The following is a 57,551-nucleotide window of genomic DNA, read 5'->3' on the forward strand; positions in this document are numbered from 1 at the left end:
GTAAAATATATGCAATGTAATTCACTACTTCTATATCATTTCGTTGTTACCTTCCCCATATTGCACTTTGAGAAACATTCCTGTCTAATCTTGTGAATCTTTTTATCGACTTGCCAATAACTCATTCAGGGTTACGTTCTTATAGATTCTTCATTGCCTTTTTTGTTTCTTTTATTTGTTCATCAACCAATTCCCTCCCCTGCTTTGTGTGGGTCTGTGTCCTTGCCAGATATGTCTGAATTTCGAATAAAATCCAACCATGCTAATGTAATCCTGAACATTGTTGCCTAAATCTCAGGGGATAATTGTTACAAAAACGTGTCTCAATTACAACCAACCTCCCTCTCCTCCGTCTATTTATTTACAACTAATCCTACTTATTTTGTTCTACTAATGCTAACTAAATAGCACTATGGAGATGTAACACACGCTTCATCTCTATGACCGTCATATCTAATCTAGAACAGTAAAGGGCTCACAAACAAAATATTAATGTGTGGGGATGTGATTTGCTAAGTGTAGCTCTATATAGTTGCTTCAGAGTTAATGTTGGAACTCTTATCATTATATCAATGCATAATAAGCTCTTCATACTACCAATTATTACTACTATTCTATAATAATATTTTTATTATTAATATATGTAATTTTTCATATTTGTCCGTAGCATAAACAACCTTTGCATTATAATCCCTCGATAGTTAATATTCCAAAGCCTCTCAGATCAGAAGATTCTCTCCGTATTCAAAATTCTTTGACGTATAAACCCCGCCCCTGTTTAGACCCAATCAATCTTAACCAGACTTTTGACCCTTATCCTTACTTCCTACCCCACAGGCCACAGTCTTGATTCAACACCTACCCACCCCTCCCCCTCTCTCTATATATTTATTTTTTAATTTTACTCAATGTCTGATATAGACTTGATTTCCAATTAGATTAATTTGAATTCGCATCGAGAAGTTCACTCCAAGAGGTAAAATGCTCCTTTTAACGGCTACTCAATACTCACCCCTGATTAAAAATAGAGAAATAATCATCACTCCACCACAATTTTTGGTCTCTATTTAATAACTTTTTCGGTTTCTCACGATGCCAGGTCTTTTTTGGGGCCCGACTAATTCGAATTCATGTTGGGAAGTTTCAAAGCACGGCAAATGAAGAAAGATTTCATATCCAGAGCTCGAATCCAAACATCTAATAAAAAATGGAGAAGTACTTACCATTCTATCGCAGTGTTTGTTGGTCTCTTTATATTTATATTGAAGACTAATACATTAATATGAATTGACTTTTTAAGCTCTTATTTTTCCTCTGACTTGTCACCATAGTTGTTGAAGCAGACGACCCGTTTGACAAGTTCTCTCCAGCCTGCCATTCCAGAACTAGTTAATTCCAACCTACCCCCCAACCCCATCCCCCACCCCTTTCCGAGAAAAACCCAATTCATTTATTCCTTCATAACTAGCCAGATCAATCAAAATTTTAACCAAATCTTGAGCATTTTTTTCTCTATTTTTCCTCAAGAATTTATCTAGTTCAAGATGAATGATCTATTCTCAGGATCTTTCTCCCGTTTCAGAAATGAAGATCAGTCACCAAATCAAGAATCCCCTGGTATACAAATGAAACAAACAGGTGGTCATGTCAATCTTGACAAATTCTTTGAAGATGTAGAAGCCATTAAAGATGAGCTTAAAGATCTTGAAAACCTTCACTCCCAACTCCACAATTCACATGAACAAAGCAAGACTTTACACAATGCTAAAACTGTTAAAGATCTCAGAACCAAAATGGATAACGATGTTTCCATAGCTTTGAAGAAAGCCAAGTTCATCAAAGTGAGATTAGAGGCATTAGATAGATCTAATGCTGCTAATAGAAGTGTACCTGGTTGTGGACCTGGAAGTTCATCTGATAGAACAAGAACTTCTGTTGTGAATGGATTGAGGAAAAAACTTCAAGAATCTATGAATCAGTTCAATGAACTAAGGCAAAGAATGGCATCTGAGTATAGAGAAACTGTTCAGAGAAGGTACCGTTTAATAAAGTTTCAATTTTGCATCTTTGTTATCTTAAATTGAGCAACTTTGACTTTTGATTCATTCGTGTCCTTGCTGTTAGCAAATTGTTGTGTATTTGTCCTTGTTATTAATGAAGCTCCAGCGTGAAATGGATAAGAATACACTTGTCCAAATTCTTCAAAAAAAAAAAAAAAGTCAACTTTAGACTATAGTTCAAAATTACTCTCAAGGCAAATTTGTGACTTTTTTCTAACGAGAGGATTGATATTAGACCAAAAGCCAAGCAGAGGGTTTGAATTTCTTATGACCCAAGTTTGATAATGAGTGCCGGTGAGATTTGAAATCAGGAACTCTACCTACTTTCTTTACATTAAATTATGTCGTATCTTATCTAAAAATTTAAATTGTTAGATAAAGCACAATCTGCTTACTTGAATAAAAATGTTGTCAAGACGTCCTTCAAGACCAAAGTACGTGAAAATTCATTTATATATTGTATACCGAGGAGACTCGAAACCAAAATCTCTAACTGCTCTAATATTGGAATATATTGAAATATGTGATTAGCTCATCTAAAAACTCAAACCGTTAGGCAACTGCGCTTTTAATCACTTAATTATATTGTGGGTTCTGCAGGTACTACACGGTGACGGGAGAAAATCCAGATGAAGGTACACTGGATAATCTGATATCTACTGGTCAAAGTGAGACATTTTTGCAGAAAGCAATACAAGAGCAAGGAAGAGGGCAAGTAATGGACACTGTTATGGAAATTCAAGAAAGGCATGAAGCTACGAAGGAATTAGAGAGGAATCTGAAAGAACTGCACCAAGTTTTCTTGGACATGGCTGTTTTAGTGGAAAGTCAAGGAGTTCAACTAGATGATATTGAAAGTCAAGTCAACAGAGCCAATTCATTTGTGAGAGGTGGGGCTCAGCAACTTGAGGTAGCAAGAAAGCACCAGAAAAGTTCAAGAAAGTGGACTTGTATTGCCATTATTATTTTGCTGATTATTATCTTGGTGGTGGTTCTTTCCCTTCAACCATGGAAGAAATGAGAATTAGTGAAATGTTATTATAGGTTATGGGTTCCACTTGTGAAATCAACTATTGCTTACATCAGAGTAAGCTGCCTACATAAATCCTTGTTGAGATGCAACCTTCTTCGGATCCTACATGAATGCCAGATGCTTCGTGCTTCGAACTATCCTTTATTTTTCATTTTTTTAATGTTTATAGTTCTCTTTGTAATTATTGTTTTTGATAAGTAGAATTGTGCTGGAGCCTGTTTAATTTTTTTAAACCCTCTATTTTGTCTTAATTGTTTGGTTATACACATTTGCATTTTAATTAAATGTAATCTTCTTTTGGTGATTCTTCTGTTTCCTTTTTGGACCTTTCCAAAATCCATATAAATGCATGTGGCATGCCACCATGAAGATTCAAGCCTGCGATTGTTTCACTAGGCTTCAAAGAACATGTCATATTAAACTTGTAAAAGTTTATTATACCCTTAAGAAAGGTTTGACAATAGACCAATTAAACAAGACATTTAGTGTACACCAATAAAATACAATTAGCCAGCACATATGAGTTGTCTTCATATTTGTAGCATTAGCAGCCTAGCATTAGTAAATTTATTTCAGGTTTGAAGTAGAAACTGATTTCCACATGCCCTCTCGACGTCTTTTTTTTTTTTTTTGGAACCCGCAGCCGCTACCCTTCGGTGCGCACAGCAGTAAACCCGCCCTCCCGTGTAATAGCTCGCAAACCACACAAGAGAGATAACCCGCACTCGGGACAAGCCCCGTGCGACGAGCTCGACTTAGAAGGCAAATCCCTTGCTGTCGTAGGCAGGGGGTTTCAAACCTGAGACCTCCATTATGAAAGCCCCATGCTCAACTAACTGAGCCACCCTTGCGGGTCCTCTCGACGTCTTCTGTCCAGTCTTGTTTCATTAGTCAAAACCTTATCGAGGTCAGAATATTCCATGAACCTCTGTGTAGCAGCTTCCCGGACATGCCTCTTTTAACTTTTGCTACAAAGTCTTCAGGCGTACCTGGAAAAATTCATTCGACGGATGGTCCAATTTTCCCCATTGCAAGATCCTCAGCCATGGCAGGACAGAGCACAATCACTGCAAGCAAAAATATGTACATTAAAAGGCTGAACTGTAAAGAATCGAACCGGGAACATGGAAATGGTAGAAAACAACATTGAAGTGGTTGTGGAGGTATGCTCAAGACTCGCATTCTTTATGGGGGAAAGTGATCAAATTGAAGTATGCGGAGCTGGATTTTTGGGCTACTAAGGAGGTCAATAATCCATATGGTGTAACTGTCGGGAGACCAATAAGAGCATGGTGGCCTCTTTTAAAGAGCCGCTCTGTTATCAGATATATAATGGCAACAAAACAACTTTCTGGAAGGATAGGTGGTCGGGAAACAGGAGCTTGGAGGAACTATTCCTGATATGTTTGCTCTGGCACAACATCAGAACAAAACAGTGGCTGAAATGTGGTCACCTCAAGGTTGGGAGTTGATTTTAAGAAGAATGTTGAATGACTGGGAAATACCTAGACTAGTTGAGCTTTATAAACATTTGGAGTCTTTCCAAGGGCTGAAGGATGGGGTGAACTGTTTGTGGTGGATTGGGCATAACAAGGGGCACTACAAAGTGAGTTCAGGATATAAGATCATGAATATGACTGAGCCACAAAACTCTAACTGGCCATGGAGACAAATTTGGAAAGTTAAGATACCTCTTAAGGTTGCATGCTTTACATGGTTGCTAGCCAAAGAAGCTCTTTTGACACATGAAAACCTGAGAAAGAGAAGGATTATCTTAGTTTCAAATTGTTGCTTATGTGGGGAAGCAGCCGAGACAGGAGGACATCTGTTTTTACATTGCAGAATTACTGACCAGCTATGGAAGACTTTTATCAATCTCAGAGGCATATCTTGGACAATGGCTAGCAAGATTGTTGACAATCTCTAGCTGGGAGGAGGCTGGGATTGAGGCAAGGAATAGAAGCTACTGGAGGATCATTCCAGCTTGCATATGGTGGACAATCTGGAAAGAAAGGAACTCCAGATGTTTTGAGGATAGAAGTAGCACTCTACAGAAGATCAAGCAAGACTGTATGTTGCTATGTTGCTTTTGGTGTACAAAGAATCCCTCTGTAGGTGCAGAATCAATCCTAGAAGTTCTGGACTCATGTTAGGATTTTACTTTCTTAGCTTTTTAGTTTTCTTTTTCTTTTGTAAAGGTACTGGTCTATAATACAAAGTTGTTACCTGTTCGGAAAAAAAAAATGGTGGAAAGCAACTAGAATCAAACAAAAGGCAGTAAAGGGTCTGCACTCAACATCGAATATCTAGTAGTTGGAAGTACCATGTCAATGAAAAATCACAATAAAAGAAAGTGCATACAGTATTTATAGAAGATGTCGAGGAGAAAAAATTTAAGACCCTATACAAGTAAAGTCATGCATGAAGTATTTACCCTTTAAAAGAAGAAGAAATTTTGCACCCAAGTAAAATTGAAATGCCCCGGGTGAGTGTACCTGTCTCACACTCCATATCCAACAAAAATCAGGTAGGACGTGTTCAATTACTTTACAAGGTTAGCCTTGATGATCCTACAAATATATTTATCATCTTAATCATTGATGCATTAACAGTAATTCTAAAATCATTGTGCCACAGGGGAACAGAATGTAAATAATGTCAATTCCATTAAAGTCCCTTAGTGATGCTTTATATATCATTGGACAAAACAGAAAAAGATGCACTGACAAATGCCTAATATGCGTAACAATTTCTACATTCTTCATTAATAAAATGTTCTACAGAAGGATTCTTACCCATGAAGAGAATCATCTGCATCATCTCTACCTCTGTACTCGGCACTTCGTGAGCAACTTCCCCGTTGCCAAATACATCCAAATTAAACCCATCAAGGTCAGTTTTGTGCTTTTGCTAACAGATCTATCAACTCCCAAAATCCCTTCTTGCAAACCATTTTGCCTAAGAAATATGCTCCTTTAGAGAAAACTTTCAGGCCGCTTTGTCTATCTGCAGCTGCTTTTTCTCCTATTTTCAGAAACTTTGGGATTGACACCATGAACATCGCAGACCAAGAGACTTGGGTAAATCCTGTGTAGCAGCAGAAAGGCAACGAACCTAAACAGTGAGATTGACATCTCAAATAGGACAAACATGAAATAAGAGGCAGGGTGTTTACAATTAAAGCATCTTCCATTGCTTAATGCCATGCAACCAACAGTTTTCCTTTTTCTCCTTTTCCCATGGAGAATTAGTCCATAGACTAAACATACCTTGTCACAATATGCTCTCGTGACCCAATTGTTAATGTGCTTCACAATAAAAGCTTGAAGAACCCCATTCTTTCCCCTCTTGACATATTCCAAATAGTTTGTGTGGACGATGCCAGCAGCATGATAAAATTTATCAGTCTAACGTTTACCAGGGTAGTACCAGTTGAGATGTTCTGGCTCCTCTAAAATTGCAATACCGGCATCCCTTGCTAAGATAAACTAAGAAGTGTCTCCAGCTGGTATTATACCCCGCCTTTCTTAGGAGAACTGGAAGGTAAAAAAAATTAGTCAATAATCACATCCATCTCAACATCTTTGCCTATCATATTATAATTTAGTTAGCTAGTTAAAGAAGGACTACCTTTCCAGGGTAAAACGAAATCTTGAAGTCAGCCTTGAATCCAATTCACTCCTCGAGTCAATTGTGTATGGAACCAGCAACTTAACATTCTTCTTTTCTGATTTGGCTAAGTAAGCAGCTCGGAATAGAAGATTTATAGGAGTTCCCATAATCCAAGGAAGCTTAGCAGCTGTGACTATTGCTACACACCTTTCATCACCTGATAGGTTCTGCTTGGTAGAATCTGCCCAAAATCCATCTTCATAACGGTGAACAGTACACTGAAGGACACTGACAATGTTAAATCTAGTTCATCATTCATAATTTCACTGTCAATCAGTTTAACAATAAAAAGAAAAATTCACCTTTAATCAGTGAGAATCCTCCTTAATCTACCCTCCTTGAGCCAAGGGTCTATTGGAAACAGCCTCTCTACCTCCCAAGGTAGGGGTAAGGTTTGCGTACACTCTACCCTCCCCAGACCCCATTCGTGGGATTACACTGGGTATGTTGTTGTTGTAAACAGTGAGGACCCTCCTTCAACCAGAAATGGGCGTGACTGAACTAATATGCCAACAGTTCCGCCACATCAAGTGGTGGCACTCCCTGCATAGATGAAGAACATGTGAGGATGGATAAGGAGAGGAAAAAGTGTCTAGTCTAATTACTTTCAGTCTACTAGAATGGAATTTGATCCTAGTTCAAATTCACCAATAATTTAACCCTCAGAGAATAGTTCCTAGTTATAAATATTATGTCCAATTTCCAATAAATGTTAAAATCCAAGAACAGACATTTTGTGTTGTTGACATGTAGTCCACTTTTATACATGAAAGGAAAGAATAGTTCGTTTAGAATGTTCATTTCATACCTAATTCAATTAAATTCACCATTTCAAGATTTTCAGAGAAGTGGAGGCTAAGGGATAGGAGAGGTAAATGAAGAGAAAAATAAGAGAAATGCTTTTCATTCCACTTGCTTGGAACAAAACTTGACCTCATCAAATGTTAAAAGATAAGACACCAACCTTTGTCTCTTCTGGTTCCTTCCAAATTGACTTTCGGAGAAAAATAATATATTAATCACATGGATCAACATACAACAACAACAACAAACATACCCAGTGAAATCCCACAGTGTGGGGTCTGGGGAGGGTAAAGTGTACGCAGACCTTACCTCCATCGCGGAAGATAGAGAGGCTGTTTCCGGAAGACCCTCGGCTCAAGAGAAAACATGATGAGAAAAGGTCAGATAAGCAGAGCAGCTCAAAGCAATACGAAAATGAAACTAACGAAAGCGAAAAAAATGATAAAAATGAGAAAACAGTGGCTACCACAGATAAATACGATAATCGTGGTACACGGACTAACATATAGTTGCACGAATCAAAGGACAAGAAAATGAAGATCAAAACCGCAACTACTAGTACGACGGGATACTAGCCTTCTACCCTAATCTGAGTCCTACATAGCCTCCTATCTAAGGTCAAAATCAAGGATCAAAATCAACTATAGAAATATGAGCAAAGACAACTTATTTAACAAAACAACACATAAAGGTAAAGAAATCCAGCGACAGAAGGTAAGAACCAAAAGATTTAAAATAGAAAAAGCCACTCTCTATGCCTGACGAGCCGAACAAACCCAATCTTGCCTCCCAGTCGCGACCAAAACTACTCATGTACTACCATTTAACAATTAACACCAAAGAGCCCGTTTGGCCATGAGAATTATTCAATTTTTTTTACGGAATAATTTTTTACTTTATTTCAATATCAGTGTTTGTTTATAAAATTTCGAAATCCAACTTTGGAAAAGTGCTCCAAACCTGTTTCCCAACTCCATCTTCATAAATTCCAAATAAGGTGCTCTCTTCTCTCCTTTGCAAAAAGTATAACCACACACAACTCCATCTTCAACTTCAACTTCATAAATTCCAAATAAAGTGAAAAATATTTGGAATCTATGGCCAAAAGCCTACTAAGTTGAATAAAAAGAAACCATCAACATTTGACTTAATCCCACAACCCAAAAAGGAAGTTCCAGAAATTATCAGCATAAAGATGAGACACCCCATGGAAAAACCGACACCATTAGCAAGCTCATCCACAAAATGGGAATTTCAAAAATAAGAGAAATAAAGTATCAAGAAAATATCTAGCAATATGAGAAAAACATGCACCACCTAAAGAGACATAGTAGTGCTTATCCTGAAAAGGAGATAGAATTGCACATACAGTCCAACTATTGCTTTTAAAACTTTACCAGGAGAAGGCATATCAGATAATAATGAATCGTAGTACTCGGTAATTCTATATAATAAGAGAGGGGTGAAGGAAAAAGAACCATAGGGGTAAACTTTCAGTGTAAATCCATCTTTAGTGCTGTATGAACTAAAAGGACACAACTGGAAAGCTAACAATGTGAATTACAGCACAAACTTAAAACGGATAGCACCTTGCTTAATAGTACTTATGTTTAAAACATTGAAGAACGAAACTCAGACTCCATCTATGATGAATAAGAGGTCTTTTAAGTTACAATTTTCGCAATTTTTTTTTAGGGAGAAGAGGTAACTAGCTTGTTATTGAAAAGCCTTTGTGACTGTCAGTAGCAGCTCATAACCACTAGCCTAAACAGATCATTCATCAAAACCAAACACCTAACATATTTCTTCAAACTGAGCAATAAAATGACAAGCCTAAAGAGTTCACATCATTTGGAAATAGAATCCAAAAAAACTTATTTTAGAACCAGAGAGTGAGACATAGTTTTTTCTCAATTTTATCACCCTTCCACTTAATAAATACCTTAAAGAACATGAGAAAGATGAAAATAGAAGGAGGAGTGGAAGAAAAAGATAAGAAAGCAACGGAAACTTGCCTGTTACCTGTCAGAAGTAGCTGCATATACCATACGATGACTCCAAATTGATCTCATGGATGACAAATTCCCCTTAAAAGAATAGCCCACAGGAACGGAAATGAGAAATCATTATTCAAGTAACAGGATAATAAGGGAATTTCATACTTTATTTGTTGTCTGTTCTATCGAGTCCCTCTAGCAGCAATGAATATGTTTGGGAACTAAGTCGAGAACCATTTTTCTCCATAATATCCAACAACTCAGAACATCTATCTACAAGTCCCCTCTTAAGTAACCCATCAATTAGAAGCTTCCAAGCTACTTCATCATTATTGTACCCACAATCAAGAAGCCGGAAAAAGATCGCCTTAGCTTTATCATTGTTTCCATCATCATACAACCCACATATAAGGAGCTTGTACGACTCTAAGCGTGGTAAAAAACCTTGTGTAAGCATAGTGCCAAGAAATCTTGCTGCATCCTCATACATTCTCAACTTGCAACAACAATTTACCATTGAGGTGTATATATCTTCACAAGAAGACATTCCGCAACTCTGCATATGATCAACTAACCTCGAAGCTTCCTCGAGGCGTCCTTCTCTACAGAGTCCAATAGCAAGCGAACTAAAAACATTTGTATTTGGAGGACATCCATGTTCCCCCATTTTATCCAAGAGTTTAAGCAAAGTTTCATATTTCACTACTTTCCACACGTCAGCAATATTAAGATCAAGTCCTCCTTGGGACAAATGTTTGATCAAAACGGAATAGGTGTAACCAGAAGGTTCATATCCAGCCTCAAACATACATTTTAGCATATCAAAGGCTCGATTTAATAACCCTGAACGACCATAACCATCAATCATTACTGTATAGGCCATCAAATCTGGCCTAACTCCTACCTCTTCCATCTTAGCCATCACATCTTCTGCTTCTTTCAATTTCCCTTCATTGTAATATGCAACAAGAAAGGAAGTGTAAATGCAGACATCAGGCTTGTGTCCCCTAGAAACCATTAAACTAAAAACTTTGTCTGCATGGTCAAAGGCACATTCTTTTAGTAGTTGCTCAATCAAGATACTATAGGATTCAATTGTAGGTTCAACACCACTTTCTTTCATCCTTTCAAGTAATTGGGCTGCTTCTAGCTGCTTACCCTGTTTACATAACCCGTTAATCAGCACATTATAAGTACATGCGTTTGGGGAGCAACCTTCCTCAATCATTTTCTTAAACAATGTCAAGGCAAAATCAACTTTTTCAGCCTTACAATGTCCATCAATTAGAGCAGTGTACACTGTAACATTAACCTTTATACCCTTCTCTTTCAGAGAACTAAAAACGGTATTAGCTTCTTCAAGTCTACCTCTTTCACATAAGCCATCAACTAGAGTACCATAAGTCCACTCATCAGGAGCCAAACCGTTCTCCTCCATCAATCTAAGCAACCTAAATGCATTATCTATTTCACCCTCTTTACACTGTCCATGAACTAACAAGTTAAAAGTGACGTTACTAGGAGACAATTTACGCTCAAGCATCTTATCAAGTAACGACATTGCCTTATGCACTTTTTTCGTCCTACAAAAGCCAGAAATCAATTCATTGTACGTACGTACATTTGGGACACAATTATTCGATTCCATCATCATGTGAAAAATATCTAATGCAACATCAACCAAACCTTTCTTACAGTATCCATCAATCAAAGCATTGTACGTCACTACACTCGGAACTAACCCTTTTTCCGACATCAAACTTAATAACTTTCTTGCTTCATCCAGCTTTGAGTCTTTACACAAACCATCGACGAGAACAGTATAAGTATGAACATTCGGCTCACAGCCTTTCTCCTTCATTTCATTAAACAAACACAACCCTTCTTCCCTCCTATCCAATCGACACAATGCATCAATAAGAACCGTGTAAGTCCTAACATTAGGCGAACAAAAATCCTCTCCCATTTCCAAAAACAACTTCATAGCATCATCAATCCTCCTCGTTTCACACAACCCATGAATCAAATTATTATACGAAACCACATTCCTTCGACAACCCTTTTTCGACATTTCCCTAAAAACCTTAAAAGCACTATTCAAATCCTTTTTCCTACAATGCCCCAAAATAAACGACGTATAAGTATGTGTATCGGGACTCAAACCAGCTTGCAAGATCTTACTCAAATAAACCTCAGCTTCAACAACATTACCCATTTTACAATAACCATTAATCATTGTATTAAAAGTATAAATATCAGGCTTAATCATATCATTCAACATCTCATTATACACACATTTCATCTCATCAACCATAACGAATCGCGATAACGACATCAATAAGGTATTATAAGCCCACCCATTAAGCTTAAAACTCAACCCATCACTACATTTATTCATATCTAACACAAAACCCATAACAAAAACAACATCTTCAGGTGTTACACATGATTTAATCATAGAAAGTCGGGTTTTTTCTGCAACCCGAAAAAGCTTATTGGAAATTAAAATACGTAAAAGGGGTACGTAAGATTGAACATTGAGTTTGAAAGAAGGGTGATGGGAAAGGTAATTAAAGAAAGAAAGGGCAATATGGGGATTAAGATTAGGGTTTTGTGAGAGGAAAAGGGAAAGATTTGAAGAGGAAAGTGAAGGAATAAGAGTGTTTAAAGAAGGGTGTTTTTGCCAATTTGGATGTGAAAGGAGATTGAGGAGTTGGTGTTCAATGGGGGGTTGTGATTGTGATTGTTCTTGGATTGAAGAAGAGATGGAAAATGGGAAAGATTTGATGAAAGAAAAGAAAAGTGAGATTGATGACTGACCTGAACGAAATGGGAATGGAGTATGCAAAGGTAAAGCAGTCCATTGTATCATTTTCTTGGAAAAATTTGATTCCAAGAATGAAGAAAAGAGAGAAGAGATCAAGTTTTGAGATTCATTGAAGAAAAAAAGCTATTGCTTAAACACAGCGGCGATTACTTTGCTCGCTGAGTGACAGGAGGCAGGTCTTCGGCGTTAGTTCCCTGACATTACAAGGAGTGAAGTGCAAAAAAGAAAGGGGAAAGGGTCAAAAATAACCCTCTACTTTCAAAAGTTGATTACTTTTACCCTCCGTTACAAATTGGGGTCAAATCTACCCCTCCTCGTATAAGTTGGGACCAAATATATCTCTACCATCAGTTAAGTTTTAAAAATACCCCTTATTTCTAATATATTCCCACATGTTGCTGCTTTATTGAAATTAAGTGACATAGAAGCCACATGGCACTTATCTTATTCTATGTGGTGCCTACGTGATAATTTTTTTAAAAATAATCTAGAAAATTGATTTCTTAAAAACAAATCTGAAAAAATGGTTTTTATTTAAAAAAAAATGGAACTTTTTTGATTTTACCAAACCCATTTTTTAAAAATATATTCTTGAAAATCAGATTTTTTCTGGAAAATGGTTTTCTTAATTTGGAAAACTGTAAGTATTTAAAAAAAAAAGTTTCCTAATTTTTATTTTTTTAAAATTTGGATTAATTTTATAAAAAATCTGAAAAAATTGATTTTTAAAAAAAATCATTTTCCAGAATTTTTAATAAAAGCCATTTTTTTCAAATTTGTTTTTAGAAAAATCAATTTTTCAGATTGTTTTTAAAAAGTTTGCCATGTGGCGTCCATGTCACCCAATTCCTATGTCTAGGCTTGCATATGTGGGAATATGTTAGTACTGAGGGGTATTTTTTGAAACTTTGCTAATAGTAGGGGTGTACTTGGCTCCAACTTGTAACAATATATATTTTATATATATATATATAGGGTAAAAGTAGCCAATTTATGAAAGTAGAAAGGTATTTTTGACCCTTTCCCTAAAAAGAAAACACAAATAGCCAGTTTTAGGACCCGATTTAAAATTTGGCTGAAATTTGCTTAAGTTTTTAAAATTTAGCCTGCTTCAGAATCAACTTCAAAAAAATCAGACTTACAAGTCTAGGAAGTTTTTAAAGTTTAAGGAACTGTTTGACCATGGATAATTTTCACTTTTTTCCCATAATTGTATTACTAAATCATGTTTAGATATAAAATTGTTTTGATTTTTCAAAATTTAACTTCATATTCCAACAACAACATACCTAGTGTAATCCCACAAAGTGGGGGTCTGGGAAGGGTAGAATGTACGCAGATCTTACTATATTTAAGTTTGTATATTATATATATTATATAATATAATAATATTATTTGTGCATATAATATATAATATTACGATATACCTAATATATGAATATATTACTCTACGTGCCTACAAATTGTACTCTATATAAAATATAAAATATACAATATATAGAAAGAATAACATAATTACTTATGGATTACCAATAAAATAGGATCTTAATTAATAATTGACACCCCATCTCATAAAACTTGGCTTCCTTTCTGCAATCACATATTAATTATTCATTTTTTCTCTCTCTCTTCCATGAAATAGGAAAATTAACTCAATTAAATTTATATTTTTATATATTTAATATAATAAACAATATATGCTAATAAATACAATAATGTATGTGGTCAAATATATATATATATATATATATATATATATATATATATATATATATAAAATACTTTTTCTTTATTATACATAAGAAATTATTTTATATATAGTATATACTAGTTAATATACTTTTTTATGCGTTGGAATAAATATTATATATAGTATATAATAGTGAAATATATCTAATATATAAGTAAGGGTAAATTTGGAATATATATATATATATATATATATATTTTGTTCTAGAAGTGAAATTTTGAAAAGATAATATATATCATATTAGTATACTATTTTATGGATTATAAATGCAAAAGATGACTAATTAAGTATATTGGGATGTTTAGAGAAAGTAATTAATGCGAAGAAAAATTCCGATATATATTTAATTTGGTTATCATTTAATATAGGATTATACTCATTATTTTTTAGCGGATTTTATTCATGGAGTCCACAACATTTTTTTTTTTATTTATGGTATAAAATCATACATATACCCTAAATATAGAATATATATTGTAGATTATGTAATTTAGTTAATAATTGTAGATTACGAAATATTTTACTTATTTACTTGTATTTATGTAATTTCTCCATTTTTCAACTTCTTTCTAAATACGGAGCACTATTTTTTCTTTTCTGCCAAATTTCACATTTTTAGGTCCAAAAGCCCAATAACCATGTCAGACTCAACTTTAGATACTAGTTAAGAGTTTTCATTGTTAACGAGTGTATTCAAACTTACCGGTCTAAAGCAGGGATAATAAATGAATCAAACTTAATCAGACCGTATGGACACCAAAGATTTAAATCGTAGATGATTACAATGATTTCAAAAAGCTTAATTTTGGTTTTATAGTTGTTTGCGCTTGTTATGGAATTTTATATAGTTTATTGAATTTAATTGGAAAATTTGATATGATATAAAATATCTTAAAATGACTGACAGAACCAACGAGTGACATGGTTATTATGTGCATTGATGTTTGATTAGTTTCACGTGGTAGCTAAATTTTAATTAACGATATTAAAGTGATTATTTGTCAAAAGCTTTCCATGGCTAACCAATGATATTGTTGTAGATTTCAAGCCCACCATCTTAGAACGATCTGAACTTTAATTTGGTACTGTTCACTATGAACAGAGCCTGGGGGGAAAGGCATGTTTATCTCATAAGGGCATCCTTATAGTCAATATGTCCATGGTTGGATTTAAAAAGATTACAAAAAACTGTTTTAAAAAAATTACATAAATACGAACTTATTCAAAATTTTAACTTCTTAATTACAAAAATGACCTTAACATTGGCCCGGATTGGGCCGACGCTCGTCGCGGGTCCCGCGACTATGTTTGGTTCTAACGATCTATTTTTGAAAGAATTTAATATAATTTTCCAAATATGATTACTTATTTATCCGTTGAATCGAAATAAGGATTTTTATGTACGTGATTTTGATACGTGACTTTGGTTTCCAAAGTTCGGTTTCGATATGTTCCCGAGTGATATTCGGAAGAAAATTTGATTTGACACCGTTTCAGATTTTTTTTCTTTCGATCATTCTATTGAGTCTTTTTATTCCATTTGGTTTTTTTTCACTTGATGATGATTCAATTATTTTTTTGTGACTATATAAGAAATGTATTTGAATATATTAATATTAAGAAAAGTGCATGAAAAGATATGATATATGGAAATATGGTATAAGAAATGTACACGAAAATATACCTTAGAAAGTATATGGTATATTCAAATTGGTATATTAAACTGAAAAGATGATAACAAAATGTTTTTGAATATAATAGTAGAAATTAGTATATTTAAGTTTGTATATTATAATATTATTTGTGTATATAGTATATAATATTACGATATACCTAATATATGAATATATTACTCTATGAGTTGAAGATGTTCCAGCGGGTTGGCGAGCTCCACGGAGTGCTACAATAACATATAAAGTATACAATATACAATATACATCAGATAGCCACATAATCATATATAATACATCATCATTCTTATGGATAACATATCCACATTATAAAATAGGATCTTAATTAATAATTGACATCTAAACAACATCCCAAAATATAGGCCGACTTGACGAACATGTCTAACCATATACACAATTTATTATACATCAATTTTCTCTCTGAATATATACACAAAAGAAATAGGAAAAATTATGTGGTCCCCCAATTAATGGGATTTATATTTGTATATATTTAATATAATAAACAAGATATGTCTAATATATACAATAATAAAGGATATATGAAATAAACATAGATACATACATCACACACACAAATATATATATATATATATTTTCTACTTTTATGTTCGTATTCATGTCTCCTTTCATATTCATGCTCATATCATATACATTTATATATACTATATACATAATCTTAAATATACATAAAATGTAATATACATAAAATCTGCTATATATATATATATAGTATTTATATATACCCGACCACGAAGGTTCGAGGTTTTAATATACAATATAGGCTCGTGGTTATATTGCTATTCGTACATCGCGCGCGCGCGCGCGTCGTTATATAATATATATACTATATTGTTCAGCTCGGGGTTCACAAATACGGGCATACATACATATACATATACACTTATATAACCCGGCCATGTAAGTGTGTGTATATATATATATATATATATATATAATATACTATCGTCATTTATACAATATACATTATAAAAGAAATTATTTTATATAGCTTAATATATACTAAGTTAGAAAATATACATGAAAAAAGAAATTATATATAGTATATAATAGTGAGCGTTCTTCTTCAATATACGTTATATATAAGCATACTCATAAGATGGATATATATACTAATTCTAGAGAAAATAGGACAATATTTATACCATATATCAACTCCCAACATCCATAATAACATTCATATTATCATCATAATAGCTTCTAGTCATCTACATTACTCTTGTTCACAATTCTTTTCACTTTATCCATATCCAAGCCATAATCGTCAATACGTTCATTCATATACAATGTCGTTTTCCATACTCCCAATATCATTTATAACATGATTATATTCATAGCATCAAGAATCATAACTCGTTCCAAACGTTTACTCAAAAGCTACTATTCACACATTCATGACCCATTAGCTTATTTTCTTTCGTAATTTAGTGTTTCATCTTAACACTTTATATAACATGGAAACATCATAAAACTTACCTTAGATGGTATATATTGAACCTTGGTATATAACCTCAGTTGAGCCAAATAGATTTTCCTTTGGGTAGTTTATGAACTTTAATGGTTTTCCTTACTTTGATTCACTTGGTTTGATGATTAAGACCTTTGATCCCCTTTGTGTTCAGAGCCTTTATAGAGAGAGGTTGGAAATGAAATAATGAAGTTGGGAACCGATTTAAACACTTAAAACAATTTGGGTGTTCCACTCTCCACGGTAGTATGGAGCCGGTCGTGGGTTCACAAGCCGCCTCTCTTGGTAGAGACCCATCCACGGTCCGTGGAATGCAACGCTGGCCGTGGATCCGGGCCGTGGAACAAACCAAGTTTGATCCCGTCGTCCCGTTTGATCTCCAATCCTTACGGAACCTTCTTAGCACTTGTTTATCACTTCCTTAGCAACCTAAGGGGCGTCATAACTCTTCCCCAACACATCATTAAGTTGTCATCGACTTACTACTCATAAAGCTTTTCCGAACTTATCGCTTACATAGCCTTTTCTTGGCAACTTTCTTATCTAACATCGAATGTCTTTCGAATCTCATTTAGAATCATCAATTGCTATGTCTTACTTATTGAAACATCGTATACTTCATATTTCTCTTTAGCCTACTCACTGTGCATCAACGGAAAAATTTTCGAGGTGTAACATATCTGGAGTTATGTTAGAGACTTTGCAGACAGAGTCGAGTGTATGATATGTCGGTTTTGTAAGCGGCTATGTAAGCCGATATTTCATTGTGCATTATTGCGTATGTGTTATGAAATGATTTCATTCGATTTGAAAAAGATGAAAAGCATGTTGTTCTCTGAAAATTTTTCATTATGTGCTTATGTCATGTTCAACCAAGTATGATTATTTATTTATAGCGGGTGCCCATCATGCCCTATCGGAAATTCGTGACATTAATATACATTAAAAAAATATTATATATAGTATATAATTGTGAAATATACGTAATATATAAGTACAAGAATATATATACTTGTTCAAGAAATTGTTTAATATATATCATATTAGAATACTATTTTATGGATTAAAATGCTAGCTGAGTGTATTGGGATGTTTAGAAAAGTAATTAATGCGTTATGATATATATTTAATTTGGTTATCACTAATATATGAAACTTATTATTAGCCTTTTATTCATAGCAACATTTTTTTATTTATGGTATAAAATCATACATATACCCTAAATATAGAGTATATATTGTAGATTATGTAATTTAGTTAATAATTATAGATTACGAAATATTTTACTTATTTACTTGTATTTATGTAACTTCCCCATTTTTCAACTTCCTTCTAAATACCGCCAAATTTCACATTTTTAGGTCCAAAAGCCCAATAACCATGTCAGACTCAACTTTAGATACAAGTTAAGAGTTTTCAAATTCAAACTTACCGGTCTAGCAGGGCCATATGAATCAAACTTAACCAGACCGTATCGATACCAAAGAAAATCGAGATGATTATAATGATTTCAAAAAGCTTAATTTTGGTTTTATACAGCAGAATAATTGAAAATTTGATATGATATAAAATATCTTAAAATGACTGACAGAACCAACGAGTGACACCCTTATGTGCATTGATGTTTGATTAGTTTCACGTAGTAGCTAAATTTTAATTAACGATATTAAAGTGATTATTTGTCAAAAGCTTTCCAAACCAAATAGGCCCTTCAAGCCCACCAATCTGAACTTTAACGTGGAGATTGGTACTGTTTACTGAACAGAGAAAGGGTTCTCATAAGGAAAAGTCAAATGGCAATTAAAAAGATCACAACTATTTTTAAAAAATTACATAAATACAACTTATTCAAAATTTTAACTTCTTAATTACAAAAATTTAACTTTTTACATTCCTAAAATATCAATAATACTTAATTTTAGGAGTTACTACCATTAATGCATATTCACTTTTTTACTTTTTCTTTCTTTCAAAATCATTAGAATATAATTTTCCAAATAAACATAACAAAATCAACTTTAAATACCATATTCTATCTGCCGTTTTAAAAAGACTTTTTTTTTCTTTTGTTTCCTCCTTTTTATTCCTTTTTTTTTTTTTTCACTTGATGATGATTCAATTATTTTTTTGTGACTAAAAGAAATTATTTGAATATATTAATATTAAGAAAAGTGCATGAAAAGATATGATATATGGAAATATGGTATAAGAAATGTACACGAAAATATACCTTAGAAAGTATATGGTATATTAAACGAAAAGATGATAACAAAATGTTTTTGAATATAATAGTAGAAATTAGTATATTTAAGTTTGTATATTATATATGATACATAATATAATAATATTATTTGTGTATATAGTATATAATATTACGATATACCTAATATATGAATATATTACTCTATGTGCCAACCAATTGTACTCTACAATAACATATAAAGTATACAATATACAATATATAGATAAAATAATATAATTACTTATGGATTACCACTAAAATAGGATCTTAATTAATAATTGACACCATATCCCATTAAACTTGACTTCCTTTCTGCCATCACATATTTATTATTCAATTTTTCTCTCTCTCTTCCATGAAATAGGAAAATTAACTCAATTAAATTTATATTTGTATATATTTAATATAATAAACAAGATATGTCTAATATATACAATAATGTATGTGGTCAAACATACATATATATATATATATATATATATATATATATATATATATATATATATATATATATATATATATATAAAAATACCTTTTGTTTAATATACATAAGAAATTATTTTATATAGTATATACTAGTTAATATACATAAAAATAAAAAAAAATTATATATAGTATATAATAGTGAAATATACGTATATATAAGTACAAGAATATATATACTTGTTCAAGAAATAGTACAATATATAACATATAAACAGTAGTATACTATTGTATGGATTAATGCTAGCTGAGTATGTTGGGATGTTTAGAAAAGTAATTAATGTGTTTTGAAATGTATTTAATTTGGTTATCAATAATATAGGAAACTCCTTATTATTAGCCTTTTATCCACATCAACATTTTTTTATTTATGGTATAAAATTATACATATACCCTAAATATAGATTATATATTGTAGATTATATAACTTAGTTAATAGTTGTAGATTAAGAAATATTTTGCTTATTTACTTGTATTTATATAACTTCCCCCAGTCATAAAGGGCTTTACGTTAGGCCCAGTATACAATTTGGGCTTTAAAATGAAGCAGCCCTATAATGCCACTCTACCAATATCACCACAAAAAATGGGAAACTTACACAAATGATTACAATTTGGTTTTTTTTTTTAGGCATAGCTATACTTTTGCTAATTACATTTGTAGCTACAGTAGATTGTATTCAAAATTCGACGCTACAGCAAATTGTGTTCAAAATTCAGCTACATCAAATTTCGTTGTATTCAAGTCAGATTTCGATGTATTCAAGTCAAATGTTTTAACTAACTATATCCAAGCCAGATGTATTCAACTCAACTGTATTTATTTATTTGTAGCTACTTTTACACTGTATTCAATTTATTATATTTAAAATCGGTTGTATTCAAAAAGCATAATGCAAAAATATATAGGAAATATTCAATTGTATTCAAATTCACTTCAGTTATTTGTATGCAAAAAGATATCCTTCAAAATATGAAAAAATACATAAAGAAACATTGACTTTTACACCAAAAATTTAACGAATACACTCAAATACTGAATACAAGAAATAAAATACATGCCCAAACACTGAATTGTGCACAAAAAAAATTTACGAATTCACTTAAATACTGAATACAAAAAATAAAATACACCTCCATCTCAAATACAAGAAAATAAAATACACTTTGACTTGAAATACCAAAAAATAATAAGCTCAGATTTGAGTCGGCACGCCGGGAAATGGCTGGATCTGAGCCAACACTCTAGAGGGACGCCATAAACGCTGGTACGCCAGAAAATCTGAGCCGGCACGCCAGAATATAATAAGTTCATATTTGAGCTGTATAGGAGGGACCAGATCTGAAAAATAAGCCAAAAGATATATTGTTACTACATTAAAGTAACAGTATAATACAATGAGATTGTGAGGTTGCTATATATAACATTATTGGTACGAATACCACAGAAGCTTTGGGAGTTGTTTTTATGGATAGATTTTATGTTTGAAACCGTTCATAAGATGCTATATGTCGATGGAGCTCCGGCGACGATGGGAGGACCGGCGGCGGCTACGACGGAGAAGATGGAGTGAAAAAGGAGCGAGAGTTGAGGGAGAAGAGGGAGGGGTTGAGAGAAAAAGATTGATGCATGAAATAAGAGGAAATGGGTTTTGAATTAGTTATATTGTGCAATTGATATACAAGATTTAGCTATGAGATGTAATTAAAATAAAGTGTAGCTACTAAATATAAATACCTACTAATAATTAAGCATGCCATGTAGATTTCCCAAAAAAAATTGCGTGGATTTCCTTGATCATATGGATTGGTCTTTAATTTTTTTCCCTCAAATCAGTGGTCTTTAAGATGAAAATTTGTGGGCCACCATATTCTTATTCGCTAGTCTATGAAACCAGAGATTAGGGTTCGAACCCCAGCAAAACAAAATAAAAATAAAAATCGCAGAATTTTGTAGCAAATTATGCCTATTGGGGCAAAAGTTATGCCTTAAGACCTAACTTATGTAGAATCCTACAGAACTATGCTGGACAAGAGGGAAGTATAACTTTTATATAGAAACTATGCCTTGAGGCATAACTTCTATATATAAACTATGCCTCAAGGCATAACTTCTATATAGAAACTAGGAAAAAGGGTCAAAAATGCCCCTCTACTTTGGGAGAAGGGCTAAAAATATCCTCCGTTATAAATTTGGGTAAAAAATATCCCTCCCTTCATTAAAGTTTTTAAATATATCCCTATCTTAACGGAAATCCCCAAATCTTTCAAAATAACCCGATTTCATTTTTAAGCTCTCTCCATTTAAACCCGACCCAACTACATTAAAAACCCATATGCGACCAACTTGTTCCCAAGTCCTACATCTGGAACCACTGGGCACAGGAGCGGATAACCCATATGGTTTATTTATTTAGTTAGGTCGGATTTAAAAATGAAATCGAGTTTTTTTGGGAATTTCCGTTAAGACAGGGTATATTTGAAAACGGTAATTAGGGGAGAGGTATTTTTGACCCAAATTTGTAATGAAAGATATTTTTAGTCGTTTTCCCAAAGTAAAGGGATATTTTTGACCCTTTTCTCTAGAAAATATATCTCAAGGCATAGTTCTCTAGGATAACTTAATTTCTACAGAATTGTGCCTTAAGGCATAACTTTACACTGAATAGGCATAGTTTGCCATGAAACCTCGCCTTACGAATTTTTTTTTTTTTTTTATTAATTTTTTTTTTTTTAACTCTATTGGGTTTCTACAGAAGTTAGGGCTTAAGGCATAACCTATGCCCGAATAGGCATAATTTGCTACGAAATTCTCTCTTGCGATTTTTATTTTATACTCTGATGGGGTTCGAACCCAGAATCTCAGAGATATTTTCGACCACTTAAAGTGTCGAAGGACAAAAATTAAAGACAAACAATTTGAGGGACAAAAACTAAAGACCACCCCCGAAACAGGACATTTGTGCGAATGACCCATACTACCATGGGCTGCAGATCTTGAAGCACCCTCTCATTGATGGGCTTTAATTTAATACGAAAATCTGTTTCTTTTTCCTTCTACTAGTACTGGCAATGAAATGTTAGATTATACTCCTAGCATATAATCGTGTAGAAAATCAATTATACGGTGTTTTTATGTGCTAAGTGTAGTAGTGCATTTTGAGCATGTAATCTATTTGTAAAAATTCTTAAAAAGTACAATATTTACTTGTGAGCATTGTCCCTCTCAGTAAATACCTAAGAGGTGATCATATTCGTAGCCATGTAGTTCAATGACATAAGGTGGAATATTATCTTTCTTAAATTTTATTATGTCATACTGCATAACTGAAAAACATGTTATATTTTATAAAAGTAAAAAACATAAATTTGCATCATGAAATATGAATTACTGTCAAACAAGAGAAGGAAAAAAATCCAAATAAGAGCAACAGAAATCAAAGTGTGCTATATATTTGTTCTTCATAAGATATAATCGAATATTCCCATAGTAGTGAAACATTAATGAAATTAAAAAAGAAGAAGTATAAAGATATAACCTATAAAGTGTTTAAGAAGCAATAATATATGAATCATTGCTGTGCTTTGCTGTTTTGCTGTTTCACTGTTTAAATCATTGTACCTAATTATAATTAATTTCCAGGAACATTTTAAGTGTGGATAATTAACCATATTGTATCACAATTCTTTTCGATATGAGCTGTGCATTTAAATTAAATAGTACATCGAAAGGGCAAAAGAAAGAAACACAATTATGATGATGAGAACATCATAAAACCATAATTTCCTCGTGGATATTCCAACATCCAAATGATTAATGTATAATTTCTTTTCTAATTAGGTGTACTAGCACCCAGAATTTGAGATTGTAACTTGTAATAGGACTCAGATCCTATTTTCACTGTTGAATGCTGACTAAGCTTGTAAATAATACACAACATAGAGATGCTTTAACAAATGGATCTATGAATAATAATAATAGAAGATTGAATTATAGGACGGATAATATATAGTATGTGATTTGCAATTTTATTTGCATAATGCCTACATACAAAAACAATTAAATTTCAGTTTTGTCCTAGTGTTGTCCAACTTATAGTATATTATATATAGATTGGACAAAAATAAAAGAATAAAATAGAGATTTAAGGAAAGTAGGCGAGTCATCTTGTTCTTGTTTGTCATTCATACTTCTCTTTCTTGACTTTCAGTGGTCATCCTCAAGTCACTAATTGTCAATTTGTCAGTATGATGCTAACTAACTTTTGATGAATTCATTCATTTCCTTGGATAATCCCAATTTAAATAAATGTCATGTTCTTTTATATAATTTAAGAGGTAAACATAACAGATTTGTACCTAAAGCCACAAAGATCGATAGGCTTTTAGTTAGGCTAGTAAGTTCATCACAAAGTGTGCATGTTACATTTTAGAAGAATTTCACATCACACATGCGTTTTTGGATTCGGCGATAGCGTAGCCCAAGAGGTAAATTTATGATATATGTTGGGCTAAAACTATTGGGCTAAAGCGGCCTAAAGATACTCTTAACATGATGTGATATTGTCCACTTTGGACCAAGCCCGCACGGTTTTTTCCAAAAGGCCTCACATCATTAAGAGTATCCAACTCCTTATAAGCAGCTCCTTTTTCTTTTCAGCTACCAATGTGGTACTTTGTTCACACACCCAACAATCTCCCCTTCGAACTAAGTTCACCATGATTCATTACGGGTCAGAGATTCAATGTGCCACCCACATCATCAGAGTATTTACGGTCACCGAAGTCCAAAGGCTGTGTATGCGTCTTCAAAGCTACCGGTAAAGGTTGTAAACCGGCCCATAGACTAGCAAAAGGCACTAAGCCGGGACCCACGCCACACTCCGCCATCAGTCGGGCCCCACGCCACACTCCGCCATCTTCATACTTGTCCTGCCAAACCATTGGGCCTGATATCAGTTGTTGGGCTAAACGGTCCAAAGATACTCTTAATCTGATGTGATATTGTTCGCTTTGGGCCAAGCTCGCACGGTTTTTCCCCTAAAGGATCACATCATTAAGAGTATCCAACTCCTTATAAGCAATTCCTTTTTCTTTTCAGCTACCAATGTGGTACTTTATTCGTATACCCAACAAAAACAAACAATATGTGCCATGGACTTGGACTGTAACAGATTATTATCAGGTTCACACTTTTCCAAACAAACCTAACTGCTTAATTATAAATATCAATTTCATATCATCGTTAACCATCTGATGCTTGTCATTTTTTTTTTTTTAAAGAAATAAGCTAATTTTTCTTAATTTTTTTTAGAACATTTTCATCTTCCGAACAGGTGAGTACACATGAGCTAAGGGAGTTGCAAAAAGCTACCAACATCCCTAACCCTTCTGACAGATAAATAAAAGGGCAAAGGTGCAAATATACCCCTCAACTTTGTGATTTAGAGCAGATATACCTTTCGTTACAAAATTAGTGTATATATAGCCCTGCCAAAATGATGCAAATATACCCTTTTTGCTGACGAGATTTTTTTTTTAAAAATCATTTAGGTTATTTTTTAATTAAAAAAGTGCCACGTGACTTTAGAAAAAGTCTACCTTTTTTTTTTTTTTTGAGTAGACATATTTTCTAAAACCATAGTAATTTTTTTTCTGGTTTGTCGGGTATGGTTCGTTTAACAAAATATCTCCGTGACTAAAAAAAAAATAAGTCTATCCTTTTTTTTAAACGAACCAGACCTGACCCATCAGAAAAAAATTACTATGTGACTTTAGAATAGTATGTCTACTAAAAAAAAAAGGATAGACTTTTTTTTAAAGTCACGTGGCATTTTTTTAATTAAAAAATAACCTAAATGATTTAAAAAAAAAAACCCCGTCATCGAAAAGGGTATATTTGCACCATTTTGTAATGGTGGGGGTATATTTGCACCATTTTGTAACAGCTGGGGTATATTTGCACCATTTTGTAACGGCGGAGGTATATATACACCACTTTTGTAACGAAGGGTATATCTGCTCTAAATCGCAAAGTTGAGAGGTATATTTGCACCTTTGCCCTAAATAAAATTATCTTTATTACATCGAGAGATGAAGTAATGTATTTGGTAAACAGATACATAGACCAGTTAGGCGTTAGCTACGAAGTACGGGGTATATCCCGCCCATACAAAAGGTTAAAGTCCTAAAACTAAGTCTACATCAATACATTGTCCATCAACGACGGATGCAAGACTTTCACTAGACTGCTAACAAATAGGAAATATCATATTAATGATAAAGTTCATACCTAATTTTAGTTAAACACATGAAGATGTTGAGGGATTCAATAAATAATTATTCACTACTATATATAAGGGATAATTAAGGGGCTTTTATAGTCCTCACAAAAGTTTCTAATTTAATGTCAAAACTTTTCAATTAATTATTTTTAAAGTCCAATTCATTTTTTGTTCTTATGGTCTACTTTTCAGAAGCTGTCGAACCTCCAACCTTACTTCCCCTGTTACTTTCTTCTATTGATCTTATTTATTAACCTGAAAAACAATCACTTCGTAGATATTCTTGCTTTTTGTTACTCTTTCGTTTTCTCCTTTTTCATTTGTTGCTTATTATTCCTCTACTTTTTTTTTCTGTCCTATTGTTGGCTCGTTTATTATAGATTCTTACATGTAGGCATTTCTTTTACTTTATATTTGTATTATAAATTTTGATAATTTTTGAAAATTCTATCACTTACATGTAGGTATTTCTTTTACTTAATATTTATACTTTAATGAACTCATATGTGTTTAAAAAGACTTGTAATAAAATGATTTTTGGGTATAGTTTTAAAAATTATTTAGTCTTTCTGGCCTATTTTATCTATAATATTTTTTATTTTAGAAAATCAAGATAGAATATATTGTTTTTTTTCATCTTTATACGTCGCCTTTAAAATATCTATGATTTATTATAAATACAAAAAGTAAAATTTATTAAGTGATGTAGTATATTGTTGAAATGAAGACAATGTTATCAGTCAAGATCGGGTTATCTTTAAAATCTCTTGTTTGGTTAACTAAAATTAATCTATTAAGTATAAAATATATATGAAGAATTAAATTTTATTGATTCTTGAGGTTCATTTTAATAAATATAGGTTATTTCTTGAATTTCTTCTAAAACTAAGTTTAAAAGTCACATTTAACTAGCATAAACCCTAGACAAAAATAATGATTGAAAAATTAATAATATAAAAACCATTCTATTTTTATCTATAAATAAAATCACATGCTCACAGATTCACAAAAATACAATAATATTTTTCAATTTATTATCTTTGCAAGTTGTAATTAGCATACTTTATCATGTTTATATAGGATATCGAATCACTTGTGTCCCTTCGAGATTTTCTAATTTTCCTACTTAACTTTCTTCCTCATAAATAGATTTTTCGTTTAAAATCATTTAATTCTGTGACGAAGAAATTTTGATAATTATAAAACTTATCAATAAGATATCATTAACCTGCAAATAAATTAAATTAATTATGCGGTAGAAAAATGTGACATGTTAAATTTATTAGTTTCTATTTTTATATTTTGAGTTTGGGCCTGAGCTTAGCACGATCCTTCCGTAACTAGTATATGCATATACACATATTTTTTCCAGCTAGTCTTCAGCTTACAAAAGACATGATCCTAGATAGGAGGGTGTGGAGGTTAAGGATTAGGGTAGAAGGCTAGTAGTGAGTAGATTCGCTTTTTGCTTTTTCTTACCAGTAGGATTAGTATCAATTTCGTCATTTTTATTATTTAGTATTCTAGTATTCCTTATTCTTTTGTTACTGCTTGTTACAAATCTTTTCATGCCTTCATAATGCTTATTCATATTATTTGCCATGCCTTCTCTCCTTTCATTAATCCCTGTCTGACCTTTTTGTCATGTTTTCCCTTAAGCCGAGGGTCTTTCGGAAATAGTCTCTCTACCTCGCAAGGTAAAGTTAAGGTCTACGTATACTTTACCCTCCCTAGATACCACTTGTGAAATTACACTGGGTATGTTGTTGTTGTATCAACACAATACAATTTTCCAGTGAAGGGGTATCAAAAGGGCTCTACCATTTGGTGTCCACAAGTCAAGGTGGTTCGCAGGTAATGTAAATCTTCTTTGTGTTAAGAGATGTTTATAGCTGATAAGCTCCATCTATCCACGGCCATGAGACCTTTGACTTGTGTTGGTAAGTGAGCAAAATTCTGGAAAGCTAATTAAGCCAAGTTAGCTCTGTATGAGAATACATAAACAAACCAAAAGAAAGCAAGTTTAGAAAGAAACATAGGAACTTGTAGTAAATTCAGTGCAAAGTTTTCACACTTTTTTACAGCTCTCTCCACCTATAGTAAAAAATAATGGTTTTAGAATATACTTCTTATTGTCAGGGAGATTACAAAAGGCATTGAGCATTACCGTAGCAACACAATACAATACGTCAGAAAAAGTAAAGAATGTCCTCAATATTTTTCTTAATTTCTGAAGAAAAAGCAGTTTTTAGTTCATTTCAATTAAAATATATCCATTTCAATTAAAATATAGTCCAGATCCAAGTAAAATCCCAGTCATCCACTTCTGAAATTCCCCTCCTTTTTGATCCAGAAAAATGTTCCAAGCAAATACAAAAAGATAATTAATTTAAAAACATTTGTCCTTTCTAAGAAGAGACAGATATTCATGTGTAAATGAATAAAAATAGTTCACCCAAACTTTTCTAGCCAACTATAAATAATTAGACTTAGCCTATTAACATATTACTCCATATAGTGCACTCTGCTTGATTTCTTCTCCATAACACCACCACCTTTTATTCAAAACTTAGCCATAATTTCCGAAGTAATCATCCATTCCCAATGGAGATTAATAATTCTACAAGCCCAGCAAAAACCAATGTCATTTCCCATCTCATAGGTTTTCCAAAAAAGTTGAAGGACAAAGCTATTGAAATTGTGAAAAAAACAAAGAAAATTGGAAAAGATGATCCAAGAAAAATTTGGCATGCATTTAAAGTGGGATTAGCTCTCACTTTAATTTCATTGTTTTACTATTATAGGCCTCTTTATGATGGCTTTGGACAATCAGCAATTTGGGCTGTTTTAACTGTGGTGGTTGTTTTTGAATTCACAGCAGGCAAGTTCTTTTATCTTTTATCCTTTTTAATTTTTGTTGTGATAATCAAGTGGTGTTTGAGTCAACTTGCCTGCTCTTTGACTAATGTCATGGGATACCTACAATATCGGATATATCCAGCAAAAGTTGAATAGGAAAGAAATTACCTTGTATTTTCTCCCCGATTGGAATTTTTTTGTCTTTTTATTTTAATTGATGGCTTCATGCAATAATTTTCTTTCCAATTATTTTATTAGTATATATTTTCAATTCTAGAGATATTAATTATTCTTTTTTTTTTCTTTTCAGGTGCAACTTTATACAAGTGTTTAAACAGAGGTTTTGCCACGTTGACAGCTGGGGCATTAGGTGTTGGAGCAAAATATTTTGCTGACTTGTTTGGAAAAGAAGGGGAGCCCATTGTTCTGGGGTTTTTGGTCTTTACACTAGGTAGGATATTATGCAAGTCAAAACACATTATAATCCTTAATAAGCTTCGTGAAATAATGAGGAGGGAATAAAATGTAACTTCAATATCTCAAAAAAAAAAAAAAGAGCCGGAGGATGGTTCATAAAACAATAATTTAACTACAAAAATGACATATAAAAGATTTCTAAGTACATTATTACATTGAAGAGTAATAATAGGAACGTTAAAATTGGAACTTGTTGCAGAATGCTAGCAAAATAATTAAAGTGCAAGACCATTTCACTTAATATTAAGTTGTTAGAGAGAATCACTATCTTTAATGATCAATTATATATGTCTTCAACGCTTGGCGTTCATTGTCATTTAATGATGTCTACTCAACTGCAAATGCTAAAATGAGAAAGCCTAACGACGTACGTAAGTGTGTCTTCGCCATCATTCAATCCTATTAATTTGAGCTAAATTTTTTTTATTTACGTGATCGTATTTCCGACATGCATAATCAGCCTCATTTTCATGATCCAACTAAAATCTTGAATCATTAGCAAGAAGAACCTGAGTCAAGTGATCAGTAATCAGAACAGAAAGATTCATCAGATAATAAACTATTAGTTCTAACTCATTTCTAAAGATTAATCAACCAAACGATTAGTTCTAACTCATTTCTAAAGACTAATCAACCATTCGAAGTGCTTTTCTTACCTATTCTTGATAAATGAAAATTTTAATCAAGTTTATTTTTGACATAATGCAGGTGCACTAGGTACATTTACAAGATTTTTCCTCCACATGAAGAGGAGATATGACTATGGAATTTTGATTTTTGTGTTGACCTTCAGTATGGTCACCGTATCTGGTTACCGTGTGGATAAAATATTGGAACTGGCTCATCAACGTCTGTCCACCATTCTTATTGGGACTGCCACGTGCATGATCATTTCCTTGGTTGTTTGTCCTGTTTGGGCTGGTGAAGATCTTCACAAACTTATTTCTAGTAATCTTGAAAAGCTTGCAACCTTCTTAGAAGGTCAGTGAATATTCATGTTCATTTTATTAGATTCCACATTTCCGCTCGTATATATGTATTGATAGTATAATTTTATTTTATTTTTGTATTATCAATTTAAGGATAATTAGATTTTTTTTTTTAACAGAAAGCGGAATTCGTTTCTTAAAAAATAAGATAAATTACATGCTATAACATATTAAATACACTGATAGTATAAATAAATTTATGATATAAGTCACTCTCTCGACTTCAACTTCTGTGATAGTATATATTCGGTACATAATTTTAAAAGAATAAGAATTGCTTTTGGAACTTCTGATCTTAAACCTCTTATGACATTTCTGTAGCTATACAGAACTAATTCGATTAAGGATAAAATAATAAATTTAAATTATTTTTATTTAAATATAAGAAAATATCATTTTGAGTAGATTGATAAGAAAATAGTGTCTTATAAAATAATACAAGAGGATATCATTACTTATGGGAAATTCTTTTTTGGTGTATGATCCATGTGGGGCAAAAAAGAATGAAGGAATGAATTGCTAATGTACATTATTTAATGCAGGTTTTGGAAGTGAATATTTCAGCTTTTCAGAGATTGATGAAAGTGGAAAGGCCTCTAAGGAAGACAAGGGATTCCTTGGAGCCTATAAAGCCGTCCTTAATTCTAAGGCCAATGAGGAATCTTTGGTGAGTAAAAAAAATATTTTAACTCTCCTAATTCTCATTGACAATGTAAATCTTTTTAATATTGTTAGTGTGTATCACTTAATTTCTTCTAATTAACGTGTTTTAGAACGATGACAAAATTAAGTTTTTTTCTAGCATGAATGCCACTTCAGAATTACTGAGTAATTAATTTGTTGTACTGAATGTTTATTTATTAATTGTTACAGGCAAACTTTGCATGGTGGGAGCCTGGTCATGGGTCTTTTAGACTTCGTCATCCATGGAAGCAGTATTTGAAGATTGGTGTCCTTTCTAGAGAATGTGCCTGCCATCTTCAAGCACTTAGTGGCTACTTTAATTCCAAGCCTCAGGTATAATATTACATTATTTAAGTTAATCATATAAAATTAGTATAGTTTAAAAAAGTTTTACACAATCGTAAAGTGCAGACTTGCTTTCAAAGTGATACCATAATGGTGAAACACGACTCCTTCCCTGAAATAGAAGGCTGCTCCTCCTTTTGTTTTTTAAGGTCAATTTTGTCCATATCAAAGGAGTTACTGAAGAATATTCTGAATTTTCTTAATTACGAGAATTGTTTTTAGTATTTCATGTCTCAATGTATGTGTCATACATTTGTTTTTAATCCGTGCAAAAAGAATATACTAATGATTTATTAGTTAGAATTAGCGCATGCTACTGTGAACTTTCATTTTATCACTAATAAAATGATTTGGTGTAACACAGATATATATAACTTGTTTTAGATCACATGGTTCAATTTGTTTTCTTTCTTAAAATTCAGTTTCCAATCAAACATGGCCACATAAATAGGAATCTAGAAAGTTACATTTTAGTAACCATACGTTTTTTTATCATTAATTCTCATATTCTCATTGTAGCATAGTGAGTTTAATACTAAGTATAAGTTTTTTTTCACCTCCTATATGCAATATTACTTTTTTATTCTGTTAAACAAAAAATTACCTTAATAAGTGATCTGATTGTGCAAATATTTTTCTATAATATTATTACATATATGAAACTTAAATACTTAATTTTATCTCAATCTCTAATTCTTCTACATTATTTTCAGGCACCAACAGATTTCCACAAAAGAATAGAAGAAGCATGCACAAAAATGAGCATAGAATCAAGTAAAGTCTTAAAAGAACTAGCTTCTTCCATCAAAACCATGACACAACCGTCGTCCTCCGCCTCAGAAACCCATCTCCGCCACTCGAAAGCCGCCATCGACGACTTTAAATCCATACTAGCCACCACTGAAGCCCTATTACTTTCTAGCAAATTAGACCTTCTTGAAATATTCCCAGCTATAACGGTTGCATCCATACTCATTGACGTTATCAATTGTGTTGACAAAATCTCGGAAGCAGTAGAGGATCTTTCGGTTCAAGCACATTTCAAGAAAGAAAAGAATAAAAATAAGGAATCTTCTTCGTCACCGGAGAAACCGCCACCTCAGCACCACCTCCTCCACCGTGGAATAGTAAAGCCCGTCGTCGACGTGGACGATGTTGAGGGTGGTGATTCTGTTATGATTGAGATATGCGGTGGTGGCGCCGCGGTAGCGGTGGTGGAAGAGCAAATAGTGCGAGTGTAAATATTTTTGCTAGCTAACATTAGTTAGCGTAGGAGAGTTAAAAAACAAAAAAAAATGAGAGTAGTATTGAAGGGAAAGTAAAACGAACTTTTTAAGTAGTAAAAACTTTCCCTTCTAATTTAGTTTTGCATTTAGTTTTATACTATGTTGCCCAAATTCTTAAAAACTGACGCTGAATGAATATTGAACTTCCCAAAAATAACGTATTTTTGGAGAATTCATTATGAATGCGATATCATTTTTAAAGAATTTGATCTAACATAGTTGTATATAGAGCAACTTTTTGTTATTTCTCTTTTAATTAAGTAATTTGCTCTCGATCTTTTTCTTTTTGCAACAGTTGTATATATGAGTAGCGTCTGTCTTTTCTAATCTGAATTATAGATTAACAATTAAATCGATAGTGTTAGGCTGCGAATAAGTGAATTGTCTTAGAGATAACTATAGCTTTTGAAGATATGAACAAGATTATAATAATACAAAATAGACAATAAATTATGTAGACACAATAAAATAACAGTAAACAAAGTAAGAGTTATAAAATCAACCACACATTTTAGAAGGGATAACTATACAATCGTTACAAGTAAAAGAAAAAGAGCGCAAGTTGACTATGCAATTTAATCAGCAAACTTAGTGCTCTTTCTAATTCACAGTACTAACCCTTCACCTCTGCATTCAGTGTGTTAACTATTAATCCATAAACTTGTACAAGTTTCCGATTCGTTGCTTCTGTTGTACAAACGTAGTTAACTTAAACTAAAGAAAAACAGTGAAAAGAAATCCAATATAGAGAACTTTAAATTAAGAGGTGAAATATAAGACTGAGTGACAATGCCACGTTTCTTCATTTTTTTCTTCGACCTCTTTGCTATGCAACCCCTTTTTTAAAACCCAAAAAAAAAAAAAAAAAAAAAAGAGGGAAGAGGGGTTGGGGAGTGGGGAGTTTGACAAGCTCTTTGAAATGAATAAATGGAGGTTTGCGGGTACATTATTTGGTATAAAAGAAGCCATTTTTCAGGGGAAAATGATTTCTAGTGGCCGGAGTCGGTGATTTAATTTTTGGTGTTTAGTTACTAACATTAAAAGGGGAAAATTAGTTTCTTACCTATGGATAAAAGTTGTTTTTCTTGTTACTAATTAAAAAAATTCAAAAGAATATTATCATGAAAAAGGACTTCCGTCATATCACATGACATTATAGTAGAAGGGAAAAGAAAAAGAAAGCACAGGTCAGAGAAAATGCAAGTACGATGTTTCATTTCATTGAGAAATTGAAGCAGAAGACATCACATGATTTCCTTATTATAAAAAAATGATAATCCTAAAATGATAGTATATAATAATTTTGATAGACATTTGAACATATTAAAGGTGCGTAAGGTCATATTCTGTACGACTTGTACCAAAAATCTGTAGAGTAGATGGGCACCTGTTTTTTCCTTTTGGCAACACTAATGATGCTCACCAGTTGAAGTTAATTAGACTAGCTAGATTAGGTAAACATTATGGCTAAACGCATAGTCATATCACCTATATATTGATAACGACATTGCTTCTCAAACCACATTAATACATAAATAATAAACGCATAGTCTTTATTAAAATTAACAAAAATAAAACCTATATCCAGCCACCCAAATTGATGAAACCAAAACGACATTGTTTTTTATACCCAATTTATTCATATATTTTATATATAACTATACTTAGTCCGTGTCTGGTTTAACGGGTGCTAGAGCACCATTATATTGGGCATAGGTCCGCCCCTGAATTTTGCTACTCCCAAAGTATGCCAAACAAACAACAGAATATACTAGGCCTTCTTGTACCATTTGTATCAACAACTCACTGATTTTTCACCTTTATAAGGAGTGTTTTGTTCTCAATGCAGAATTTTTCGGACTCAGAATTTAGATTTAGTCGGACAGTGATGTGGGTATCGGACACCGGATGAGAAATAATAAAAAGATTCATTGTTCTTTAATCAAGTTATATATATTGGGTGATTGAAGCACTTTTCTCTCAATGTAGATATTCTCGGACCCGAATCTAAATTTATCAGACCCTAATGTAGGTATTAGACGCCTTGAGAGAATAAAAAAGAAAACTCACAATTGTTTAATCAATTAATATATAGTGAATGCAGTGATATTTCACACCCCGCTATATTAAATTCTAAATTTGCTTTCCGTTTATTTTGTTCCTTTTCTTATAATAAGGATATTTATAATATTTATAGCTAATACACGTCATAACAAAAATCAGGATAACATCGGACCAATAATTCGTGTGAGTTAGAGTCGTCCTAGATAGTAATAATTACTATTATATGTCGTAATAATTCAAATAAAAACAAATCCTAATTTGTTTATCATTTTTAAAAGTACATACAACTCCGATCCTTATTCGCTAATAGGTTCGCTATCTTATTTTTGCTCACTGAAGCCACGTGTGAGTAAGTGAACCTCCTGGCTCCGTCACGGAAATCTTGAATGTCCGTTTTTCAACATTTCATAAAGCCTACATAATTTAACGTGTTTCTTAACCATGTTACAGTATAAAATTGTGTACCTTTGTTTTCAGTACCGTCTAGTGTTCAACTTGCTTTTGGTGTTTTTATGGGACAAGTATGAGTGCTAATATAATTAACTGAGTTCCAACCTGTAGGCTTTTTTTTTTACTAATAATCAATACATAGGTTAATTAGACATCATCTTGGGCACTAGGGGTCGTTTGGTAGCTGGTTAGAATTATGCAGGTATTAGTAATGTAGGATTAGTTATGCAGGTATTAATAATGCACGTATTAGTTATGCAGGGTTTAGTAATGTAAGTATTAGTTATGCATAAATTATTATTTTTGATGTTGGTTTGTTATTTTAAAAGTTAATAAATATTATATACTTTTTAAAATTAAAATATTTGTTTACAATTACAATTAAAATATTTTTTGTGAAATATTAAAATAATATAGTACAATATATATAAAAAAATTGTTTAGAAAAGGAAAATATTTAAGTGGGGAATGATAAGGGTAATATTGTCATTTCAACTTCTTATTCATGTATTAGTTATTCCATCTTCTACCCCGCATAAAATAATACATAGATTCTCTCATAACTTGTACATGTATTAGTTATGCGGGTTTTTAAATTGCAAACCAAACGTCGTACTAATTTTATACATGAATAACTTACTTTCTAACTAGCTACCAAACGCTGTATAAGCATGCAGATATTAATACATGAATAAGGTATCTCTTTACTAACTACCAAATGTGATATAAATTAATGCAAAAATTAATACATAAATAACTTGCCTCTTGTCCAACTACCAAATGACCCCAACAAGTTTTGACCCAAATTGAGGAAAACTTAGGGTGTGTTCGGGTGGGAGAGGGTTCGGGGGTAGGGGTTCGGGGGTGGGGGTGGAAATAAAAAAGTCAAAACTTTTTTTTTCAAATTTTTTTTTTTTTGATGGGGGGGGGGGGGGAGGGGGGGTGCGGGGTTTGGGTGGGGGTGCAAAAAACAAAAAAAAAAAAACGTCAAAACTTTTTTTTCAAAAATATTAATTTTTTTAGGGGGGGGTAGGGGTGAGGGGGGTAGGGTTGGGGGAAGCGTAGGGTGCGGGGTTGGGTGGGGTGTAAAAAAAAGTCAAAACTTTTTTTGTCAAAAAAAATAATTTTTTGAGGGGCGGGGAGGGGGGGTAGGGTACGGGGTTTGAGTGGGGGGGGGGGGGGAATCAAAAATAATGTCAAAACTTTTTTTTCAAAAAAAAAATTATTTTTGTGCGGGTGGGTGGTGGGTGGGGGTGGGGGTGGGGGTGGGGTGGCGTGGGGGTGGGTGGGGGTTGGGAGTGGTCGGGGTTTGGTGGTTGGGATTGGGTTGGGTGATAGTAGGGTTGTTGGTGGAATGAACTTGTGAATTTGTTTTCCCTATTTTTATTAGAGAAGTCATTTTCCCAAATTTTGAGGAAAATGTTTTTCAAAAGAAAATATTTTTCAAAATTTTTTATCAAACGAACATGAGAAAATTAGAAAATATTTTCTGGAAAATGTTTTGCTGCATACCGAATACACCCTTAACTTGGAAGCTAAGGGATCAATTCTAGCTACTTCTGGACTTTGAGTTGTTTCCCACTAATATGCCAGCCAAAATTTCAAGTGGGTACGATGATGAATATATAGTAATATACTAGTATGTTTTTATTAGAAAAGACTAGGAATCATCCTAGGGATCGGTTCGAAGTGAAATATTCACTAGGAATTGACAGCACTTACGTTACAAAAGCCTTTCGGTTCCATATTGCACCAACCCATAAATACATGCTGGAGCGCAATATATTACTACCGTACAATAATTTAGTACAGTACAAAACTTTTTACGGAAGTACTGCTAAACGTTTTCTCTTTTATTATTATTCTTAGATGGCGTCACGGGCCCAACACTTTAGATTATAGTATATCTATGTATATGTAGTTGTATTTGGATAGTGATAATATATATATATATATACACGAAGCATGGGTTTTGTGCTCCGTATCTAAAACTTTATTATATTCGTGTTTGCTACGAAAATTTATTAATACTTTTTAAAAGTGAAGACTTATTTAAAAGAAAACTATTTTTTTCTCTTTGAGATAAAACAATAGCAATATTTAAGCATCAGTTGATACTTTCAATTTTAATTCGATTAATTTAAAGGTGCAAAATACTTATTATTTTTTATCAAATTTTGATTTGGATAATTCTAGTTCAAATTATTAAATTAATTTTACATGTTTAAAACGAAACAAAGTAGAAATTGATTTTTTCTATTTAAACGAAGAAATGCTATTTTTTAATTTTTGGTAAATATTCTCGGTTTAGTTCATTTTACTTGTCATGTTGTCTTTTGCATGGTTTTTCTAAGGAAATGTGAATTAGAATTATAATTTGACTAATTTACCTTATTCATTATTTGATCTCCATTTGATATTAATCTCTTTTCACATTTATTAGAGTAAGAATAAAAATGAAAAAGTAATTAAATTCTATCTTATTTTAAAATAGAAATATTTTAAGTATATTCATTTTAGTAATCATAACAAATAAATGACATGGCGGAATAGCAAATACAGCAATTAAATATTTAGATTAGATCTCAGGCTAATATAAGAAAAGAAAGAAAATTGTATGTATTTTACCTACTAAACCTTTTGAAGAAAAACAATAATATGAGGTCCATGTTTTTTGCTGTGCAATAATTTTATTTGCTTCCACTAATGGGTTAATACGCATGTAGCAATGAATCCACTATTATTGACTTGATGGAGATACTTTGGAAATTACATGAATATTGTTTGATTTTTTAATATATGGGGTGCACATTTTTTTTTTTTTTTTGACATTGCTTGTTTTTTTTAATATGGGGTCCACTTTTTTTTCATGAGTTTGGGGAGGGCAGGGTCCACCTTTTTTTATGAGTTTGGAGAGGGTGGGGTCCACTTTTTTCCTTTTTTTTTTTTTTTAAACTATATAGAAGCTTTTTTTTTTAAGAGTGACTGACGACGAAGCATGGGTAAACTGATGCTTCTATATAGTAGAAAAATAGAAATATAATAAAGTATTTCTATCTACTTTTTAAAAGAGTTGGTAATATAAAGTATAAAATGTCATTTTTTTGCCCTTAAATAAAAAAGTGGGTGGGACCACATAAAGGATGTTTTATTAAATAAAAAAAGTATATATAGGACGGATCACATCTTGCTTATAAATATATCTGTGTATATAGTAGTAAAGTAATATATATATTGTTCAAAACACGATTAATATAACATTGTAGTTTGTTCGTATCCAAAACTTTATTATATTAGTGTTTGCTACGAATACAAAGTTGACAAAAATTTATTAATAGACTTATTTAAAAGGAAACCATTTTCCTCTCTTTGAGATAAAACAATAGCAATATTTAAGCATCAGTTGATACTTTGAATTTTAATTCGATTAATTTAAAGGTGTAAAATATTCTATTGTTAATGTATGTAGATTGAGCCTAAACAATACCTATTATTTTTTATTAAATTTTGATTTGGATAATTCTAATTCAAATTATTATATTAATTTTACATGTTTAAAATGAAACAAAGTAGAAATTTGATTTTCTATTTAAATGAAGAACTGCTATTTTTTAATTTTTGGTAAATATTTTTGGTTTAACTCATTTTACTTGTCATGTTTTCTTTTGCACGATTTTTTGAGGAAACGTCAATTAGAATTATAATTTCACTAATTTACCTTATTAATTATTTGATCTCCATTTAATATTATTTTTTCTTTTATGACATTAATCTCTTTTCACATTTATTGGAGTAAGGAAAAAATGAAAAAGTAATTAAATTATATCTTATTTTAATATATAAGTATTTTAAGTATGTTGCTGTACAATAATTTCATTTGCTCCCACTAATGGATTGATACGCATGTGGCAATGAATCCATCATTATTGATTTAATGAGATACTTTGGAAATTACATAAATATTATTTGATTTTTTAATATGGGATGCACTTTTTTTTTTTTTGACATTGTTTATTTTTTTAATATGGGATTCATTTTTTTTTATATTGTTTGATTTTGTTAATATAGATTCCACTTTTTTTTTTCCGTGAGTTTGGAGATGGTGGTTCCACTTTTTTTTTTTTATGGGATTCATTTTTTTTATATTGCTTGATTTTATTAATATGGGGTCCACTTTTTTTTTTTCCGTGAGTTTGGAGATGGTGGGTTCCACTTTTTTTTTTTGAAATATTGGTTGGTGTTTAGTTGGGGCCCACACTTTTAAAAAAAAATATTGGTTGATGTTTAGTTGGGGCCCACATTTCATTTGCTCCCACTAATGGATTGATACGCATGTGGCAATGAATCCATCATTATTGATTTAATGAGATACTTTGGAAATTACATAAATATTGTTTGATTTTTAATATGGGATGCACTTTTTTTTTTTTAACATTGTTTGTTTTTTTAATATGGGATTCATTTTATTTTTTTTATATTCTTTGATTTTGTTAATATGGGGTCCACTTTTTTTTCGTGAGTTTGGAGATGGTGGGTTCCACTTTTTTTTTTCTTTTTTTTTAAATATTGGTTGGTGTTTAGTTGGGGCCCACACTTTTTTTTTTTAATATTGGTTGATGTTAAGTTGGGGCCCACACCTTTTTTTTTTTTTTTTTTTTTTTGGCAAACGGACGACGAAGCATGGGTGCAAACCCATGCTTCTATATAGTTTAAATTATTATTATTATTTTTATTTGAAAGTTACCCATGAATTAGTAAGAATTCGAATTAGTAAAGGTCAAGAGGCCACTAGATATATTTGAACTCTAGACATTGTTGTTAATTGTGACGTCTTGACCACTTGACTATATTTCAAACACAGGTATATTAAACCATTTTAAATCACGATCAGCTCATGATAAGACTATTTATTTTAGATCGACATATGATATATCGATTAAAAGAAGAGAGCACAAAGCGAGGCGTTTAACTTATCGTTGTGTTGGATAAGTAGAAAGCATGGTGCATGAGCCAACGAGTTTCTGCTTTTAGTATTTTGAAAAGAAAAAGTGACAAAATAGTATCAAATTATTTCTTGAAGTGTATAAAATTCAAAATTGAAGAATGTCCAATAAATATATGGTTCAAATATCTAGCTATAACAACATAAAGAATATCCCCAACTCTTTTCAAATGTGTAGACTGATCTAATCATTACTTTTTGACATTATTACATGTACATATTTGACTAGAATCTATTGAAAACTAAAGCAAGAAATCCACTATAATTTGTTGGCATGATCAGTACCTCTCCTTTTCAAATAATTCATCTCTAATGCTGAAAAGCAGGTTTACTTATGCCTTTTTGTTTGTTACAAACGAAGCTCCACCCTTCAAATTAGCATGTTTCAAGTTTAATTAATGCAAATTAGAGAAGACAACATGCATCCAACAATTATTATTTTCAAATGTAGATGTAGGTTCCCTTTTTAGAACTTCATCATAGATGCTTTTATTTGGATGCACATAAAAAATAAAAATAAAAAAGAAGTATCATTGAGTCATGTGAAATGCAAAAGGAATGTAGAGACGTGGGTTTGTCTTGCCTCGAGCACATGATCTCATTATGCATTTCAAGTTTTCAACATGCTCAAGTTAGGTAAAAAAGAAAATGTCAAAGTGGTTGCTCAAGTTCGGCATTATATTTCAATATAGCTCGTTTTAACTATTCATGAGTTTGCAATTAAATATTTATACATATTAAATAACTTTTTTTTAAAAAGAGACAATCTGATGCACAAAGCATCTCACATTAACAAGGTTGGGGAAGGGCCGCACCTGCATCCCAAGGGATGTGATGTAAACAATCACTTTTTCACGGCTAGAATCCGTGACCCATAGGTCATACAAAGACAATTTTATCGTTGCTCCAAGACTCCCCTTCAATATTAATTTTTTTTAAAAAAAATATATAGATATAAAATCTAAATAAAAGATATTAGATTCATCTGAACCGGTAAGACCGACCGTACCTAGGGTCCGGAACAAAAATAACCCCAAAAAAAAGGGTATGAACGAAAATAACCCGGGGAAAAAAACAGTACAAAAGTACCTTTAACACATGATTTTCATGCGTTAAAGGGAACGGACAGTTAAAGTGATATTTCATGCGTTATTATCAATAATTTCAACCCAATAACGCACTATTTTCATGCGTTATTGGATTGTGTGTTTTTTTTTCCTTTCTTTCTTTCTTTCTTTCTTTCCTTTTCCTTTCTTTCACACTTTTTTACATACTTTAGCTATAGATTAATCATGCTTGGGACTAAAACGTCAAAATTTTATATAGAACACGATATTTTTTTTGCGTACTATAATGTAGGCTCGATACATCAAGGATACGTAAACGTTCGGATCGTCATTTTAGGGGTTGGTGCCAGTAAGTTTTGTTTGAAAAAACTTAGTGTTTTTTCATACTTTAACCATAGATTAATCATGCTTCCGAGACGGAACGTCGGCATTTTATATAGAACGCGATATTTTTTGTGTACTATAATGTAGGCTCGATACATCAAGGATACGTAAACGTTCGGATCGTCGTTTTAGGGGTTGAAAAGGTTAGTTTTTGTTTGAAAAAACTTAGTGTTTTTTACCTACTTTAGCCATAGATTAATCATGCTTGAGACTCAAAATGTCAACATTTTATATAGAACACGATATTTTTTTTCGTACTATAATGTAGGCTCGATACATCAAGGATACGTAAACGTTCGGATCGTCATTTTAGGGGTTGAAAAGGTAGTAAGTTTTGTTTGAAAAAACTTAGTGTTTTTTCCATACTTTAGCCATAGATTATGTACGTTTGAAAAACGTATCATTATTATGATGTATCGAGCCTACATTATAGTTTAAAAAAATATCGGGTTCTATATAAAATGTTGACGTTTCGGAGTCTCGAAGCATGATTAATCTATGGCTAAAGTAGGGAAAAAACACTAAGTTTTTTCAAACAAAACTTACTTCGGGGCACCTTTTTCAACCCCTAAAACGATGATAAGTTTATTTATCCTTGATGTATTTACCTACATTATAGTACTATATATCGTGTTCTATATAAAATGTTGACGTTTAGTCGTATGATTAATCTATGGCAAAGTAGGTAAAAACACTAAGTTTTTTCAAACAAAAACTTACTTCGGCACCTTTTCAACCCCTAAAACGACGATCCGAACGTTTATGTATCCTTGATGTATCGAGCCTACATTATAGTACGTTGGTTCTATATAAAATGTTGACGTTTCGAGTCTCAAGCATGATTAATCTATGGCTAAAGTAGGTAAAAAACACTAAGTTTTTTCAAACAAAACTTACTTCGGCACCTTTTCAACCCCTAAAACGACGATCCGAACGTTTACGTATCCTTGATGTATCGAGCCTACATTATATGCAAAAAAAATATCGTGTTCTATATAAAATGTTGACGTTTGAGTCTCGAAGCATGATTAATCTATGGCTAAAGTAGGAAAAACACTAAGTTTTTTCAAACAAAACTTACTTCGGGCACCTTTTCAACCCCTAAAACGACGATCCGAACGTTTACGTATCCTTGATGTATCGAGCCTACATTATAGTACGCTTGAAAAAAATATTAGGTTCTATATAAAATGCGACGTTTGAGTCTCGAAGCATGATTAATCTATGGCTAAAGTATGTAAAAAACACTAAGTTTTTTTCAAACAAAACTTACTTCGGGCACCTTTTCAACCCCTAAAACGACGATCCGAACGTTTACGTATCCTTGATGTATCGAGCCTACATTATAGTACGCACAAAAAAATATCAAAGCATGTTCTATATAAAATGCCGGACGTTAATCCGTTCGAAGCATGATTAATCTATGGCTAAAGTATGGTAAAAAACACTAAGTTTTTTTCAAACAAAACTTACTTCGGCACCTTTTCAACCCCTAAAACGACGATCCGAACGTTTACGTATCCTTGATGTATCGAGCCTACATTATAGTACGTTAAAAAAATATCGGGTTCTATATAAAATGCCGACGTTTGAGTCTCGAAGCATGATTAATCTATGGCTAAAGTATGTAAAAAACACTAAGTTTTTTTCAAACAAAACTTACTTCGGCACCTTTTCAACCCCTAAAACGACGATCCGAACGTTTACGTATCCTTGATGTATCGAGCCTACATTATAGTACGTTAAAAAAAATATCGTGTTCTATATAAAATGCCGACGTTTGGAGTCTCGAAGCATGATTAATCTATGGTTAAAGTATGTAAAAAACATTAAGTTTTTTCAAACAAAACTTACTTCGGGCACCTTTTCAACCCCTAAAACGACGATCCGAACGTTTACGTATCCTTGATGTATCGAGCCTACATTATAGTACGCAGAAAAAAATATCGGGTTCTATATAAAATGTTGACGTTTCTGAGTCTCGAAGCATGATTAATCTATGGCTAAAGTAGGTAAAAAACACTAAGTTTTTTCAAACAAAACTTACTTCGCACCTTTTCAACCCCTAAAACGACGATCCGAACGTTTACGTATCCTTGATGTATCGAGCCTACATTATAGTATAACAAAAAAATATCGTGTTCTATATAAAATGTTGACGTTTCGGAGTCTCGAAGCATGATTAATCTATGGCTAAAGTAGGTAAAAAACACTAAGTTTTTTCAAACAAAACTTACTTCGGGCACCTTTTCAACCCCTAAAACGACAATCCGAACGTTTACGTATCCTTGATGTATCGAGCCTACATTATAGTACGCAGAAAAAAATATCGTGTTCTATATAAAATGCGACGTTTCGGAGTCTCAAGCATGATTAATCTATGGCTAAAGTATGGAAAAAACACTAAGTTTTTTCAAACAAAACTTACTTCGGGCACCTTTTCAACCCCTAAAACGACGATCCGAACGTTTACGTATCCTTGATGTATCGAGCCTACATTATAGTACGCAGAAAAAAATATTAGGTTCTATATAAAATGTTGACGTTTCGGAGTCTCGAAGCATGATTAATCTATGGCTAAAGTATGTAAAAAACACTAAGTTTTTTCAAACAAAACTTACTTCGGGCACCTTTTCAACCCCTAAAACGACGATCCGAACGTTTACGTATCCTTGATGTATCGAGCCTACATTATAGTACGCAGAAAAAAATATCAGGTTCTATATAAAATAAACGTTTCTTGAGTCTCGAAGCATGATTAATCTATGGTTAAAGTATGTAAAAAACATTAAGTTTTTTCAAACAAAACTTACTTCGGGCACCTTTTCAACCCCTAAAACGACGATCCGAACGTTTACGTATCCTTGATGTATCGAGCCTACATTATAGTACGTCTCTATAAAAAATATCGTGTTCTATATAAAATGTTGACGTTTCGGAGTCTCGAAGCATGATTAATCTATGGCTAAAGTAGGTAAAAAACACTAAGTTTTTTTCAAACAAAACTTACTTCGGCACCTTTTCAACCCCTAAAACGACGATCCGAACGTTTACGTATCCTTGATGTATCGAGCCTACATTATAGTACGCGAGAAAAAAATATCGGGTTCTATATAAAATCCGACGTTTCTGGAGTCTCGAAGCATGATTAATCTATGGCTAAAGTATGGAAAAAACACTAAGTTTTTTCAAACAAAACTTACTTCGGCACCTTTTCAACCCCTAAAACGACGATCCGAACGTTTACGTATCCTTGATGTATCGAGCCTACATTATAGTACGCACGTATCGAAAAAAATATCAGGTTTATATAAAATGTTGACGTTTGAGTCTCGAAGCATGATTAATCTATAGTTAAAGTATGTAAAAAAGTGTGAAAGAAAGGAAAAAGGAAAGAAAGAAAGAAAGAAAGAAAAAAAAAAAAAAACCACAATCCAATAACGCATGAAAATATTGAAATTATTGACCAATAACGCATGAAAATAGTGCGTTAAAGGTACTTTTAATACCGTTTTTTTCTCAAGTTATTTTCGTTCATACCCTTTTTTTTGGGGTTATTTTTGTTCCGGACCCCCGTACCTAATACTAGCCCCCGTTCAAAGCCCATCTACCTAGACGAGGTAGGGTACATGAAGATCAAGAATTGCCTAGTCATTATTTTTTTAACATATAAAAAGATGAACTAGAGATGCAAATAAACCCTAAGTGCCAAGAAAGCTGAAAAAATAGCTAATTTACTCCCACTTGTACTGCAGCTTACGTTTTACTGTGCAAAAAAGGAGAAACAGAAGTGAGTGAGGATTAGAAGTGGAGGCTTCAATCCCACTGCATAACCACTTTCTAAAGCCAAGCTTTCTACATATTCACTATGTGTATCATCAGAAGAATATTAATTTAGGACTAGATTTGGGTCAAGTTCATGAATGATAGTGAAAATAAGGCCTGATTTCACTCAGAATTAATTATAATACCATAAGGAATAGTATAAGTTATTTTCATTTTAGTCCCATGCACCTTATTATGGAATCCAAAGAATCATACAGAAGATAGCTTAACATTCTTAGTGTTACAATAAACATCAATTCAACACCTAGCCTAAAATCATTTTCATGTATATACTAACAGTATTATTCATGTAGTCTTCTTTTAATTTGCGTTGTTTTATCGGGACCGGCCCTCGAACTCGCATATAGCTAGTGTGAGCTTACTAGTGCACCAAACTATACTAATTATTTGTATTTAATCATAGGCATCCATTAACCTCTAATTAGAAATGTTACATTTTGGTTATTAAGTTGAGCTAATATATTTCTTAATTGGCAAGAATTATTATCTCTCTCGATTGATATTGCGTGTAGAAGCTCCTCTACGTGTTGAAGGGTCACTGCGAAATTACTCCAAGAAAATGGTTGTCACATGATTATACACTTTTAACTTTTCAAGAAATGAATTGAATTATATATTAATTAATATATTAGTTCCACATCCATGCAAAAAGGATATTGCTAGGAAAAAACAAGAATGCATGACAGTCAACTAAGTGCTTCTCAACATCAGCTTCTTCATGTTTTACATATAACTACTTATTTTCATACACCCTCCCTGTTGCACCTGGGATCCCACAACTAGAAAGAACAAAAATAAAGCATAGTACTGAAAACTAAATGATAATTCATAAAATAAAATAAAACACCAGTAAGACAAAGGAAAATTAGGGTGTGTTTGGTATCCAATATTTTCATATTTAATTTGATTGGTCAGCATATTTTAGAAACATTTTCTATAAGAAAACAAGTTCATTATTAAAAATCAGGAAAATAACTTACATAATGAAAATAGGGAAAACAAGTATAGCATTTCATACTAATTGTCTCCACCCACCCAACTCCCGCCCCGCCGCCTAGGCTAGCACCCTAGCCCCTTCCCTCCCCCCACTCCCCCTATGTACGCCCAACTAATTACCTCAACTCGTCAACCCTTACTTACCAATTTGACAACTCTTTATTTCAACATCTCACATGATATGTTTAAGACCACACAAGATTAAAGGGTATGGTACGTTATATATATTTTTAGTTTAAGATCAGAAGATTAAAAAAATCTTCTTTATTTTTAAATTTTCATATCAAGTCAAACTAAGACAGATAAATTAAAACGCATAGAGTATATGGAAGCAATTGCTTGCTTACAATGCACGATCTATGTACCTTGTACGGTCGTTAATTCTTTACTTTACTTTTTAAAATTAATTTTAAGGGGACAGTCATCCAAAGTTGATGGACAAGAATTGAATGCTCTTTGCAACTAGGAATAGGTCATAGGTGGACGAAGAGAAAAATTAGGTTGAGTGGTTTGAAGGAATATCAACAAGGCATAGATAAAGAAAGATAGAGCATGCACAATAATTCTAATACATTATCAAATTAAGTAGCTATCACGAAAACTTAAAACTTTAAAGATCAGATAGGATTATCATGCTCCAGATTATAGCGAGTGTACTCCTAATTAGGAAAACATATTAATATGGTCATATAATAAAGTATATCCGACGTCTGGAGACATATTAATAAGGTCATATAATAAAGTATATCCGACGTCTGGAGTAATGAGAAATGGGATCAGTTTTATGACAAAAAATCCCTTGACATAATGGCATACAATATCCTATTTACAATAAACTCAAAACCCTTTATTTGAAAAAGAATTAGGCTCGAAGTTAACTCTATAGATTTATTAATGCTTTAATTCAAAAAAAAAAAAAGTCATATATATATATATATCAATAAATGAATATGAAAACAATTAGAGTGCGCGTGTGGAGGGGGGAGGGGGGGGTGGGGGGTGGCATATATATTATTTAATATATATATATATTATTATTATTATATATATATATATATATATATATATATATATATATATATATATATATATATATATATATATATATATATATATATATATATATATATATATATTATTATATATTATTATTATTATTATTATATATATATATATATATATATATATATAGTGGAGGAGGACAGAGACATAACAAGGTAAAAGATACTACGGAAATTGCACGAATCAAATTGAATGTATTGATCGTATTTTTGAATTTGAATTAATAATGACATCAACTCTTATTTCAGATTGCTTATGATAAGAAAATTACCCAATGAAGAGGCGATCACCCTGTTCTCAATAACGTAATACCAAACTCCAAAAACTAAACCAAACAATGGACTCATTTTTACTCCCCCTCATACGATTTATAGTATCAATTTTGTGATACTGAAATACAATGTTCGTTTGAATATGAGGTTTACAGTAGATTTCAACGGTGGTATCATAGAGAGAAATTTTGATATACCAACAAGGGTTGTGGTGTAGTGACTGATACTACTCCATCTTTAACCAAGAGGTCTCTAGTTAAGCCTCTACATTTAATCATCATTGTTAGAAAGTCTTTGCCCCCAACGGGACTAAAATACGAATCCGGATTTAAGCCTAATGTGGATACTTGACACCAAATGGGAAATCCGAAAAAAGACAAATTTTGATACGTACTTAGCAGCTAAGTGGTACGTGGTTGACAAGTTCATAATGTGTCCATACATATTCCCCAATAAAAACTTGATTCTATTGTAAATATTTATGGTTCCATTAATAAGAACCAACTTATGAGTAAGTTACAAAAAGTCATGTCTGAGAACCCCAAACACTATAGAAGCTATAGTCCACCTAAAGATTGTCAAATATGTCTTTTCTACAGATCCTTGTTTTTAATGAGTCACTTCAAACGATTCCATAGCTCGTCAAAGAACCACAAATTTTGGAAATGCTATCCTCAAACATTACTATTAAGAACCGAAGATCGTATTATCCCTCGTAGCTTACGATTGAGCCCTTTCACATCATGAATATGGGCCCCCATTCATCAAACACTTCTATTATACGCTTGGAGCTGTAATAAAAACTCTTGGCCCAGTATTAAATATAGAACTGGGCTAACAAAATAGCTGTTGATTTCATTTAGTTCCTTCGCACCCACTGACCACTGTTACATACACTTTCTCACAAGTGAATGAATTACTTTACCTGCTATGCAACAAAGAAAGAACTACAAATTCTCAAGCATAGCAGCCTACTGATGTAATCAAAGACAACAACATTCCCGTATAATCCCACAAGTGGGGTACTGATATAATCAAAGACATTATGCAAAAAGTGGCAAGGAATTTAGAGTAATATTCATGCAGCTACAGATCACAACTACAACATAATAACAGTCGTACAAGCATAGTCCAAGTGACCAGTTGCTTCAGCTGATGGAAATTTTCTAACTGCAAAAGAATTTAAGAAACAACCTAGTCCTAAACTTGGAGTACCCCCGACACCATTTAACATGGAAAAAGAGAGGTATGACTATTACAAGTTATAAACTTTACGTATGATCCTATAAACTACCCCTGCGGGTTTAACTGCATCAATAGCTAGAAAGCATCTAGACCCAGACCGTTAGCATTGTAGCTAAGGATTAACCAGCATCCAGTTTACCTAACATCTTATAATACATATTAGAAATAATGATATACATGTCAGTTACGTATTCTATTTACCAGCCATATATTGGGTTTTCTACCTGAGGTGGCAAGAGACGGAGATCATTGCAATGCTGCTGGTCATAATCCCGTGTTCTAGGTATTGCGCCAGTACACAACCTCAAGAACTCATTTCCTGTAAGACAATAGTGAGCAAACGCCAGACCACCATCAACCATCTGTTCTAGGTTTGGCATGGAAACTGATTTACCCATGCCCTTCCGACGTCTCCTGTCCAGACTTGTTTCACTACTCAAAACCTTGTCGAGGTCAGAATATTCCATGAACCTCTGCGTAGCAGCTTCCCATGAAAGCTTATATTGCTCCTCGGGAGTGAGAGGATGAGGCTCACTAGACATTGCCTCTTCAACTTTTGCTACAAAGTCTTCAGGTGTCTTGTAAGTAAAACAGTTGGGAAATGCCTGGAAAAACTCATTAGATGGGTGATCCGCACAGACTACAAATTTCCCCATTGCAAGAGCCTCAGCTGTGGCAGTACAGAGCACATCACTGATGCTAGGATTTATGAAGACTTTGTAACTGCCAAGTAAAATATGTACATTAAAAAAAGTGAACTTTAAAGAATCAAACAGGGAACACAAAAATGGGAAAGTTCAACTACTAGCATCAAACGAAGGTCAGCAAATTATCTGTATTCGACCTTGTTGATCAAGCACAAGATCTAGCAGTTGGAAGTACCATGTCAATGAAAAATCCCCAAAAAGAAAAAGAACAATTACAGTTTTTTGCAAAAGATGTCGGAGAAAGTTTTAAAACTTTATCCAAGTAAAGTCGTTAATTAGGTATCTAGTATCTGCCCCTTCAAAAGAAGTAGAAAATTTAAACCCAAGTAAAATTGAAACCCTTAGATAGGAGGGTTTGGAAGACCCAGATTAGGGCAGAAGGCTAATAGATAGTCTCGTTTATCCTTCCATATTTGTAGTCACACTATCGCGCTATAATTTCTTGTGCTTTGATTTCTGCTGCTATATGTTATTTCCTATAATTTGATTATCTTATTTAATCTGTGTCGCTTTCGTTATTTGCATTTCCATATCGCTTTGAATTTCTTGGCCCTATCTGACCTCTTTTTATGCTTTCTATTGAGCCGAGGGTCTTTCGGAAACAGCCGTCCCACCTTGGTAGGAGTAAGGTCTGCGTACACTCTACCATCCCCAGACCCCACGCGGTGGGATCTCACTGGGTTGTTGTTGTTGTTGTTGTAAAATTGAAATCCCACCAAGGAGTATATCTGCCCCGTACTAGACATCTAACATAAATCAGGCGGGACATGCCTTAATTACTCTTGAGGTTACCCTTGGTGATTATAAGAACATCTTTACCATCTTACTCACTGATACACTAACAGTAATTCTAAAATCATTTTGCCACAAGGGAGCAAAATGTTACTATTGCCAGTTCCATTAAAATTTCTCTGTGATGCTTTATAGATCATAACACCAAATGAAACGAGACGCACTGAATAATGCTTATTCTGCTGAACAATTTCTACATTCTTCAATAATAAAAAGTTCTATTAAAGGATCCTTACCCGTGAAGAGAATCATCTGCATGGTCTCTACCTTTCATAAAGTTGACATTGAGATTTAACCTCTTTGCCGTACTCTCTACTTCATGAGCATCTTCGCCATTGCCAAACACATCCAAATTAAAGCCATCAAGGTCAGTTTTGTGCTTTGATAACAGATCTATCAACTCCCTGTATCCCTTTGCCCAAACCATTTTGCCTAAGAAATATGCCCCTTTAGAGAAAACTTTCTCGCCGCTTTGTCTATCTGCAGCTGCTTTTTTTCCTATTTTCAGAAACTTTGGGTTGACACCATGAACGTTGCAGACCAAAGACTTCGGTAGATCTTGTGTAGCAGCAGAAAGGCGAAGAACCTAAACAGGAAAATTGACATCTCAATTATGACCAACATGAAATAAAAAACAGGGTGATTTAAAATTTCAAAGAGGGCATAGTGCTTTTAAAAGCTGTGTTAAAGCATCTTTGAATGCTCAATGATGCATGTAACCCACAGTTTCCCTCTTTTTCCTTTCAGGTGGAGAATAGAATAGTCCATAGACTAAACATACCTTGTCACAATATGCTCTCGTGACCCAATTGTTAATGTGTTTCACAAAAAAAGCTTGAAGAGCCCCATTCTTTTCCCTCTTGATATATTCCAAATAGTTCGTGTGGACGATGCCAACAACATGGTTAAATTTATCAGTCCAACGTTTGCCATGGTGGTACCAATTGAGATGTTCTGGCTCCTCCAAAATTGCAATATCGGCATCCCTAGATGGGATAAACTGAGAAGTGTCTCCAGCTGGTAATATACTTCGCCTTTCTTTGGCGAACTGGAAGGTAAAATAATTCATCAATAATCACATCCATACATCTTGCTCATCATATTATAATTTATTTAGCTAGTTAATCAGGGACTACCTTTCCAGGGTAAAATGATATCTTGAAGTTGGCCTTGAAACCAATTCGCTCCTCGAGCCAATTGCGTATATAAAGCTCCTGATCTTCAGGAGAACTAAAAGTAAGTTGGTTTGGATAAACTAACTCTTGGTCAGACTTACATAGCCATGGAACCAGCAATGTAACATTCTGCTTTTCTGATTTGGCTAAGTAAGCTGCTCGGAATAGAGGATTCACAGCAGTTCCCGTCATCCAAGGAAGGCTAGCAGTTGTAATTATTGCTACATGTCTTTTATCACCTGCTGGGTTCTGCTTAGCATCTCCCCAAAATCCACCTTCATAGCAATGACCAGTACTCTGAAGAACACTGGCGATTCTTAAATCTAGTTCATCATTCATAATTTCACCATCAATCAGTGAGGACTCTCCTCCGGGTAAGGAATGTAGCAAAAGCTTGCTTTGTCCTTTGCTGTATAAGCTTTCCACTATCTTCTCTGATATATCTGCAAACAAATTAAAGACACAGAGAAGATGGCTTATGGTGTCAACAGACAGCAGATAGACATTTAAAAATTAGAACAAAATAAAAAAGAAAGCAAAGTTCAGTTTATGCTTGTAAATCATTAGAACCCAGAATTGTTATTTTATATTGAGGATCTGACACATCAAGCTTCCTTATTAAATTCTGTTACAGTTTTTCTTATACGTGTAGACTGAGTTACTCACATATATCATGCAAATGTTCTGCATCACCATGTTGGACATGTCAAGGACAAATTATGGAGAAACTATCTGACTATACTTGTTGAAAGTTTGTAATTAACAGAGCTACCACAGATTTCACACAAGATTTGTGTGCAAAAATTTAGTAATTTACTATAAATAAAAAATGAGAATATTTTTTCAAATATATCTTGATGCAAAAGTAAGCTAACCATCCTAGTTAACGTGCAACAGTAGGCTATTCATCCTACGAAATGAACAAAAAGAATAAATGATATCTAGAGAAAAGTGAAAGCACAATAAAATATCAAACCAAGTGCGTATAGGTAGCATCACCAATTTGACTTATGCTATTGAAGAATATCTACCTTCAACAGATTAAATAGACTAAGCATTAAAAAGAAGAAAAATGAGGACATTCACGTAGAGTCATAGACTAAATGCGTAGGTTGAGCATTGAAAACGGAACATAAACAACAAAGACAATCCAAAATCACAAGAAGTAATTTGTAAACGCCAATTGAACTATTACCTCTTTTTATTCCAATTTGATCCAAAAACGGGCTCGATTGTCTAACTAAATATGCCAACAGTTCTGGCACATCAAGTGGTGGCACTCCCTGCATAGATGAATATCATGTGAGGATGGATAAGAGAAAGAAAATGTCGCTCGTCTAATTGCTTTCAACCTACTAGAATAGAATTTGATCCTAGTTTAAATTCGCCAATAATTAACCCTCAGAGACTAGCTCCTAGTTAGTAAATATTATGTCCAATTTTTCAGTTAAGGTTAAAATCCAAGAATAAACATTTTATGCTGTTGACGTGTAATCCAACTTGTATACATAAAAGGAAAGAATAGTTGTTTAAAATGTTCATTTCATACCTAAGCTCCAGTCAGATTCACAGAGGGAAATCAAGAGAAAAATAAGAGAGAGAATTTTCATTTCACTTGTTTAAATAGTGAGAAAAATAAGAGAAAGTGAAACGAAAATGATCTTTGCTCTCGCTTATCAAGAAAAAAACAATATCTCCTCCCCGTGTATTCCTACTAAATTTCCATCAACCTCATAGATAATAAAGACCCGTTTGGCCACAAGAATTATTCACTTTTTTCCGGAAATTGTTTTCACTTTTTTCAAAAATTAGTGTTTGGCCATGAAAATTCCAAATACAACTTGAAGTTGTATTTGGAATTTGAAAAACAAGAAAAACTTGTTTTTCACAACCAAAACAAGTACATTTCAACAAAAAAAAATCTATTTGCAAAATATGGCCAAACACAACTCCAACTCCAAAATTCCAAAAAAAGTGAAAAAGTTTTTGATTTCTATGGCCAAACACCTACTAAGTGCACAGCCAAGCTAGGCAGGAGAAATGTTTTTATTTTCTCTTTCAATTCCTTTCCTTTTCTCAAACTATTTCAGCAGAGTATTAAGTGCGGGCACAGTCCAAATCAAATGCATAGAAACCCATGTAGCATAAAACTTCATCCAACGTTAAAAGATAAGACAGCAACCTTTGTCTCTTCTGGTTCCTTGCAAATTGATTTCTGGAAAACAATTAGACAAATAGAAGAAAAAATTAATCACATGGATAATATCAATGTAATACAAATGCGGGTAAAGACAACTTACATAACAAGCCAACACATAATTGTGAAGGAATCGAGAGACAGAAGGAAAGAACTAAAAGATCTAAATGAAGAAAGCAACTGTTCGTGCCTGATGAGTTAAACAAACCCAAGCTTACCCTCCCGTTGCGACAAAACTATTCACGTATACCATTAAACAGTGAGCTGAATATGAAAATCAACTCCATCAACTATTTGACTTAATCCCACAACACAGAAAAGAAATTCCAGCAATTACCAGCATCAAGATGGGACAACCTAGCCCCCAAGGTTTTAGGGTTTTGGTCTAGTGGTAAGAGTACAACACTATGTGCGGGTTAAGCGCACGTCACAGGTCTGAACCCTGTCGCAGACAAAATTGATATTTAAGTGGAGATGGATAGAGGGGCAAACACATTATCCACCAAGTTTCCAACCATGCATGGCTCCAGGGATTTCTCGGTTAACAAAAAAATGGGGCAATGGGAAAACTGTTAGTACAGTAATCCACAAACTAAAAGTTTCAAAAATAAGAGAAATAACGCATCATCAAAATATCTTGCAATTTGAACCTAAGACCTCATGGTGCTCCACCCACTTCATTGACCACTAGGCCACAGCCTTGGGTGCTGGTTGTGCTTATCCCGAAAAGGAAATAGAATTGTTATACCTAACCTACTAGGTAGAGGCGGATCCAAGAGTTGAACTTTATGAGTCTGAGTTCAAAATTCTACCACATCCATTTGATTCACTGGGTTTGGAATCTATTGTTTAGGCATTTACTGGATCTTTTAACACATATGTTGGGCCTGAACAAAGTTATTGAATTTGAATGAACACATAAATTGTACACTAAGTCCGCCCCTAGCTACAGCTGATACTACAGTCCAATTATTGCTTTTAAAACTTAACTTGAGAAGGCATATCATATAATGATAAATCATATTACACAGTATTTCTCATATAATAAGAGAGGGGTTGAGGAAAAAGAACCACAGAGTTAAACTTTCAGTATAAAAATATTTTTGATGTCCTAGGAACTAAAAGCAAACAACAAACGCAAAGCTAACAATGTGAATTGTAGCACCCTCTTAAAACACATACCTTCTTTCTTAAGAGTACTTGTGATAAAAGCTGAAGAACCAAATTCAGATGCTATTCCTCTGTCGAATTAGAGGTCATTTAAGTTACAATTTGCTTAAAGTTTTTTGTTTTTGGGAGAGAGGCAATTAGCTTTCTATTGAAAAATCTTTGTGACTGTCACGGGGTAGCAGCTCATAACCACTAGCCTACAAAGATCATTCATCAAAACCAAACACCTACCCAATTTCTTCAAACTAAACAATTAACACATACATCAAAAGTTTCATACCAATTTTTACTTGACAAAATCAAAGGTATTCCAACAAATGTAAACAGGAGGAAAAGACCATCTATATACTCATCAAAGATTCATTTTTTAAAATAGCAAATCATTTCAAGTACCTATGGTTTTAGTCCATGAATGAAAACCATAGATATGTTCCATAATAAGGAATGATTAACAAGAATAAAGCATGGTAATCAGAATCAGAAATTACCAAGCTTGACTTCACTTTCACCACAAATTCACTGTTCTTAATCCCTTCAATAATATCTGCCGCAGATGAACTTGATCCCGTTAGCTCCACCTCCAGCTCCCTTAACCGAGTTTTAAAAGCTTTAATTGGCTCCCAATTAAACTCCCCAAATTGCCCTTCTTCCTTAAGCCTCTCTCTCCTCCACTTCCTCCACCTCTCCTCCTCTTCCACTTCCGATACAATCGCATTCTTTATCGCTGATAAATCTATCTTAAGCTTCCCCTGTGTTGGCCACTTGAACTCCGGCGACGAGTAAACCCTGCAAATAGACGTGTCAAAATTAGCCCAAAAAACCTTGATCCGCCCAACCCGCCCAAATTTACTCGTCCATTTTGACCCGCTCACTTTAGCCCATTTAAAACTGGGCTGATATTTAGTCCAAATTCACTCATGAGTAACTTTCAAAATATTTTTAAAATAAACTTTTTTTTTTCTGTTTGTTTGTAGCACACCTTCCTTGTGTCACCTTTCTATAACTAGAGACAGCTTAACTTGAAAATTTCCCTTTTTACTTAATGCAACGATTTTATATCCACACAAATGTCTAAGGTTTATTTTAGAGCACAAATTTCATAAGTCTTCCTTTCTTTTGCCAAGTTAAATGGTGCCACATAAATTGGGAGAGTATGTTATATATATAGCTCTAACAGAAGAAAAAAAAAAGATCTTATTTGGCAATTGAGCAATTCATAAGGAATCAAATAAATCAACTAAAACTTTATATGAATTGGGAAGATGCTAAAGTATGAATTGGGAAGATGCTAAAGTAACTTATTGACCTGCTCATTTATTAACTTAGCTTATCTCAGCCCATTTTGACACACTTACATTTATTAACTCAGCCCATTTTGACACACTTACCGACGAATCTCAGAAAGCTTGGGTTTAAGCTTCTTAACAAAATCAATCTCTTTCACCGGTGTCATCGTAGTGGCAGATGATGTAATTACTGGAACAACAAAGGGCGATGATATTGAAGCTGAATTAAGGAAATTCTCAAATTCTCTATCAGCTAAGTTTTTAAACGAATTCGCTCGGTTTTTAATGAGCTGTAGATCCGCGTCTGCAGAGGATCGTACCTCTTGCCATCCTTTTGATATAAACGACAACGCTTTCTCTGCTGTTACGGATGAATTTGAACCGTTAGATGGACGTGTTCGAGTATCCGGTGGCCGGAAATTGATCATTTTTTCGGGTCGGGTTATGGAATTTTCTAGGGGTTATGAAGAGATATTGGAGTGTTAGAGAAGGAAAGTGATGTCCTCTTTCTTCTCCAATTGGGGAAGAAAGAAGTGAAAAGGAGGGACGGCTGAGAATTTAAAGGCTACGATTTTGGAGAATTAGGTGGCATTCGAAAGTGAAATAATTTAAACTTTTTGATCTAAAAATTTATTTTCTTGGAAACTAAGTAAAATTTATTACTCCTCCGTTCATTTTTACTTGTCTAGTTTGAAAAATTAAAAGATAATTTAACATTTTATACATATTTTATCCTTATTATTGATTATTGAGTTGAAAAGTTTAGAAATTCTTAGTGGCTGCATAACTTTTAAAGTATGTGTTATTGATTTCAATCATTAGATTACTTTGCAATAATTAGGAATGATATAGTAAAATTATTAT

The 57,551-nt window shown here is 33.0% G+C and overlaps 4 protein-coding genes across 11 annotated transcripts; 2 read left to right on the forward strand and 2 right to left on the reverse strand.

Annotated features, from left to right (window-relative positions):
- The first annotated feature begins 1,308 nt into the window (after positions 1-1,308).
- LOC132049412 (syntaxin-121-like) lies at positions 1,309-3,397 on the forward strand. Its single transcript, XM_059440206.1, has 2 exons — positions 1,309-2,035; positions 2,661-3,397. Exons 1-2 carry the CDS (start codon positions 1,545-1,547, stop codon positions 3,079-3,081), a joined length of 912 nt encoding a protein of 303 aa, XP_059296189.1. The 5' UTR covers positions 1,309-1,544; the 3' UTR covers positions 3,082-3,397.
- Positions 3,398-4,784: 1,387 nt separating this feature from the next.
- LOC132049410 (pentatricopeptide repeat-containing protein At5g65560) lies at positions 4,785-12,544 on the reverse strand. 8 transcript variants are annotated; one of them, XM_059440205.1, is made up of 6 exons: positions 9,592-12,544; positions 7,068-7,308; positions 6,724-6,983; positions 6,363-6,629; positions 5,889-6,180; positions 4,968-5,095 (listed from the first exon to the last, which is right to left on the reverse strand). In XM_059440205.1, exon 1 carries the CDS (start codon positions 12,436-12,438, stop codon positions 9,733-9,735), a length of 2,706 nt encoding a protein of 901 aa, XP_059296188.1. In that variant the 5' UTR covers positions 12,439-12,544; the 3' UTR covers positions 4,968-5,095; positions 5,889-6,180; positions 6,363-6,629; positions 6,724-6,983; positions 7,068-7,308; positions 9,592-9,732. The 8 variants fall into 8 exon arrangements, 7 of the variants coding, with proteins under 7 accessions (XP_059296185.1, XP_059296188.1, XP_059296187.1 ...); XM_059440204.1 differs by having other exon boundaries at positions 5,889-6,207; XM_059440203.1 differs by having other exon boundaries at positions 6,269-6,629.
- Positions 12,545-28,936: 16,392 nt separating this feature from the next.
- LOC132050780 (aluminum-activated malate transporter 8) lies at positions 28,937-32,970 on the forward strand. Its single transcript, XM_059442141.1, has 6 exons — positions 28,937-29,213; positions 29,502-29,642; positions 30,377-30,649; positions 31,200-31,324; positions 31,531-31,674; positions 32,400-32,970. The coding sequence occupies exons 1-6, from the start codon at positions 28,937-28,939 to the stop codon at positions 32,925-32,927; spliced, it is 1,488 nt and encodes a 495-aa protein (XP_059298124.1). The 3' UTR covers positions 32,928-32,970.
- Positions 32,971-49,170: 16,200 nt separating this feature from the next.
- LOC132049413 (digalactosyldiacylglycerol synthase 1, chloroplastic-like) lies at positions 49,171-57,230 on the reverse strand. The gene is made up of 8 exons (XM_059440207.1): positions 56,790-57,230; positions 55,890-56,187; positions 54,217-54,249; positions 53,230-53,317; positions 51,996-52,477; positions 51,641-51,907; positions 51,096-51,445; positions 49,171-50,083 (listed from the first exon to the last, which is right to left on the reverse strand). The coding sequence occupies exons 1-8, from the start codon at positions 57,113-57,115 to the stop codon at positions 49,558-49,560; spliced, it is 2,370 nt and encodes a 789-aa protein (XP_059296190.1). The 5' UTR covers positions 57,116-57,230; the 3' UTR covers positions 49,171-49,557.
- Between the last annotated feature and the right edge of the window lie 321 nt (positions 57,231-57,551).

The sequence above is a fragment of the Lycium ferocissimum genome, chromosome 3, assembly GCF_029784015.1.
Source record: "Lycium ferocissimum isolate CSIRO_LF1 chromosome 3, AGI_CSIRO_Lferr_CH_V1, whole genome shotgun sequence".
NCBI lineage: Eukaryota > Viridiplantae > Streptophyta > Magnoliopsida > Solanales > Solanaceae > Lycium > Lycium ferocissimum.

Excerpts from the sequence above, each read along its gene's own strand:
- LOC132049413 (XM_059440207.1), bottom strand. The coding sequence starts at position 57,115 with ATGATCAATTTCCGGCCACCGGATACTCGAACACGTCCATCTAACGGT. Across the intron at positions 56,188-56,789 it reads AAGCTTTCTGAGATTCGTCG|GGTTTACTCGTCGCCGGAGT; the intron begins GTAAGTGTGTCA and ends GTCTATTTGCAG. Across the intron at positions 50,084-51,095 it reads GCAGATGATTCTCTTCACGG|TTACAAAGTCTTCATAAATC; the intron begins GTAAGGATCCTT and ends TTTACTTGGCAG.
- LOC132049410 (XM_059440202.1), bottom strand. The coding sequence starts at position 12,438 with ATGATACAATGGACTGCTTTACCTTTGCATACTCCATTCCCATTTCGT.
- LOC132049412 (XM_059440206.1), top strand. The coding sequence starts at position 1,545 with ATGAATGATCTATTCTCAGGATCTTTCTCCCGTTTCAGAAATGAAGAT. Across the intron at positions 2,036-2,660 it reads AGAGAAACTGTTCAGAGAAG|GTACTACACGGTGACGGGAG; the intron begins GTACCGTTTAAT and ends TGGGTTCTGCAG.
- LOC132050780 (XM_059442141.1), top strand. The coding sequence starts at position 28,937 with ATGGAGATTAATAATTCTACAAGCCCAGCAAAAACCAATGTCATTTCC. Across the intron at positions 29,643-30,376 it reads GTTTTTGGTCTTTACACTAG|GTGCACTAGGTACATTTACA; the intron begins GTAGGATATTAT and ends GACATAATGCAG. Across the intron at positions 30,650-31,199 it reads GCTTGCAACCTTCTTAGAAG|GTTTTGGAAGTGAATATTTC; the intron begins GTCAGTGAATAT and ends TATTTAATGCAG.